The sequence below is a fragment of the Microcebus murinus genome, chromosome 11 (genome assembly GCF_040939455.1).
Source record: "Microcebus murinus isolate Inina chromosome 11, M.murinus_Inina_mat1.0, whole genome shotgun sequence".
Classification (NCBI taxonomy): Eukaryota; Metazoa; Chordata; class Mammalia; order Primates; family Cheirogaleidae; genus Microcebus; species Microcebus murinus.
In genome coordinates this window covers 40,007,246-40,079,334 of record NC_134114.1, presented here as the reverse complement: position 1 = coordinate 40,079,334, position 72,089 = coordinate 40,007,246, and positions in this window count along the sequence as shown.

Below are 72,089 nucleotides of genomic sequence, written 5' to 3'. Positions count from 1 at the left end.
TTTAGTCCTTTTAACAACCTATCAGGTAGTTAGTAATATTTTCTTTCCCATTTAGAAATGAGGAAACTGAGTCTCAGAGGGGCTAAATAACTTGCCCAAATTTCCATGGCAGAATATGGAACCAGATTCAGGTCTGCCTGAAAACCAACCTTACCACTGCTTCCCAGACATGAGAGTCTTAAATATTTAACACGTTGTGCTCCAAGCCAGGAAGAGAGGGTGTGTTGGAGTGGAAAGAGCACAGGCCTACGGTCAGTCAGAGGTCAATTCAGAGCTGGCTTTGCCGCTATTGGCTGATTGACTTGGGGCAAGTTCTCCCAAATCAAACTTGGCCCATGAGCTTATCTATCCAACAGAGGATGACAATACTTACCTTTCAGGGTTGTGATAGGCAATAGTGACTTGGCAGTGGGAAAATTTGAAGCCCTCAATAAATCACACACGTCATTCGGTCATGCCTACTCTTATCCACAAAATGTCTTGAGAGCACAGAAAAGGAGACAGGCTAGGTTTGGATCTCAAACTCCAGAACTTGTCTCTACAGGGATTCTCCTGTGTGGTTGTTAGCAACGCTGGGCAGCTGAGTCACAGAGCACCTGGAGTTAAGTGCTCCGGACCCCATATTTCTCTCTGAGTTGGACTTCCAAAAACGGTCTTCTTTTCCCCTCCAGAAAACATCCACTGCTTCCTAGCTCTTGGCGTCTCGGGCCAGCGTAGGATAGGTATCTGGCAAGATCTCCCTCTTGGCAATTGAGCGGTCAGGTTGTGGCAAGAGAGGGCACCATAGTTCTGCTGAGTCACCCTGCAGGGTATCAAAGTAGACAAGCCCCAGAGGCATTTCACCCCCACGCTCCGCCCTGCGTGTTCTCAGCTGACCACTGAAGGAGTAATAGTGAGAATGAGCAGTTTGAGTGTGTCCTAACTCCATAATGTCCTCCCCATCACTGCCCATTGACACCCTTGCTGAGACGTGGCAGGGCCTGCCCACATAGGAACTTGAGTGGTGACTTAGGGGCGCAGTTGCTGCTTCTTGTTCTGTTCCCAAACTTCCAGCTGCATGTCCAAGTCTCTGGTTTGGAGCCAGGCAGCTGGAAGAATCCGGAGAGGAGGACCTGGGCGAAAAGAAGAAGAAGGCCCCAGCCCGCCCCTGACTCCCACTCTAGGCTGCCTCCCGCCCTCCAGCACTGGCGCTCGGGGGTGGGGGCCCCAGCACCCCCACAGCCCCACTTCCTCTCCGTGCCTCTCCTTCCTCCCCACATTTCAAACCGGTTCTTAGAACCTCTTCCACTTCCAGGGAACTAATTGTGAAAGACCTTCTTGATTACAGTTTATACATTTAATTAGAAGCTGGGAATTAAGCTTCCAAATACCACAAAATGAAAGCTTGAGATTCTCCCACCAAACCCCAGCTTTCCCGTGAATGTGGGCTGACTTGTCCGTCTGTACTCTGCTCTCCCCCTCTCCCAGGCCCTGGCTTGCATGCTGAAGTTATCCACTTTCTTCAACTGGATTTGGAAAACTGCTGAGGTCTCACTCAGCCTCATTCCAAAGTTGTCCTTCCAAAGCAGGGACATGTGAAGTGGCTGCCTATGGCCCAGGCAGCAGGAGAAGGGCACACCAGTTGAGTCCCAGGACCTACCTCACAAAGACTGTTAATTACTCATTTCAACAAATCAGGACAGACCCTAAATGCATAATTAAATATGGAGCAAGAGGAATATCTTGCTTTTGTGGCTTGATTTTAAACACTGCATCTAGAAGACTGGGTGATCTTGAAGGATATTACTTACTTCCTTTTATGAAGTGTGATAAAATGGTTCTAATTCTCTTGCTGTTTTCTGGCTTTAGGGCCCTGTGAAAGAATGTTTATTCTCTTGCTCTTGGTGGGAATTGGATGTCTGTTGATTGAGCATATGTTTAAACTATTTTGGCTTTGCGAAACTGCACTGATGGCCTTTTCCCTCTAGTCAAAATTAATCTCCTCTCTCTCCAGCTCTCGCAGCCTGTGGTTCATGGCTCCAACGCAGCACTTCTCGTATCCTTCTTTATTCTACAGGCTTATTTCTGTTTGTCTCCTACATCAGTTTGAAAGTTCTGTACAGAGAAGAACTCTGTCTTACACATCTTTGGATTTACCTGACTCTGGTATGGTACGTTATATTAATATATGGTAGGTATTCAATACAGGTTCCATTGAATCTGGAAGATCACACACAGAGGGGGACTCTGAGTGGCAGCAACAGCCATCTTTGTAGCAGGTGCTGTTGCTGTCCCATCCATGTCCCCTTGGCTGCCCCAGGGTCCAGCTGTAGTCCTTTGCTGCACAAACTGATGGTCTCCTGGCTCTCTCTGTCTGAGGGTATTCTTTGGCTATGGGAATGAGCTTGGAAGCACATAGGTTAGGCTGCGAGTGCCAGGGAGTTATTGCGCAAGGAACAACCATTGGCCAAGGAGGGACGGGGCTTACCCTCCTCCTGAGGAATGTTCTAGAGTCTCTTTAGAGGGTTTCTTGCAGGAGGAAGCCTAGTTGCCCACAGCTGCTTCACACGCTCTGTATTGTCTGTCTTGCATGCCCTGTGCTTCCCTGGGGTCAACAGCCAAATAAATGACTTCACCCAAATCCTTACAAAGTGCCACAGGGTGACCCAGACAAAGACCCTTAAAAATTAAAAAGCATTAGAGATGACAGCTGGGCTGCCAATGAGAGCATGGATCAATACACAGAACCTCCACCTTGTCACCTGTGCTCTTCAAGCAAATGGAGCCGGAGGGGCTGGAAGCGACCGTGACAAGTAGTCCTGTGTGGGTGCGGCTCCTGCTCAGGGGAGAGTGAATTCTGCTCTGGCCAGGAAACAGGGCTGGCCCCCTGCAGAGAGGCTCAAGGGAAGGTAGTCAAAGGGCAAGGAGTCTTTAGAGCAGTAGGTGAAGGAACTGGCCGAGGATTAGAACCAGCCAACCAACACGTTGGACAAACCAAATGAGACCTTAGGAGGAAGCTGTCCTGGAAGAAAGGGCTTCCAGACTCACTGTCACAGGAGTCTTTAGAGAGGGGTGAGGAGGAAGGCATTGATCGCCCCACACGGGAGAGGCTACCGCCAGGATTGGTTGGGGGGAGTTTGGCCACGTGGGCAGATCCAAGAGAGTGGGGCAGTGGAGCTGGGCTCTGCTGCCATCACAGCCCATTAGGAACACAGGCTCAGGAGCAGGTCTCAAGCCCCAGTGATCTAGAATGTTCCTGGTTTTAGCTACCCTATGTTCATTCTTAGTAAATGTGTGTGTGTGTGCTGTCTCAACTGAAACACAGGGCAGAACACTGGGTGAAACTAGTACTGTACTCTTCTATTTATCCATCAACACAAAGGCTTAGTTCCCCCTTGGTCTCAGCGGCTGGGCGTGGCAGTCTCCCAGAGCTGGGGGCTGTGGTACAGACAGGGGAGGAGACCTGCAGGTGGATAGAAGGCATCTGCTATGCACCAGATGTCACTTTCTGAATGGGCTTTTTTTGGTTACGAGATCCATTCCTGGGATTGATTTTAAGATATTCTGTGTTAGGTGATGTCACAGAAGCACTGTTGGTGCACAGATATGAAAAATAATGGCAAATCCCTCTCCTGTGTTCGACAGCTTGGTAAATGGCAATGAGGTTTTTTTTTTTTTTTTTTTAGAAATAAAGCCAGGTCCTTTACAAGACAAAAATAAAACAAAACCAAACATTACCCATTCATTCTTGCATGCAGGAGTAGGTAGACAGTATTGGGAGAGCTTGGCTCTAAGTGTGCCAGTTCTGGGACCTTGGGTAAGTCATTTTACCATTCACCTGTTTCCTCACCTGTAAAACAAGGACAGCACTGAGCCATCCCTAGTATCTCCTGGAATTCTGTGATCCACAGTGAGATTGCTATATCTGGAGAGGCTGGGCTCATGGCTGGCTAGAAGGGCCTGCTTGTGTGGGCATGTTCTCCAGGGCCAAACTTGAATTTAGCATGTTGGTTGACTGGGCTTCTGTAGAGATGAGGATGTGAGAGTCTTTCTGAAAACCATTTTAATTGAAACTATTTTGGAGTGTGACTTGAGTTCTACTTATATGCCTCATCTCCCTTCTCTTAAGTTGTTTTTCCCTCCTTGTTTCCCTCAAACAACCACCTTTGTTCAAGTCTAAACGAATGTCTTTGGTTTCAAGAGTGTTTTCCTTCTTTCAAGAGATTTCTGAACACCCTGTCCTGCAGAGAGTGGCTGAGGAGGACTTAAAATCTCGGCATGAGGAAGGAGAGTGAGGGGCCCACATGGGCCATGTGTTTGTCCTGACCCGCCCGCATTTTGGGAGTTCTGCTTAGTGCTGTCACAAATTTTGGCACCAAAATGGCAGGGCAGAGACCAAGTGTCTCACGGCTGATCCTCTCACACATATAACTGGGCTTTTCCGTTGGCCACAGCAGGTGTGCAGGGAATTTCATTCCTGGGCCAGCTTCCTACTGCCCCCAACCAGGCTCTTGTACCATTTTCCCACCTCAGCCCCCCAACCTTCTTCCTGGTCAACTTTGGTATTGGCCTAAATGAACAAATATGATCTTTTTTGTTTGTTTGTTTGTTTAAACCCTAATGACCTCTATGGATGGTTGTTGTGGTGGTGGTGGTATGTGTTGAGAAAGGAAGGACATGCATTTTATAGATTTGGAAAATGTAGATGAAAGAATTTAATCTATTTCCCAAAGGTGAAAAAGTGGAACTGTGTTAACTAGAACGCCACTCATCATTATCTTCCTCAAACAACACTGTCCCACAGCTTGATGATGTGCACCTGGGGCCTTTGTGCTGGGCCCCACACAGTCTGGAATCTGATCAAAATCCTTTTCCTACTCAAACTCTGTACCTTTGAAATTGGCTTCCAATTATCCAAAAATCCAAGATTCTGTAGTTTCCTCAAACACTTTCTACAAGCTACCTACTATGATTGTCACAGTCTAGGTGACATTTAGGCAACAATTAAAGCTCCTAACAAGAAATCCAATGGTGGTAGAGGGAGAGGAGGGGTGGAGAAACCCCTTATAATTGTGAACTATGGTAAATCACTGCAAAATTGACCATTACTACTGACATTGACATTGTTAATTCAGAAGACAACAAAATGATTAATTTGCGACCATTAAGATGTGTGGTTCTGAGCCAAGTTCAGAGCAGCCGCTTTGGTGCCTTTTCTCTGATCTGCCTGTGGAGCCCCATAGGAGCTCCGTGCCTTCAGCATTTAGAGCATCTCCTATGCTCTTGGCCCTGGGGCCATGCAAATATTTCAAATACATCCCTATTTTTGGAGGAAAGCAGATATGTCTTTCTCATGTGCTGATTTTTAGAGGATTTAGAAGATGGAAATTTTGGGGTAAGGTTGTTTACGTAGAAGGTGGCATTGTTGTTAGTAATCTAATAGCTCTTTTGCTGTGACCCATAATTATAATAATGATCACATTTGCATAATGCTTTGCAATTTATAAATAGATTGTGCATATTTAATTTCATGTGGTCTTCACAACAATTCTGTGAGGTAGGTTGCCAGAGTATCCTTATCCTCAATTTATAGCAGGAGAAACTGAGGCAGGGAGAGGATAGCGACCTGCCCAAGGTCAATAGCTAGGAAGTGGTGAAGCCAAATTCTCAAACTCTGATCTTATGACTCTTCTGAAGTCTTGTTACCGTTCTGCCTCCTTTAGAAGAGTGATGGGGGTTGTTAGCTCCGTCTTTTCACATCTGGCACTACAGGGAAAAGCCAGGTATTTGTCTCAAAGTTCGGGACTCCAGAAAATGTTCCTCTTGCTCCCATCTTCTGGAATCATCCTCAACCGAGGACAGTTTATTTTCATATAAAATAAGCACTTATTTTAGTCTGAAGCCACAGTTGCTCAATTTCAAGAAATCTCCATAATGACAGGCAGGTGACATTTGATGGTTTTCCCTTTTGTGTCAAATGAATTTTAATTTTTCTCCAAGGTCAACAGGCACGATGCTGAAATACTTCAGTGGATGCTCATTGACCTGAGCTATCCAGCTTGCATTCAGCAAGTACAAAATCTGTTTCAGATGAGTCCCTGTTCCCATTCTGCCCCGTCAGCGGGGAAGAAAGGGGACAATTATTTGGTGATAATTACTCTGACGGCAGTAATCTCTGGCAGCTGCTGGAGAAGAGACATAATTGCCTCCTACACCCCCTAACCTTTAGAATAGAGCTCTGAAAGCTTGATAAGAGGGGCTAAAGATGTGTGAACAGCCTCGAAATAACTTTCTGTCTGCTGCCATCACTCAGGCTTTAATTAAGCACAATTCATACCTCCTCAGAAACTCGAGATGATGCATGTGAAGGAGCTCTATGAAGGCAGGGCCGTTCGAGTGTTGCACATGGCCACACATCGTTCAGTTCTTTGTCCAAGTCAGGGCTCCTTCGAGGTTGTCGTCCTTGAGCCTGGTTTTTATTCCCAGAGAGAATCAGACTTTCCTCTGAAAAATTGGGAGAGGATTTTGAAGTGGAAGATATGTGAGTTAATATGGAAAGGAAAATTCTGGTAAGTACCATTGATTGGCAATCTTATTCTTTAAAGTCCTTTACTCTGTGTAAATGGAATCCTTGAAAGGTAAGAAACCACCTCAGACCTTCTTAAAAGGAAATTTTTCAGTCTTTTCCCAGCTTTCTGTGAAATTTAACTCTCCTCCTCACTGTAGGATTTGGAAGCTAATTCAGTTGACTGTTGGGATTTTTCTGGCTGTTCTCTGAGAAGCAGAGAAAAATGGGGCAAAGAAGCACAGTTGGAGGCATGAGTGACCATGGTGGCACAGACTGAGCCAGGTCACTGCCACATCACACATAAATGCACATATTTCTGTATGTTGCCCACAGACTTTGGGTGCATTAAGAAAACCTGATAAAAATGTCCTGGTATGGAAGTTCTGCTCAGTTTAAGCTGTTTCATCAGACACTCTAATCATAAATTATCAGAAACATTCAGAAATTCAAAGGGCCTCAGGAACACATTTGAATTTATTTAATGAAAGCCAGAGAGCACTTTTTGTTGTTAACTTCTCTCTACTTTGTCCTATTCCTACCTTAAGCCCGAAACTTCACGCATCACACCAGTCATGGTTCCTGGCTAAGTTGTGAAACATCCCTCCTCTTCCTTCCCGCTTCACTGATGTCACACCATCTGTTGTCAGTGCAGTTTCCAGCACATCCTGTTATCAATATGGCTGCTGGCTGAAGGTTAATGCGTGTGGGCATAAAGAACAAGACCAAGCCCAAGACCAGGACGAGTGTGCCACCTCCCAGGCTTATGGGCCTTAAAACACACTTGTAGGCTTCCTGTAGCGGTCATGCAGCTCCATGGGTACACTGGCGTGTGAATTGTTTGTTCCTACTGCAAGAGTTCACCCCTGAATGGGGACGATAAATTTACCTGAGTAAGAGTGTATCATGGGGCCTCTGGACAAAGGTGCTGTTCTCCTGCCCTGGTGAGCAATGTCACAAATGAGAACTGTCCCCTCAGAGTTATTCCATGGATGTGATAGAGGAATCTGCCTTTCCTGTCCACCCAAAATAGCCCTTCTCAAACCATAATGAGCACATAGTCCCCTGCAGGACTTGTGAAAAATGCAGTTCTGATCCTACAGATCTGGGGTGAGGCCTGGGACTCTGAATTTCTCACAAGCTCCCAGGGGTCTCAACCTTTCTGGCTCCCGGGCTACATACTGAGTAGCTCTATGAGATGCAGATATGGGCAGGTCCCCTGTCCAGGGAAGAGTGAGCATCTGGGTCCTGCAGTAAATCTTTTGGTGGCCCATCCTCAGCCCTGATTGGTTGTAGAAATTGGGCCTTCTTCAAATACTTCAGGAAACTGAGGATTGTTGCTGAATCTTTTTTTTTTTTTTTTGAGACAGAGTCTCGCTTTGTTGCCCAGGCTAGAGTGAGTGCCCTGGCATCAGCCTAGCTCACAGCAACCTCAAACTCCTGGGCTCAAGCAATCCTACTGCCTCAGCCTCCCGAGTAGCTGGGACTACAGGCATGCGCCACCATGCCCGGCTAATTTTTTTCTGTATATATTAGTTGGCCAATTAATTTCTTTCTATTTCTAGTAGAGACGGGGTCTCGCTCTTGCTCAGGTTGGTTTCGAACTCCTGAACTCAAACGATCCGCCCGGCTCGGCCTCCCAGAGAGCTAGGATTACAGGCGTGAGCCACCGCGCCCGGCCTGTTGCTGAATCTTAAAAATCACTTTGTTGACTATTAAAATATAATTATTTTGTAGAGCGTATTTTAGAAAAAGGTCTTATTGTACACTTCTGCTGGTCAATGCATTTCACTCCTCAGTTGATGGACACTTAAATTGGTTCCATATCTTTTCAATTGTGAATTTTGCTGCTATAAACATACAATTGCATGTGTCTTTTTGAGATAATGACTTCTTCTCCTTTGGGTGGATACTCAATAGTGGTATTGCTGGATCAAATAGTCCATCTACTTTTTAGTTCTTTGATAAATCTCCACTGTTTTCCATAGTGTAAATGTACTAATTTACATTTCCATCAACAGTGTGTAAATGTTCCCTTTTCACTGTATCCGTGCCAATATCTATTATTTTTTGATTTTTAAATAACGGCCATTCTGACAGGGTAAGGTGATATCTCATTGTGGTTTTCATTTGCATTTCCCTAATGATTAGTGATATTGAGCATTTTATATTTATTTATTGGCCATTTCTTTATTGTATTTCTTTTTTGAAAAATGTCTGTTCGTGTATTTTCCCCACATTTTAGTGGGGTTATTTGTTTTTTTCTTGCTAATTTGTTTGGGTTTCTTGTATATTCTGGATATTACTCCTTTGTCAGATGTTTAGTTTGTGAATATTTTTCCCATTCTGTAGGTTGTCTATGTATTCTGTTGATTGTTTCTTTTGCTATTTATTTTTGTTTTTGCTGCATTTGCTTTTGGGGTCTTAGTCATGAATTCTTTGTCTAGGCCAATGTCCAGAAGAGTTTTTCCCAGGTTTTTGTCCTGGAATTTTTATGGTTTCAGGTCTTACATTTAAGTCTTTAGTCCATCTTAAGTTAATTTTTGTATATGGTGAGAAATAGGGATCCTGTTTCATTCTTCTGTCTGTAGCTACTTAATTTTCCCAGCACCATTTATTGAATAGGGCATCCTTTCCCCAGTGTATGCTTTTTGTCTGCTATGTCAAAGATCAGTTCCTTGTATGTATTTGGCTTTATTTCTGGGTTCTCTATTCTGTTCCATTGATCTAGACCATGTTTCCCCCAAAATAAGACAGGGTCTTACATTTATTTTTCCTCAAGAAGACACCCTAGGGCTTATTTTCAGGGGATGTGTTATTTTCCCCTCAAAGCTTCAGCTTGCAGCACGCACAGGATGGCCAGGACCTGACAACAAGCCAACCTTGTTGGTGGGGCTGCCAACACCTTCCCTGTCACCTCTGGGATAGTAGCTATCACAATGGGACAGATGAGAAGGGCTGTTCGTCTTCTTTACTGCTCTGCGACGAAATGCATGGGCTGTGCAGATATGCTGCGTAGCCACGCCCATCAGTAGGTCTTATTTTCGGGGTAGGGTTTATATTGTGCAAATGCTTAGAAATCCTTCTAGGGCTTATTTTATGGGTAGGTCTTATTTTCAGGGTAACACGGTATGTTTACTTTTATACCAGTGCCATGCTGTTTTGGTTACTATCAACTTGTAGTATACTGTGAAGTCAGATAATGTAATGCCTCCAGTTTTTTGTTTTTGCTTGGGATTACTTTGGCTATTCCAGCCCTTTTTGGTTCCATGTGAATTTTAGGATTGTTTTTTCTAAATCTGTGAAAAATAACATTGACATTTTAATGGGAATTGCATTGAATTTATAAATTACTTTTAGCAGTATGGTGATTTTCACAATATTGATTCTTCCAATCCATGAGCATGAGATGTTTTTCCATTTGTTTCTGTCATCTACGATTTCTTTTAATAATGTTTTATAGTTCTCCTTGTAGAGCCCTTTCACTCCCTTGGTTAAGTATATTCCTAGGGTTTTTTTTATTTTTCTTTTGGTTTTATTTATTTATTTATTTATTTTGGCATGATCAGTGATCTTTGATGTTCCTATTGTAATTGTTTTGAGGTGCCACAATCCATGCCCATATAAGATGGCAAATTTAATAGATAAATATTATATATATTCCGACTGCTTCACTGATCAGCTGTTCCCCCAGATCTCTCCCTCTCCTCAGGCCTCCCTATTCCCTGAGACATAACAATATTAAAATTAGACCAATTAATAACCCTACAATGGTCTCTAAGTGTTCAAGTGAAAGAAAGAGTTGAGAGTCTCTCACTTTAAATCAAAAGCTTGAAATGACTAAATTTAGTGAGGAAGGCATGTCAAAAGCTGAGATATGCTGAAAACTAGGCCTCTTGCACCAGTCAGTCAAGTTAAGAATGCAAATAAAAATTTCTTAAAGGAAATCAAAAGTACTATTTCAGTGAACACTCAAATGATAAGAAAGAGAAACAGCCTTATTATTGATATGGAGAAAGTTTTAGTGGTCTGGATAGAATATCATACCAGCCACAACATTCCCTTAAGCCAAAGCTTAATCCAGAGCAAAGCCCTAAATCTCTTCAACTCTATGAAGGTTAAGAGGGGGGAAAGAAGCTGCAGAAGAAAAGTATGAAGCAGGGCATGATGGGAACTAGTAAGACTTTTTGGAACTTAACATAGGTTAACAGGTGGTGGGTGGGCTGATATCCAGATATCAAAATTAGTTTTAGTTACACTTCACATTGTTTTAAAATCCACCACATTTGGTGAACAAACATGCTGCGAGTTGAGAGACTCTAGCTTTTGCAGAAAACTAATTAAGTGCCCTTTTAGAATTCCTTTTGTAGTGTGTACAGAATTGGATTTGTAAATACTGCCCAGGCTGTGGCTAGTTACAACAGGTGTGTGAGGAGCCAACAACAGTGCTGGTGGCACATCTCTCAATGCCAGAGGCCAGAGGCTCCCACAAGATGTCTTAGAAAAGATCACAGAAGTCAGCCCAGCTTCTCTGTGGCCAAACCACAAAATGCTAAGGTTTTCTTAAAGTCCCGGAATCCCAAAGGGTGTAGGCCCACCCTGTAAATGAATGCTGAGCTCTGTAAAATCCTAAAGGGAGGAACGAAAGCTACTTATGGGAATTTGGGCATGAGATTAAACTCCTTAGGTATTCATTATGAGAAATCGAAGTCTGTAGGTAGAAGAGTTATATCTATGCCAGTATGGGCCAACTTCACTGTGCATAGAAATCACCTTACTAAAATGCAGATTCCAGGCCGGGCGCGGTGGCTCACGCCTGTAATCCTAGCTCTTGGGAGGCCGAGGCGGGCGGATTGCTCAAGGTCAGGAGTTCAAAACTAGCCTGAGCAAGAGCGAGACCCCGTCTCTACTATAAATAGAAAGAAACTAATTGGCCAACTGATATATATATATAAAAAATTAGCCGGGCATGGTGGCTCATGCCTGTAGTCCCAGCTACTCGGGAGGCTGAGGCAGAAGGATTGCTTGAGCCCAGGAGTTTGAGGTTGCTGTGAGCTAGGCTGACGCCACGGCACTCACTCTAGCCTGGACAACAAAGCGAGACTCTGTCTCAAAAAAAATAAAATAAAAAAATAAATAAATAAATAAAATGCAGATTCTGGTTTCCTGGGTCTAGGGTAGGGCCTGAAATTCTATATTTCCCAAGCTCCCAGGTGATGGTGACGCGGCTGGCCCATGCACCACACCTTGGGTGGCAAGGATCTGCCGTGCTACACTGCTCCCCTTCTTCCCTGCTCTCCTTCTCCAAATCCAGCCAAGATTCCCTTACTTTGGAATAATTTTATTTAGGGAGATAGGACAGTCAAGAAGAAGAGAGCATGAGGAATCTGCTGAGTGGAATATCTCGAGGAAGCTCTACTGCAGCATATTTTGGATGAGAAAAGCTGTTAGGATAGCAGCAGAGATGTGGGGACGGTTTATGGTCAAATAAGCTTTGGAATGTTGGGTTGAGAGTTTTATAGGTTTCTTTATTTTATGACTTTTCAGAGTCTTTAATTGGCTCATGTGCCTTGTGACTCTCACAGGGGAAGGAACTCTTTTTGAATTAATTTGACCAAAGAATACTTTTCTTTGAGGACCATCTTAAGAGTGCAATATTCACGGAGGCTGGCTGTTTCTGATATTGACCCAGGTGACATTGACACATGAGAAAAGGGACTCTTCCTAAAGCACTGTGCAAGTGTGAAATTTTTCCCATTCTACACAGGTGAAGAGTAATTCCGAAACCAACTGGACTCTAGACATGGAGAGGAGCTGAGCTGTGGGATGGTTGGCCGCGGGGCTACACATGCTCAGAATGCTGGGCTCCCCAAAGATGACTCTTGAGGGAGAGAACTGATGTAAATGGATGATGGAGGAGTTAAGAAAATGAAAATATTTGAGATTGGTAGAGATATGGGGCAGGGAGTTATCATCTAGAAAATGCTGGTGTGTGAGAGCAATTAGTTGGGGAGCTCACTCCATGAGGCTAGCACAGGTGGGGTGGGGAGAGACTTGGGAATTAGGAGCTGTGCAAATTCCAGGGGATAGTGGCCAGTTGTCATTGCTTTGGATGCCCAGTGCCTGAACCCCTTTCCTTTTGGGGGAATTCCTGACCTGATAAAGCAGACCCAGGTTTCCTCAGCCTACTTTGTAGCTAGTTTAGGGCACATCAACCTGGACTCTACCAATCAGAATTGCCTTTGTTAGACTTTGAAACAGACCTAAAACAGGCGCTGGGTGGACTCCATTCTAGTGAAGGTGGTAAAGGCAGGATAGCGGTGACATTATGTTTGGTTTCCAGAGGCAACAGGGACTGTGGTTCCACAGCCAGAATCTAGTGTTCAGTGTCAACCATGCACAGGGTACATTGAGCTCCGGGGCTGCCCAGTAGCGATGGCAGCAGCGTCTTCCCCAGCCCTGCCCTGTAGCCTAATTTGGGGCGTTGCTCTTGGTGGACAGCCTCTGCACCTGGTTCTGCACCATTCGAGAAACTCTGCGCAACGCATTTACTTTTCATAACTTCCTTTTCTTCTTAAATGAACGAGTTGGTTTCTGTTCCTTGCAGCCTAGAACCCTGACAGACACAGAGGATGAATGCAACCCTCGACTCAGCTGCAGAGAGCCATAGAGAGCATTTGCAATCTTGAATTAACATTCCAGGGCGGACTTTGGGGTTTATGAAGGAAGATCTGTGTGGCCTGAAGGTCGAGGTCAATGGCACCCTGAGAGCCATGGTGAGCCAGTTCAGTGATAAGGGAAGTAAAGAAGTTAACATCACTGTGTAAGCAGTAACAAGCGCCAGCTAGGTGCTCTTATCTGTTTTGCATAATAATCTTGTGAATAAATATGGCTGCCCTTACTTTGCTGTAGGAAGGCTGAGACACAGGGAGTACAATCGATCGTCCGAATAGTAATCATGGGAGCTGGCATTCCAGTCTGGATCTGTCTGCCTCCCAGTGGTCTGGTGCACAGTAGTGTGGGGAGCACCTTCCATGTGTCAGATGTGATGATAACTGTGCCCACTAGCCTGCCTTTGTGGAGGTTAAGATCTGGTGTAGGAGAAACAAACTAACACGGTGCTACAAACTGTGAAGGAGAGGCACAGTGAGATTGATCATGTGGTAGAAATCCTGCCCTAGATGTGAGTGTGTGGAGGGGAACAGAGTCTCTGGTGCCCTTTGAGCTGAGGTTCAAGGGCTGGGAAGGAGGTGACAAGTGTGGATGGGAGAAAGGCAGAAGGGCTTTCCTTGCAGGGACAACTAAGTACAAAAACAGACATATCCCATGCTTGGTTTGTATCCTAAGAGTTCTGCTCAGTATAGCAAGCTGGTTTTGTAATTTAAACGGTCATCTGCTCTATTGAAGACAGATACAGATGAGTAATGAAAGGAAAAGAGTCAGAGTTCCAAAGTTTTAGTAGAAGATGGAAGAGAAACCTTGTTCTTGGGGGAAATGGTTCTGGAATCATCTATCTGCCCAAAGCAGTTCTAACCTTGTCTTGTGAAATGAGCTGCCTGCTGATTTCTGAGTGGTGAATGAAAACCAGGGCTGACCACAGCCCCCCACAATGGTGCTAAGCTTTTGCTGGCTGCGGCAGGCATGGAGGTGACCGGCGAGGGAAGGGACAGTGGCGCAGCACACGTGGACGCCTCTCACCTATTTGTGCATAGGCTTAAGATAGTGTCAGAGGAACCAGACTGCTGGGTTCCATTATATTTCCCTGGACACAGCCCTTTTGCCCCATGGTCTCCTTGGAGTTGCTCCTCATCAAGCGACATGCAGCAGAATGATATTGGAAATATTATTCCTATTTTTATATCCAAAATTTGAGGGGAGGGGTCAAAATCCAAATAAAATGTCCAAATGGATGTTTTTATAAGACCACATCTTTGATCTTTGTCTATTAAAATCCCATGTGAAAGGCACACTTATAACTTTGACTCAAACTGTACAAAAGCAAATTATGCAATCAAAATGTATGTACCCTGTAAAATTCTGAAATTAAAAAAAAAAATTCCATGTGACTGTTAGGCCTAGCTTTAAAATCACCTCCTCCAGGAAGTTTTCCTTGATTATGCCAAGTGATGTCTCATTCCTTGGACTTCCCAGTACCCTACAGGGCACCATTCCTGGGGCACAGAGCACGTCTTCTTTGTGTGGTAGTTATTTGGGTCCATGGCTTATCTTCCTAGCCCTAGTGCAAGTTTGATGACCAGAGAAACTATGTACCACATGGCAGTGTAATGATCAAAGCATTTTATACATAGGAGATGCTTTCTGAAAAAATCTGCTAATAAAATGCCAAGTGAAAAATTACTAAAATTAATTTTTAGTAAAAGCCCTATTTTTTCATCACCCATTTAAATGCATATTATATTTATTTATATTTATAATGTTGTTATTATATTTGAGAGCACATTACAGAGGAACTAAAACCAGAATTGAAAAGACAGGGCTTGATATCTGTCATGGACTGAATTGTGTCCTCTTCCAAATTCATATGTCGAAGTCCTAACCTTTGTACTACAAAATGTGACTGTATTTGACCACAGGGCCTTTAAAGAGGTAATTAAGGTTAAATGAGGTCACTAGGGTGGGCCCTAATCTGATGTGACTGGTGTCCCTCTAAGAGGAGATTGGGACACATACAGAAGGAAGACCATGCGAAGATCCAGGGAGAGGATGACCATCTAAAGGCCCAGGAAAAAAACAGCTCTGCCCACTTCTTGATCTCGGACTTCTAGCCTCCAGAGTCATGAGAAAATAAACTTCTGTTGTTAGTCACCTGGTCCATGATACTGTGTTAGGGCAGCCCCAGCAAACTGCAAGAGCACCTGTGATTTTGTTTACTATGCAGAATAATAAAGGAACTGTTTAAAGGCTATTTAAGCCTTTAAATAAGCCACTGCAGTGTAATGTGGGATAGGAAATCTGGACTCATCCTGGTCCTGCTACTTGCTCACTGTGTGACCAGGCAAGTCACTTAACCTCTTTGAACTTCAATTTTCTCAGTTGTAACATGTAAAAAGTGCTATATCTGACTTGTGGGATTGTAGAGAGAACAAAATAAACAGCACAGAGGTGCCCTCCTCCTTCACCCTCACGGATTATCCCCACGGCAGATCCTAACAGAATGGGGGGAAGGACCCTGGCATTCTGCTCCCCAGCTCAGTGCATGACATCCTCCTGTCGCAACTTGGACAGCAGCAGATAGAGGAAACACGAGCCGGCCAAGCACTCCTGCACACTGCAGGGGGAGACGGGGCCGTGTGTGTGCTGCGTGCTTTGCTTCGGCGCAAGTGCATCTCTGGTCCTACATGTCCATTTGTGAGCTAATGGGAAGGACAAGTTGTCTGTTTCCCAGTCATTTGCACAGCAGTTGGTGTCATAAATCACCATAATCACATGGCTTCTCAAAGCGGGACGCTCCCCACATGGAATGAGGACACGAATCCCCTGGAAACAGCTGGACCTGTAGCCCCAGTGCCTCTTGTGGGGTGGGTTTGTTAACAAGGGCGGTAGCCAGACCCACGGTGTCTGGGTACAGACTCTTGGTTCCGCAGCTGGGGCCCACCTTGGGAAACTGCCCACTGTACTCAGTTGTTTGGAGTAAAGTAGATTCCACAGTGGTTCCGAGGAGGAGTGTCCATCTCTCTCCCCCAGATGACATTCTGCTCCAGGCCTGGTTCTGGGCGTCCCACCCTCTCCCTGGGGTGCCGAGAGGCAGAAACCAGAGCTGCTCAAGCTCTGAGAACCCCTCCAGCTCAGTGAGAGGGGCGGGTAAGTTCTTGGTTTCTGAGGGAGACTTTCAGGGGGTGAGAGAAAAGGGAAGAGACAGAGATGCAGGCTCTGGCTGCCGTTGGTCAGGGTCAGCCTGGGCTGTGGCGTTAAGGGGGTTTCGGCAGCCACTGTTGTTTCCGTTGCTGTGGCAACCGGAGGGGAAATACACCCCGCCCAGTGCAGGTGCACTGGTGTTGAGCACTGGCCCATTTCCTCCAATCAGCCCCGCCAGCCCCAGACCGCGACCTCGGGCTCCTCCCAGGAAGGCTGGCTGAAAGCTGTGCTGTGTGGAGGCTGGAATGTGGAAACTCTGAATTTGGTGCGGGGGAGGGGCTTTGACTCCAGGGGCTGCAGGAGCACCCAGGCGGCACCCTCCCCATTGGCACAGGAAAGCTGGGCCCAGGGCTAGGAAGGGCACCCAGGACCTTCTGCCCCTGGCAGCTGCAGCCCCAGCAGATGCATCCTGGGTGCTGTTGAGGAAGCTCAGCACTGGGCAGGCCTGGGACATGCAGCTCCACCCTGGGGCTCTGATAAGAAGCTGCGGCTGCCAGGGAGGGTGTCAGGGCTTCCTCACTCGGTGCCCACCCTTGTGAGGAAGCCCCCCAGAGCTGGTCTGCTATACACACTCTTGGGGCTCCCCTCTGCAAGGGGTTGCGTCAGCAGCGCTGGGGGCTGGCAGACTCGGGTTCAGATCTCTGTCCTCCACTGCTGGAACTTCTCTGGGATTCAAGTTTCCCTCCCCATGAAGTGGAAGTAGTCGAGCCTGCCACAAAGACTTGTGAGGAAGACGTTTCTGTGAAACTATCTAAGGCAGCACCTGGCACATGGTAGGTGCTCAGTAAACGGAGTATTTGCCCCTGGCCTAAGAGCTGGAACCCTAGAGGTCTCTATTTTGGATGCATTTGTACTCTCTGAATGGACTGCTGGTCCACTCCTTTGCTAGGAGTTTTGGGATTGAGGGCGTCCAGCAAACCCAATCCATCAGCAAATCCTGCAGCTCTCTGCTCAATATATCCAGAAATGCTCGTTTCCTGCCACTTTCAACATTACTACTGTGTCCCAGAACCATTGCCTCTTACCTGGATTCTGCAGCAGCCTTCAAACTGGGCTTCCTGCATCTGTCCCCCACTGCTCAACCTCTTCCCGCCTGGCAGCCAAAGTGATACTTCTATGCCATCAGTCGGATGGTGCCGCTCCTCTGCTCAGAGCTCGCCAGAGTCTGCCTGTCTCTTTCTGAGCCTACCCCGCCAGGGCCCCTTCTCTGCACTCTTGTTTCCTACCTTTCCTCCCTCGCTCCTTCTCCTCCTGGCCTCCTTTCTGCTCCTTGAAAGTCCCAAGCATGCTCCCACCCCAGGACATTTGCACTTGCCTTTTCCTCTGTTTGGGGTGTTCGTCCCTCAGCTGTCTTTCCAGCTTGTGCCTCCCTTCCTGCAGCTTTCCATCCAGCTGTCCCCTTCTCAGCGAGGGCTTCCCTGACCTACCATCTAAAACATCACCTGCAATCCCCATCCCTTTCTATCCTCCTGCTGACTTTCCCTTCATCCACTGTCATAACCTGAAATATACACTGATGAGTGTGTGGGTTTTTGTTTTTGTTTTTGTTTTTTTTTGTCTTACCCTACCAATATTTCAGCTCCAGATGGCAGGAAATTTGGTTTCTTCTTCCTGAATCTTCAGTGCCTAGAACACTAAATGAATAGATGTTGAATGAATGAATGAGTGGGATAGGGAAAGAATATTTACAATCCTAATATAATTGCATTAGGTGGCAGTTTTCATATATTTGGAGATATATATATATATATATGTGTATATATATATATATATATATATATATATATATTTCTCTAGGTATATCTTCTTTGAAGAGGATTTCTTTTGGCTGTGAGGACTTTCCAGCAGTATAGCACAGCTCCTGCTGTCTTTGGGGCGACTGTCTTGCCCTTGGCTGAGAACACTCCCAGGACATGGGCCTGGACGCAGGCTCAGTGTGGGTCTGTGCAGACTCTTCTGGAAGGCCTGTCTCAGATGCAGGACCCCTCCTGTGAGCTCCATTTGTGTTTGTTGACCACGGGTGACTGGGGCAGGCTGGTGGGAGGAGGGGACGGGGGCAGAGAGGCTATTGGAGCAGGCAGGGAGGTTGAAGGAAGTAACTGAAATGATTTTATGTCCATGGGCTTGAAATTAGCATCTGTCCACAGAGGGGTAAATCAGGGGGCCCACAGTGGGGGGAGGGAAATGTCCCCAATCAGGACACGCTCATGTGGTTTGGCAGCTTCCGGTCAGAGGCCAGGTGCCCTGGTGACACTCTGGGTCCTTTGTCCTCTTTCCCATAATATTCTTTAAAACATGGCATAAAGATAAGGGTAAGAGTCACTTCAAGTAATGTGAGAAAATGTGAGGAAAGGGGGAAGTGAGAATGCTGCCAAAGGCAAGAAAGCTGCGTATTCTAATGTTTTCAGACTAAGTGGACCCAGCCTTGCATCAGCCTTGCATCTGGAATTGAGTGTGCCTGACAAGCCTACGCGGAGCCCCTTTGAAAACATCTGACAGGAACCGGCCTCTCCACAAAATGTGAAAAGAAGCTCCCACCCAATTATTAAGAGGCTGCATAAGAGGAAAGAAAATGTTTGTGCAGCTAACACAACACAGGGCTTGCCAAAATCATCCTGCCCCAATTCTCTTGTCAGCAGAGCCACATTTCTGAAGAGCCAGTGACTGTGACTTGGTTGCTTGATTCTGCCTGCCGCCCCTGCTGCTCACCCCTCACCCGACCCAGGACCCCTCCCCAGAGTGCACCCTTTCTCTGTATTTTCACTCGTGGAGTTTTCTTCAGGGCTGGAAGCCTCAGAAATTCCGTTGAGAGCACAATGATCTGCACTCAGGATGTGAATGGCCACAAATGTCATATTGCTTATCTCGCTCCGCGCAACACCCAGCAGCTGCTGGCCTTTAACGAGGAGGCGGCACAGGGCTCAGAGAATCGTCCTGTGTGTGCTTTGTTCGTGCATTTTGCAGCTGATTTAAGAGCAAGAAAGGAACAAACCCAATCTGATGTCTTTACTCCAGAGATCATCTCACATCCTTCCTTGGGCAGGAAGAGCAGGTGACTGGGACGCCGGACGTTTGGCAAACTGGTGACTTTCCTGCATTGGCATGCTTTGCCGGGGTTTTCATGAAAAGACAATGACCTTTGCAGAAAACAATGACCTTTGCAGAGATCTCCAAGCCCTGGCAACTCAGCAGCGAGCTCAGTTCCAAAAGCGTTCCTACTGCCTCTCCCAACAGAGTTGAACAATTAGAAAGTAAAGAAGGACTTTTTTTTTTTTAAAAAATCACCAGTTTTTGGCAAACCTTAGGAGCTCTTTCCCCCACCCTGTAATTAAAGCAGAAGTAAACAGTAAAAGAATATCAAATTGCAGCTCACTTCAGTAATAGATGCCCAGGTGGAACTGCTGCTTGCATGGACCTGTGCTTTGAGACAGAAGGGCGGCCTCTCTGGGGAGCACTGCAGTGGGTCCCCAGATCTGACACATGGAGACTAAGACCTGAGGATTTGGAGCTGAGAGTAAAGAAACGGTGAGCCATCTGCGGCATTATCTGAAAAAAGAAAAAAATGTCTTCCTCTTTCCAAGTTGCCCTCTCTGCACCATCCCTGAATGCTTTCTCATTTTTGGAGGTTGTTTCCCGCATTGTACTGCCTCATCTTGAAGAAGCTCGTGGGTCCAAGGAGCTCAAAGCACCCGGCTCCCTGGTGCACACAGTGCATGTGAGGACTCGCATCAGATTGATTTGGTCTGTGTCGCGCCTCTGCCACTTACCAGCTTGGTGACCCCAGACGAGATGTTTACCTTCTCCCAGCTTTGGTTTCCTCAACTCTAAAAAGAGGAGACCAACAGTACTTACAGGGTGCCCACAATACTTAAATGAAACAAAATAAAGTACTTGGCATATAAGAAGCACTCAACCTCCAATGTTACATGTATCAATAGTAATTTCTTTTTAGTGTTAACTGTTATCCCATTGTATGGATATATGACCATTTGTTTATTCATTTACCCTTTGATGGATATTTGGGTTGCTTCCAGTTTTTGGCTATTATAAGTAAAGCTGTTATGTCTGTAAAAGTCTTGTATGGACATAATTTTCCTTTTCTCTTGGGTAAATATTTAGGAGTAGAATGGCTAGATCATATGCTAGATCATATGCTCTTAAATCAGCTGCAAAAATCACCAAAGTTTTTGGCAAACCTTAGGAGCTCTTTCCCCCACCCTGTAATTAAAGCAGAAGTAAACAGTAAAAGAATATCAAATTGTATGTGTAACTTTTCTTAAAAGTATGTGTAACTTTTAAGAAAATTGTCAAGCTATTTTTCAAAGTACTTATACCATTTTGCATTTCCACCAGTGGTTTATGAGAGTTCCAGCTGCTCCACATCCTTGCCAACACTTGGTATGGTCAGTCTTTCTAATTTTATCCATTTGAATAGGCGAGTAGTGGTAGGTGGTTCACATTTACTTTGGCTTGTAGTGAAGACATTTAAGTGAATGTTCTGTGCAGCTATATGATTCATTCATTGCATAGTGCATAGGCTTCACAGCTCTGAAGAGAAACAGTTGTGAAATTTAATTCTTGATGCACAGCTGGTTGCATCTGACTCAGAAGATTTAGTGAATTTCAAGCAGCAGGAGTCTGATGATTGAGGGCTGGAGACCACTTAACCATCTCTCCTTCTAAAGCCGAATAACTGTCGTGATTTAATTACCTCACTCATGAAGCCAATAATTATCCCTGGTCCATATCACCTTTAGCTCGTGTTACTAATAACAAACATCATAAAATTGGCAGCTCTATTAATTTTTCTCCTGTTTTTATAATAATGAGGTTAGGGGAAGGATTCTTCACTACTTTTTGGATCCAAAAGAAAGAACCCATAGTAGAAATTCTCCATAGCAAGTTTATCAGATTTTATGATATGCATTTTGCAAAATAACTCATGCCTGGCTCCAGCTTTCTTTCCTATTTGATTATCTATTTACTTTCCATACCAGTTAAAAGATTTTAAATCCAAATGATTTTTTTAAAAATATTATGTTTATAATCAGACTCCAAAAGGCATAAATTAAATCTTCTCTCACTCATGCTCCTGAACCACCTGGTCTTCTTCCCCAGGGCCAATTGTTGTCAATTTGTTGTATGTCTTTGCAGGGAATCTGGGTGAGCATAAATATCTATGGGAATATAAATATATACTTTATATGTATGGGGGCATGCAGCACATATTTGTAAGCACTTACTGGACAAGTTGGAGTTTGTAGGGTACAAACAGAAAGTAACTGTATTCTTGCTCACTGCTGACTCTTGAAATTCACTATTATTTTCTTACTTGCCCATGGATGACTTCTCTAGCAGATACCTTAGCTTTTCTAGTCACTTTCAGATATTAACAGGTCATCTCACTTTCCCTTAAAAAGCCTGGACTAACGTAGAATCAAAGCATCGATCTCTCTGCTCTCTGGCCCTTCTCAGAGTGGGGCCCGACTTCGCTCAGATGTTCGAAGCTAGTTCTCTCACTGTCTCCCAGCCTCGGCCTTCTCCACATTCACTGTGTTATCTCTGGTTCTCCTGGGGTTGGAGGGCTGGCGTGGTTTGCACGTGCACATGTCTGTAAAGGAACACTTAGGGTACTGGAGCCTCTTCACCTTTAGGTGTAGCGATCCCGACATGTTTGGGAGTCTGGGAGTTTCTGTCTCCACCCTCCCCACCCCCCCACACACCCCAGCTAATGACCAATTGGAACAGGAGGAAGAAAGCTGGGTGCCCGCCACAAAGTGGGACACACTTTGAGACGTCATTCACGCTCCAGAGCTCCCTGGGGGATCAGGCTGAGGCTGGGACTTTGCCTGAAATCTCACCCTTGCTTGGCTTCCTTTCCTTCTCTGTCCTTTTCCCACTACTCTCATTCCAGATTCTCTGAGCACACTTGTTTAATAAATCACTTGTACGTGAAACTTTGTATCAGGAACCCAACCTAAGACAGCAGATATTCAATTACTGACTCTCTCTTGGGACACTGTTTCAAGTCCCTCAGCTGTCCCTTATTAAGGCCCTCCAGGGAAAGGACTACTGACAACTCCCACTGCAGGTCTGGCTTCCAGAGTCTGCTTCCTTGGACTCATGGGTGGGGTCTTTAGCTTTATAACAAAGCAAACTCAGTGTACTTAAATTATCACACATCTCCCCTCCTTCACCTTAAAAATTGTATTAATTGTATCAAGTATGCATGCTCAGGATTTATAACGGTTACATTCTGTTGTGTAAGTAAAATCTCCATATTTGTTCTAGTTGTTTTCCATCCATCAATGGGATGAAATGCACAAAATAACTACCAGTTCTTTTCATACTTTCTATTCTTTTGGTTTGATGATATTTGTTCCTAGTAGCTTCCTCAAACAAAAAACTGTAGTCACGGAGCTTTTACATTTTTAGAAATGTTTATTTGTTTTTATCCTTCTATTGGTGAATAATAAAATTCTTAGTCACACTTTATTTTAAGGATATTATTGGCATTGCTTTACTGTTTTCTAGGGCTGATTTTTTCACCCTCTATAAGTGACTTTATATTTTTTTGAGGATACTAAAAAGACTTTTTAAAAATCTTTGAAGTGTAACAATTGTTCTGTGATTCTCCCTGCCTACCCCCTGGAACAAGATATGTCTTTCAATTTGTAGAGTTAAATCTTTCCTTTTTTATAAAAACTAAAAAAAAAAATATATATAAAAATTTATATATAAATTATATATATAAATTTATAAATTTATAAATTATAATTATATATAAATATATAAATTTATATATAAATTATATATATAAATTTTATATATAAAATATATATAAATATATATATAAAATATATATAAAAATTTATACTCAAAGAGTCAATTTTGTTATCTACAATGTTACACTTCAGGGAGTGACTGATGAAACTGGATCAGGAAAGCTTAATTTGGTCTAACTCCCTACAGCAGCGGTCCCCAGCCATTTTGGCACCAGGGACTGGTTTCATGGAAGACAAGTTTTCCATGGATGGTGGAGGGGGAGGCGGAGCTCAGGCGGTGATGCGGGCGATGGGGAGTGGTTGTAAATACAGATGAAGCTTTACTCATTTGCACAGCTCACCTGTTGTGTGGCCCTGGTTCCTAAGTTTCATAGAAGACAATTTTTCCATTGTATAGGGAGCAGGCAGAGCTCAGGACACCCAGTTCCTAACAGGCCATGGACCAGTACCAGGGGTTGGGGACCACAGCCCTAGAGAATGGTAGACCTCTCTTGCAAGGACTGCCTTGTCCCGAGAGTTAAACCAAATGAGATAACAAGAAGAAAACTCTTTGAATTGTATCTTGAAATGCTTTATTGTTCAGTAATGTGGTTCTCTTCATCAGCAATGTCAATTTTGCTCACATTTTCTTCTATATTTATCATCTTTTTCTCTAAACCTTTTATTTGCTTGTGGTTTACTATTTGCTTACTTCCATTTTGTTTTTCTCACTTTTCTTGCCATGTTCCCCATGTTCTTTACTGTGTTTGCATCAGAGTCTGGTCTCCTTAGTGCTGCCTGCAGTGTGAACTTCATTTGTGTAATGCTATAATTTTATTCATCTACTTTTCTAAATCCTGCCAGTTCTTGTTTCACCTACTTCTGTCTCTTAATGTTTTCCTCTGGCACTTGTTTCTCTACTCTACGTTCTTGATTTATAGCAGCAACGGCAACCCTGGATGTTTTCTCTTTGCTAAGGAGTGGTTATTATATCATCTCTGCTCTCAACTAGTTCCCAGGAATCTTCATAATAGCTGAACTTCCCAAGGATGTTGGATTCAAGTTCTACTAGGGAGGCAACAAAGACCAGTGGGCTTGGAAGTTGGACAGATTTTTGTTCAAATTCTGACTCTGCTATGTGAAAGTTGGGTTATCTTCAGAGGTTGTTCTCTCTGAGCCTCAGTTGCCTCATTTGTAAAACATATATGATATTACTTCCCAGTGTTATTGTGAGGATTGGACAAAATGAATAATGCAAAGGACCTAGCTCAGAGTCTGGCTTAAAAAGGTGCTTAATAAATATTTGTTCCTGTTCCACTTTTTTTCTAATTAAACTGATGAAGAGGTGTAAGCAATTTTGCCACTATAAGAAGAAACTTTATCTTAAATGATGTTTTATTTAACCATCAGTCTAGCAGGGGTCCTCAAACTACGGCCTCACATCCCGACTGCCAAGTGATTTTGCCGCCGCTGCCTGTCCTGCTTAGCAGCCAACTCATCCTGGGCCCACAGTGCGCATGTGTGGAATGTGTGCCACACTCTCTAATGGCCCTCCAACGGTCTGAGGGACAGTGAACTGGCCCCCTGTTTAAAAAGTTTGAGGACCCCTGGTAAAGTACTCATATTTATAGAAGGCTTACTATATTCTAGGAATTTTGCAGTTTGATACATGTGTTATCTCATTTAATTGTTCAGCAATTCTGTAAGTTATGTCATGTAATCATACCTATTTTGGAGCTGGGGAAACTGAGCTTTGAGTACCTTCTTGCTCCAGGTAGTAAGTGGCAGATACACAACTTGGTTCAAACTCTAACTCCAGTGGCCCTGTCTTAACCACTGTACAACATTGTTTATGCAGTATGATCCTTCCCTGGGTTAGGAGCTATAGAAGAAGCAAAAACGTGTAAGGTATCACACCTGGCCTTGGGAAGCTCACAGGAGATATATATATATATACACACACACACACACACACACACACACATATACACACATACATATATACACATATACACACACATATTGCACAAATAGTTCCATAAAAACACAAAGTTGTGTATCATTTTGTGTTCACATGTCTTCAAGGTAAGGACTCTCATTCTCAGATGAAGTGTAGATTTGAGATACTACTCAGAAGATGTTTTCTTCCCTAAGAATTAGAGCCTTGAACTAGAATTTCTCATTCTTGTCCCTCTGTTTTTAGATGGCCTAGTAAAAGTGACTGAATTCTAAATCACTTAGATTGTTGAGTTTTCTCAGAATGTGGGTATTTGTGCGTGTGTGTGTGTGTGTGTGTGAATTCTGTAAATAAATGATTGGTGTTTAATGCCCTTCTGGGGGCAGGGAGTGGGGCAGAAAGTGAGTGGAGGGAAAAATTGGGAGAGAATGAGAGTTCTATTGAAAAGACTAGGCCCTGCTATGTCATTTATCAAAGTATTATTTACTAGGAAAAGAGGATAATTATTGTCCGACTGAATTGTTAAGGAAATTCCTGTAAATACCCAGAGATTTAATGTGCTCAAAAGGAACTGCAGAAAAGCAGCACAATAAATTTTTTTCTTATTTCAGCATAGTTTTTAGTAGATGTAGACCACTGCCATTTGGGGAAACAGAATTTGCCATTGTCGTGGGGAACCCACTATCAATGCAGTATTAATGCTCCTTAATGCAGTATTACCACTGTTCCTTCCCTTGACACCTCACAGTCCTAGCTCCCACAAGCCGGCACACCGTGTGACATATCATCACGAACACATGATTATCTGCTGCTACTAAATCTTCTGTGGCTTCTCTTCAGTATTGGGCCAATTGAGTTTCCAAGATCTATTTTACTGCCTTCTCTTTAAGCAGCCCAAAGAACAAACGAAGATATCTTCATGTCAGAAGCCTTGACTTTACTGAAGTCACCATTGTTTTCTCGTATGGGTCTAGAAACGCCCAGCCCTCTGAGTGGGAGCAGGACTCCTCATCTCTACCTGTAGACTGGTTTCTTGGAGCTGGCCTTGAGTTCCCCAAGCAGTAGATTATGCTGGACATGCATTGGATATTCTATATTCACACTTCTCATCAATGCCTCTTCTGGTTCAGAGCTTGAGTTGGCCACCCAAGTTCTAGGTTTATAGCAAGCAGGCTGGCTAGGGAATGTTCACACAAATATTGCCTATCTAAGTGGTTTCCTCCTGCCTGTCTTTCTTGTTTCCACTTCATCTTTTCCATTTCTTTCTTCTCTGCTTCTACCCTGTCCTTCTTCTCCTATTCTCTTTCTCCTCTAGATATCAATTAAGCACTGTGGGTACTAAGGAAGACCCAAAGATGAACAAGACAAAGTTCCTGCCACAGAGATGCTCAGTATAAAGGAGACAGAGTTATAACAGATATGATAAAATAGTTGCACACTCAACATGCGGGTACCATCATGCATGCCCCGTGTTACTTGTTCCTAAATCCTGTCAGCCACTGTGTCCTGCCAGACTTCAAGCGTTCCTCACATTCTCCATCTTGGTCTATTCTTCTTCTTACTCTATAGGTTTTGTCTTACAGGCTTGATTCCATTATTACTTCTGCCTTCACTATATCCAGTGTCTCCCGAGTCTCCCCCTCCAACCCAGATTCCACCCTACCCTGTCTCAGGTCTACAGAGTCAGTCCTCAGCTCAGAGACTGAGACCCAGGGAGAGATGGCATCGTGGCCAGAGGAAAATGAGAAGGTGGAAAGAGGAAATGCACTTTCAGTTGGTTTCACATGGATCTCTGGTAATATAGCTGGAGGAATTCAGACGCCGTGTACCTTAGTTGGTTTACAAGCACAATGATTAGTGAGTAAACTTAGGTTTAAACTTTAGGACTCTGGAAGATATTTGTCAAGAATGTTTTCTTCCTTACTTCGGCCCTCATAGGTAAACCATGGGACTTCTGGGAAGAGTGAAGCCCTTTTTTCAGGCACGGGCAGGACTGCCTGGGTTTAGCCATGACCATGGCTATTGGCCGCCATTCTATAGTCCAGAGGGAAGAGCTGAGGACTGGCACCTCCCGCTCTGTTTTACTCATGCCAGCTCTCCTGGCAGACAAATAACCCGTGGCTTGTTCTGTTCTGTGGGGCACAGCTTCCTGAGCTGGGGAAGGCAACACTTCGCAGATAACAGGCTAAGAATCCCCAGTGCTAAAGGCACCCATATGTTTGGAAATAATTACTTGAGGGTCTGACTTGTAGACAAAATATTAAAGGTAATTAAATAGGAAATGTCTGATTTCAAATCAAAAGTTTGGTTTACTATGTTTCAAACAAGCAGCAGTAAAATTAATCAAAATATGCACCTAAGCTATCAGCACAGTTCTGTCATCTTAATAGTAGCTTGTTTATGACAGCAGTGAAGAAGCCTGGAAAGTGAGTGGCAATGAAATCGCAAAAGGCATTTTCCACAGCTTGTTGAGAATTGAACATTTTTTCCTCACAAGAAGTGGTTTAAAGTCTGGAAGAAGTGGTAGTCAGTTGGTGCAAAGGCTGGTGAATATGGTGGATGGCAGAGAGTTTCCAAGTCCAGCTGCTGTAGTTTGAGCAGCACTGTTTGTGCAACATGTGGTCGAGTCTTGTCTTGCAAGAGGATTGGCCTGTCTCTATTGAACAGTCTCGGCTGCTTCACCACAAGTATCCTCATCATTTCATCCCCTTGATTGCAGTAGACATCTGCTGTAATCAATTGACCAGGTTTCATGAAGCTGGAGTGGATAATACCAGTGCTGGACCACCAAACAGACGCCATTAGCTTTTTTGGATGAATATTCGGTTTTGGACTGTGTTTCGGCACTTCGTCTTTATCCAATCATTGTGCCAAATGCTTGGGATTATCAAAAAGAATCCATTTTTCATCACACATAGCAATACAATGTAGAAATGGTTCTCCTTTATGTCGTGGTAGCAAAGAAAGGCAAGCTTTGAGACAATTTCTCATTTGACACTCATTTAATACATGTGGTACCCATCTATCCAGCTTCTTTACATTGCCAATTTGTTTCAAAGGGGTCTAATATTGCTGAAATAGTAATGTCAAACCTTGCTGCTAATTCATGTGTAGGTTGAGATGGATTCGCTTCCACTACAGCTTTCAGCTCATCATTATCCACTTTGGTCTCAGGTCACCCATGTGGCTCATTTTCAAGATGAAAATCACCAGAACGGAACTTCTCAAACCATTGATGTACTGTGTGTTCATTAGCCACGTCCTTCATTAGCCACATCCTTGCGATTTCATTGCAATTTCAAACACTTAGTTGATAATTTCAAGCTCTTTGCACTGCATTGGTTCCATGAGGAAATTCATATCTGAAAATAACACCAAAATAACACTTATCCATGGTTTCACAAAAATTCCTCCAAAAAAAGTTGAAAGATAATCACAAGCCAAAATATGCATTTGAAAGACTGAAGATGTACCTTCACAATAAACATAAAATGAGAAATGTCAAATTGAAATGTCAGAGACAGCAACTGTCAAACTTGATACTTAAGGAAATCGACATTTCATACTTAATAACCTGGTTCCAATTCTTAATAATATTATCCCAAGAGGAATAACTAATCATTTTAAAGGTGAGTTTTATATATTACCTTAAAAATGATGGTTACACTGGTTGAGATATTACATTTAGGAAAATGTGAAAGGCCATTAATGAAGTTTTCACATTTGTTTTGTAGACACTGAATACTGGAGGGAAAAATCCAGTTAAAGTGTAATAGGTGAAGATATCTTCTTCTTTGTGTTCTTCTTTGTTTTCTGAACTCTTCAATTAATTTGTAGAATTTATTAACCAGGAAAATTTTACAAACCATTTTTTAAAAAATAAAAAGGGCTATGCAAAGACCAATGGCATAAGACACAGTATAAACATGCATGTACACTCACCTGTTAGATGAATATATAATATTGGGTGGGTTTCTCTTTGTTTTATTTCACAAAAAGTTCTTGTTATCAAAAATGACTATTGTTTTCTTCAAAGGACGGCTTGAGAGACTTGTCACTTGTTTTTTAAATCACACTTTTGAACTGTGAATATTTTTCAATTGCCTCAATAATGGCAAATTATCCTTGTTAAGGGTGGTTTTGATTTTGATTGTAAGCTGGGCCAGTAGCTTTCTTAATTAAAGGTGTAATTATAAAATAATGACTTTCATTTTATCTGGCATTGTTACATGCAGCTGATGAACTAGCTCTAGGGGCAATTTCAAAAGAGAAGTTTTTGTTGGTATAAGTACCTTCCTAGGAATTATTTTATAGGAAATGATATTCACTTATAATAAAATTGATATGTGTTTAATTTAATCTCTCTCTCTCTCTCTTTTTTTTTTTTTTTTTTTTTTTTGAGACAGAGTCTCGCTTGTTGCCCAGGCTAGAGTGAGTGCCATGGCGTCAGCCTAGCTCACAGCAACCTCAAACTCCTGGGCTCGAGTGATCCTTCTGCCTCAGCCTCCCGGGTAGCTGGGACTACAGGCATGCGCCACCATGCCCGGCTAATTTTTTTATATATATATCAGTTGGCCAATTAATTTCTTTCTATTTATAGTAGAGACAGGGTCTCGCTCTTGCTCAGGCTGGTTTTGAACTCCTGACCTTGAGCAATCCGCCCGCCTCGGCCTCCCAAGAGCTAGGATTACAGGCGTGAGCCACAGCGCCCGGCCTTTTTTTTTTTTTTTTTTTTTACAAACTCCCAAGTAAGGGGCATTAACAGGCATGGAGCTGTCATCTCTTATAACAATGCCTTCCTCTGGAATAACTCCTGAAGGACCTGCTTGAGGCTGTTTTACAGTTAACTCTTTTTTAATAAGTAGAAGGAGTACATTCTAAAATAATGAGAAAAAGTATAGTTTCTTAAATATATAAAACCATAACATAGTTGTTTATTATTATCAAGTAGTAGGTCCTGTACATAGTTGTATGTGCTACACTTTTATGGGACCGGCAGGGCAGTAGGTTTGTTTACACCGGCATCCCCATAAATACATGAATAATGTGTTGGGCTCTGTCACTAGACGACAGGAATTTTTCATGTCCATTATAATCTTATGGGACCACCATCATATACACAGTTTGTTGTTGACCAAAACCTTGTTATGCAGTTCATGACTGTCTGTATATGCAGTTCTATTTCTGGGCTCTGTCGTCTCTTTCACAGATCTTTTAGTCTTAGTGACAACACCACACTATCTTAATTATTATGTATTAGTTGCTGAATTTATGTTTTTAAAAAGCTTTCTGGGATTTTGATCAGCGCTGCATCATTGAATATAATAAACCAATTAGGAGAAAAATTAACTTTTTCTACTCCATGAACACTTTTAATTTAGGCCATTGTAAAATAATATTTAATATTAAATGTAATTTGTGTGATTAGAAAGAACATCATACAATTTTTAAAGCTGGCTGCCCCCCTCCCACCCCCAGCATATAGAAGAATTTCTTTTAGGGAGAGAATTGGTTTTTTGTTTTTTAGTTGGTAATAGAAGGCATGATCTGGAAAGAGAATTGACAGACCCAGGAAGAACTAAATTGTTTTCTGAAATCAAGCAACAGAACATTTCTCTTGCATTGAGAAGTGAAGAAATGACGGATACTGACAACTTGAAGTAGATTGTGAAGGTAAGATTAGGAGCCAAAAGATGGAAGGGACCAGCTCCAGCTTAAAGGGACCTTGAATATGGGGTTGCATTCCTCTGTGCTAAGGGGAAGGTCACTTTCAGAGCTGGGTGACATCAAATTCCTTCAAAAGTTGGCTAAGACATATATATATATTTGAGGGCAGAGAGTTGGGTTACATTTGGAAAACAAATGAAACCCTATTGTTTTTGTAATATATGTACCAGAGAAGACTTTGATAGCACCTGGTCCTTCACTAATGATGGAGTCTCTCTGGGACTACTCATCACCACATTAACATAGATAATAATCCAGATAGAATGACCCATTGGCTCCAATTGGATCCTTTGCAATTTGTATACAAAAGTCTACAAAACCACATAATATATAATAGTTCTCAAAGGTTAGTATTTTCCTGGAAAAGCTTGGATAATGATGTGGTATAGGCTAGTTCAATGGCCCCTATGTCATTGTGTTTCCTACCTCCTTGTATTCACTTCCTGTGTAAGCCCTTCCTGTTGTGTGTAGGCTGGGTCTAGTGACTTATTTCTAAGGAATAGAACATGGCAAAAGTGATGTGCTGTCACACCTAAGGTTAGGTTATTAAAGCTGGGATTCCCACCATGCTTGCACCCTCCCTCCTCCTGACACTCCCAGTTGCTCTCGGATGAAGCAAGCTGCCATGCGTGCATTGCCAAGTAAAGAGGCTGCCATATTGCTGGACTGAGACCCTCAGTCCAACAGCCCACAAGGAACTGGACTTGCCCATAACCACTTGTCTGAACTTGGAAGTTTACCCATGAGACAAGTTTAGTCCCCGCTGACACCTTGATTGCAGCCTTGTGACAGACCCAGAGCCAAAGCACCCAGCTAAACCACCCCCAGATTCCTGACCTACAGAAACTAAGATAATTGCACAACAGATAATTAAAACAAATGATGATATTAATGATGAGCATTCTTGAGTGTTAACCAAGTGTCAAGCACTGTGCTAAGTGCTTTACACATGATTTCTCTTTTGTGCTTCACAGTAATCCTATGACGAAGATATTAATATGCTCAGTTTATAGATGGGGGAAATGGAGGCTTATAGTAATTTTCTAAAGTTACAGAGCCAGTAAGTAAAATCAGAATTTAAATCTGTGTAGTTTTTCTCTAGAACCTAGCTGCTTAAACAGTATGCTTTGTTTGCTCTGCTATGTCAACTAATCTCTGTAGTACTGAATGCATTTTTCACTGAACTGATTTTTAAAAATGGAATTATATTGCTGTTTTTAAATAAAGTAACACCAGGCCTGGGCCCTTGGTCACTTCAGAGGAAGGACAAAAGCCAGAGAAGAGACCAGCAGCCTTGGATGAAAAGTATGTTCCATGCAGTTAGGTGATTTGATTTGGAGTGGAGATTTGTCCCAGCAGTAGAAAAGTATTTGAAAAAGAAGCAAATATTCCCAGGGAAAAACTGGGGGGAGGGGAGGATGATTCATTAAGTTTTTATTTCAGCTTTTATGTCAGCATATCAGACTGTGAGGATGTAAACAAATCAAGCTCTGCCAGGGGGAGTACTGTGTTGGAATAGTAGAATAGGTCTCAATTGGGAGCCACTAAGAGAAAAGGGAGTCGTACTTAAAATGTTGTGATGTAAAACAATTATTGTGAGATGCTATCTTGCTTTTGTTAAAAAAACTATTTTGGAAATACCTTTTATCTCTTGTAATGTAGTTAATTTATTACATGTTTTCGATAATAAGACGTTAATAAAACAATTGAAAAAACCATAAAGAGTGAAAATCACCCCTAATCCCACTCACTAGCAACAACCAGATTGATTTTTTTTTTTTTACTGTTTTGTAATGTGTCTTGTTTCTTAACTCTGGATATCTATTCATGTCAATAACTATGTCTACATCATTGTTTTTAATGTTCCACTGTGTGTATATTCCATCATTTATGCAATTAATCCCCTGGATACTTAAAATGCTTGCAATTTGCTGTCATAAACAACTCATTGAGAAATAACTTTGTAGAGACATCTTGTGCATTTGTCTCATGATTGCTTTAGAATAAATTTCTAGATGGGAAACGGTTGGGTTAAAGGGTTTACATATTTTAGATTTTTACAGGTCTTGCCAAATTGCCCTCCAGAAAGGTTGTACCAAAATTAATTCCCACCAATAGTTTATGAGAGTGCCCACTTCCTACACCCCCGCCAACAATGGATATTAGCATTCTTGTAAACCTTGGCCCATCTGATAAGTGAAAATAGCATCTTATTATTTTAGTTTACTCTGCTTTAATTGCTGGGGAGATTAAGCCTTCTTTCTTATTGGTCATTTGTGTTTCTTCTCTTATGAATTATCTTTATTTATTTGCCACTTTTTCCATTGGATTGTTCATAATTTTTGATGAAAAAATTTATAAATTAAGGAAGTTAACACTTTCTCTTTTTTATATGCTGCATTTTACCTCAGTTTGTAATACATCTTTCAACTGTGCTTTAATTTATTTGCTTGGTTTTTGCTCTGTTGACATTCAGAATTTTTATGTCATCAAATCTATCTATCTTTATGGTTTCTGACCCTGTTATACCTAGAAAGGCCTTTCCTTGGCCAGATGATTTTACCAAGTCTATACTGCCATAAGGAGCCAACATTTTGAGGCAGCAAACTGTGAAAGACAACAAATTATAAAAAGTACTATTTATTCTTATAGGCTTCCCCCAGGGACATCTTCATTTGCCATAATTCTGATGAATGACATTAAGGAAAACCCCTCAACAATTTTTATACATGTAGATTAGAATACACACACCTACATAAAGTTCAATGCTGAACTTGGCTACATTCTTTAGTAATGACAGAAAGTAAATAGGTTGTAAACATATTGCTGATCCCATCATAGTTCTAATAACAGAAATATATTATAAAATGACTTATATTCACATGACGTTCTACACTTTACAAAGTTATTTCACATACGTGATTTAATTTAATTCTCACAGCAATACTGCAAGTTAACTATTATTTCTCTTCCTTTTAGGTGAGGATGCTGAGGTTCAGAGTGGTAAAGTGACTCACCAGTGTCAACAATCAAATCATGGCAGAGCTGGGACTCAAACTTGTGTCTTTTAAATCAAAATCCAGTATTCCTCCCAGTTATCAAAATAGTAATTATGATCTTTTCAGCTGCTGAATGGAGTCACTGGGAAGTTCCAAATTTGGTTGCCTTTTTGGAATTTCAGCAACTTTAATCTTAGTCAAGGAGCTTCTTTGGTTTTAACTTCAATTTGATCACGTGAAGCAATGGATTACCATTTGTTAGGCTGTTGTGGCTTTCTCCTTCCTGAGTGAAGAGAGTCTGCAATGCAGGCAGCTCCTGTATTTTACATATCTCATCAATGGAAACTCACATCCTAGAGGATGACTATCCACTCGCAGGCACCTGTCCACCCCTGCTTTCTCTGTGACTTGCTCATTGATATAGCACTTCTCCCTGCAAGCCGCACCTCAGGGCAGCAGAAATGTTTCCTCTTTCACCAGTTATCTCCAGGCAGGAGAGAACTGCCCCACAGACCCAGATGCATAGTTACTTCCTGGGCCAGCTCCCTGCCTAACCCCAAAGGCCAGGGGCAGTGTGGCCCCATCTAGTAGAACCAGTTCAGACCATGTCCGAGTGTCTAGTTCAGTTTCTCCTGGTATTTAAGAATTCTTTTCCCACTCTAGTTTTCTTCTTCCTCCCCTAGAAGTTACCTACTTCCTGATAATAACACAAGGAACATATATTTCCTCAGGAGTGACCTACCTCTTCCACAATGGGGACATGATGTCTCCCCAACTTCAAGCAGGATCTTTTGAAATCAGTATGTTTTCACTGGAATCTGGATTATTTATTCTTATTCATGGTCACCTGTATATACTTCAGTTAACATGTTATAAACAGAAATACAGTATATCCTTCACACAGGAAATACTATTTAAGCTGACTCTTCAAGGATGGGTGGATATTTCCTCAGGCATACAAGGCAGAAAATGTCACTCTTGGCAAAAGAATGAGCACATTCCAGGCATAGAGAAAGCACAGAGTGGAGGAGGATGTGTAATTCACTGTGACGGGAGCCTTGGGTGCATGTAGGATGAGCAGGCAATGGAAGCGGGGAGGCGACTCAGCAGTGCATACCAAGGAGGGCTCTATAGACAGTTTGGCTACAGGCTTGGTGTACCCATTGTCTGTCCATATCCTAACAGCAGAGAAGAGGCAGGGAATAGAATCTTATATCAACGGATGCTCCTGGTCTTACTGGCACATCTGAGCTTTGATCCATCAGAATTTCTGTGGTCATTGTGATTTGTCCTACTCCTCCCTGGCTGTCTATTCTCCACCTTAAACTTTGGTTCTCAGCCTTACTCTGTGAGTGGGGCCACTGAGGGTCACAGAGTTTTGCAGCAGAGATCACACCTCCGCCATGAAGAGATGTCTTCTCATCCCGCTAGAATAAAACACGAAGTCCACACCAGAGTTCACATGATCAGGACTTGCTTATCTTTTTGATGTCATCTTTTATTATTTTTCCCTTTGCTTCTTATAAGGACGCTGCTCTCCTTGCTGTTCCTCCTAATGCCAAGCATGTTCCCACCTTTTAGCCTTTGCACATACTGTTTCCATTACTTGGACCATTCTTCTCCCAGGTGTCCACATGACTCACTCTCATCATTAGGTCTAGGCTCTGATGCTGTCTCCTTAGAGGGACTTTCGCTGATCACCCCATCTACAATAACTTTCCATCTCCTCAGCTTGCTTAATTTTTCTGCATGCCCCTTGTCAATGCCTGATATTAAATTATGCATTTACTTATTTATTTGTCTCTGTCTTTCTCCCTTATTAGAATGTAAGCTCCATGAGGGAGCAATCTTGTCCATCTTATGCATTGCTATATCCCCAGCACCTAGAACAGTGCCTGACACATAGCAAGTATTCAATAAATATTTGCTGAATGAATGAATGAGTCTAACCCCCAATCCCTTGAATAAAAGAGCAGGTACAAGGCAGGGCGATCTTGATAGTAGGAAAAGAAACACAAAGGGACACATTTTTGGAGCACCAACCCTCAGCTAGAGGCAAAAGTGATCATTTTGCTGGCCTTGAGGCCTTCCCATCAATTCTTGCAAGGGCTCCAGGGATCAGGTATTGCAAAGACCTTTGCTTTCCACAAAGTAGCCTTGGGTGTTCTCCACATATTCTAAAGGTTAAGCATCGGGTTTTGCACTGTGTTTGTCAAGGCACAAGACCTGAGTGGGAAGATCGCCAGGTCCCACTGAATCAAGCTGAGGTCATGGCGAGAAAAGATTGGGAGCGATGGATTTAGATGGATGATCAGACCTTTTCCATTTGGAAGCGGGGCTTTTCTCTTGCTGAGACTTTTCACTGGGTCAGAACTTCCTGAGCTGTGTGAAATTCTTTGCTTAAGCCTGGATGCTCCTCATCAGCACTGCAAAGCTCCCAGGAGTCTGCCTGTCGCTCATTTATTTATAGGAAAGGACCTGGGGCCACTCTTGCAGTTCATTACACACTAGCTGCCCTCTCTGGACTTGGGTTTCCCTGCAAGCTCTTTGCACAGCCCCACTCAACTTTCCGTGGCTCAAAGTCCTTTTTACTGCTCACACCCGTTCACTGTTGACAACAGACTGGGGCACTCAGTGCAGCTCATGCTCCATTAGCTCTTTGGGTTTGACGCAAGGATGGGTGAGACTGGCTGCAGAGCATGGAGTTGGGTAACAGGAGATAATGCTCCCCTTCTCCTCCCCTGAGATGCAATTTCAGTTGTTCCCACAGTATGTTTTTATTGTACAGTAGATGCAAGAGCTCCAGCTAGTGTGAGAACCGAGCTCGGATAAGAAAAACACAGTGATGGCACAGTTCCTGCAGGGCTCCCATGCTATTTTCTCAGCATTAAGAAAACCCAACAATGTCTAAACAGCTGACCTTGTAGTGTGTTGGTAGGTTTGCACAATTCCCAAGGGTCATATTAGCATGTGCATTTCAAGGGGGGAGATCAAGTCCACTTTGGAAAAAGCAAGACGTGGGTGCATGTAAGCCTCAGCTTCCATCAGCACTCCTCCTGAGACATAGGACAGCAGTCACTGAAGTCTCCCCAGGCAGAAAATGTGTCTGGGTCACAGTGGTGGAAGCAGCTTGAGTCTCAGTAGCACACAGAAGTCATTTTTTACTGTCATTTGCCCTTTTGCTTCTGTATATCCCAGAAAATGTTTGGAAATACCCCTGGAAGCACCACTGTCTTGCATCAGCCTCCTTCTTGCTCTGGAAAACATTAGTTTGAGTGGCTCAGTTGTTGTCAGGAGAGAGCAATCCTTCCTCATCAGCCAGGGTGGAGTTCCCTGGTGGCCTTTTTTTTTCCATCCATGCAATATTCCCACATCTCCCATCTCATGTTGTAATCTCTCTGGTTACATTAAGCCTGTAAACTTTTCTTGGGTTATTGCTTATGAAGACAGTATTTAGAAATTGTTTATAAAGTTATTTTTAGTGGGATACCATGCAATGAGCTCTAATTGTCACCTTTCCAAAATTTCAGGAGACTTAATTAGCATCCTGCTGAAATTCCAGGGACCAGTGCCAGGCCAACTCTTCTCTGGAGTGCCAGCCTTGCTGTCAACACCCTCACTAAGGCTGTCAGCCACCACTGAGACCACCTAGTAATCCCTCTTCACTCTCTAAGCCACCCATTGGTTGATGAGCTAGACCAAGGATTAAAAGCTGTATGAGGCACAAACTCTGTCTGTTTTGATCAATGATGAATACACAGTGCTTAGCACAGTGCTTACCATATAGTAGATGCTCAGTAAATATGTATTGAATGAATATGTAGCTCTCCTGCCTATGAATTGCCCATTTGTACTACTGATGGATTTGAGATTGCCAAAGAGCTTTGCTCTTTTTGTATCTGTTTGTTTGTCTTTTCTTTTGGTTATAAGAATGTGATCTTCTAATACTGTGTTCAGGGATATACAACATAGTGGTTAAAGTACAAGCTCTGCAAATCTATAGTGTGAGAAATCAGCATAATGGTTATCCTTAGTTGGGTTGGGGTGAACAGAGACTGAATGGGGTCATGATGGGGGCTTCTGGGATGCTGGAAATGTTCTGGAAATGATATGGGAATGTTTACTTTATAAAAATTAATCAAGATGCACACGTTTGATTTGAACACTGTTCTGTATGTGTGCTATTATTCATTAAGATATTTGTGTTCTTTTTTACAACGTAGGACTCTGGAGCTCATTGTCTGGGTTCATATCCTGGCTTATCCATGTGCTAGCTGGATGGGCCAAGACAAGTCACTGAATATTTCTGTGTCCCACTGTCTGCATTTGTAAATTACGAATAATAACATACCTATATCAGATGGTTGTTATGAATTAAATGAATTAATCCAGAGTTAGTACTAAAAAATGTCAGTTATTGGTTATTGTTTTTCACAAGGTAAGATATTTTGAACCTGACCATTTAAAGACTTATAAAATATCACTGTGGATCATTAGAGTACTCTTCTGCCTCCAGGCAGGACCACTCTTAATTTCTCAAGATTTGTGTTCTTAAAGGTCTCTTTTTACATATTTGCTTTTACTTGCCTTCTAAAATACATAGACCAGAGCTGGGAATGGTGGCTTGTGCCTATAATCCCAACTACTCAGGAGGCTGAGTCAAAAGGATTGCTTGAGACCAGGAATTCAAGATCAGCCTGGGCAACATAATGAGACCCTGTCTCTAAAACAATAAAAATAAAATTTTAGCCAGGTGCAGTGGTGTGCACCTATTGTCCCAGCTACTTGGGAGCCTGAGGCAGGAAGATTTCTTGAGCCCGGGAGTTTGAGGCTACAGTGAGCTCTGATTGTGCCACTGTACTTCAGCCTGGGAGACAGAGAAAGACTCTATCTCTAAAAAAAATAAATAAATAAAAATCAAAACAAACACACACACACACACACACACAACAAAACAAAACAACCGAAAAACAAAGTACACAGACCCTAGGGACCAGATGAGCTCTTCACTGTAACAATACTTGTTTTCTGCATTTTTACCTAGAGAAGTTCTGTCAAGCACAGATTGCTAGAATCATAAAAGATCTTAGAAAATACTCTATCTGTGCTTCCAATATGGTAGCCACTGGTTATATGTGGCTATGAAATTTAAATCTAAATTGGTTAAAAATAAATAAAATTTAAATTAAAAACACAGCTCCTCACTTGTACTTAACACACTTTAAAATGCTCAATAGCCACATGTAGCTAGTGGCTGCTACTATAACCAGTAGTGCAGACACAGAACATATCCATCATAGCAGAAAATCTTACTGGATAGCACTGCTTGTCAGGATTCTCACTGTATATATGAAAACTTTGAAGTCTAGAGAGGTAAAATGATCATACTAAAAATTACATAGCTAGTCAAGGAAAGAACTAGACTATAATTTAGGTTTTTTGCTTTCTATGTCAAGATATTTTCTACTCAGTCACAAAGACACTTGCAAATTCATGGAGTCTCTCCACTGATCATTAGCACTCCACATGGGAATGAGCCACACTCTAATACCATTTTACTAATTAAAAACTGCATTTCCATTCTAGTCTTCTAGAAACCAGTGGGTCATGGGGTCAGTCACACACAAAGTGTAGCCAAGTTAACCAGGCTGTAGTTTGTTAACAATAATTGGCAGAATAATTACCAGCGTTTATTAGCATTTATTATGTACTAGCCATTTCCTCTAAGTGGAAATAAGGAACATGAGGCACAGAGAAGCTCATGTGGTATGCTCCACATAGTGGTAGGTTTGGGATTTGAACTCAGGCAGTCAGCTCCAGAGCCCTATGCTCTTATCCACTATGCTACACCACACTTACTAAGCAGATACCCTGGGTGGAGTGTTATATAAAGGTTGGCGAAACCTGAAGCTTAAGGGCAAAGGAGGATAAGGCAATGCACTCAAGAAATAAATAATCCAGTTATGGGCTAGGAGTGAAGGAAGAGTAAGTATAACTTATGTATACTTTTTAGTATTTATAATTGTACAAATACGTATGAATTTGGCTTTCTACATCTTTAAATCTACACCCTTTCTTCTATTCCTTTCTTTTTGCTAAAATACAAAACCCCCAAAGCAAAACCCTTCAATGACAAATGTCCTTCAAACAGTTGGTGCTTGTTCCCAGGCAGTCCACCTTTTCTTAGGTCTCTTTCAGGGCCTTGGATTCATCTGGATGTGCTCCTGAGAATCCATTTGTTGACTGGCCAGGGCTGTCAGTGAATGAAGGAAGGGGAGGGGAGAGATCACTTAATGCTTTGATTATAGGTCTGAGTTCCCCAACAGGGGTTTCTCAGTAAAGCCCTGGAGTTAAATGTGTTTGTGACAAAGAAGGATTTTTGTACAGATTCACTAAGTATGAATAGAGGATTTTTTTTTTTTTAAGACTAGATAGATTTAGCAGTGGATTTCATGGTTTGGCAGCAATTCTTTTCAATTTTTAAAAAATATCCTTGCCCACACTTGCTGGTAAAACCACATTGGCACCCAGCTAGCAACAGTGGTGTTTAAACATGCTGTGGCTGGCACCGTTCAAACAACAGAAAAGGCTTCAGGCTCTCAAAGCCTCCTCACTGTGCCGGGCAGAGTCCCTTCCAAGATTTCAAATAGATGAACGAAAAACGTACCAAGTTGCAATTATCACTATGAATTGGTCCAATCACATGATTCTATTATTGAGCTACTGGTAGACTGTGATTTTTATTATTCATGTTCCATCTGCTTTGGGATTTGAATTTGAACTGTTTGTCCGTAACACCTTCTGCATTTGAGGAAAAGCTTCAGAGAAGGTCACTGATAATTTTCTTCAGCGACGAAAACTCACCCCTGGATCAGGGGTGAGTGGAATACAGCTTCCGAAGAAGCCACTTCCCCGAACTTGCTACTCCAGGGAATGTCGTCAAGTTAAATTGATTGCTTAACATAAATCTTACTTTTTTTTTTTCTTTTTCTCTTCTTTTTTAGGCTAGAGGTAAATCGTGCTGGGTGTTATAAAGAAACTGAGGATTACAGTCTTTATTGACTGATCTCCATGTAATCAATTCACGAGCTTAAGATACTATCTACACCCTGAGCAGGATGCTGCCACCTATATTCTAGCAGCCGAGGGCTCATGCAAGAAGGCTGCTCTCTGGTGTGCTCTGTACTTCAGCTCCCACTGAGTTTTAATTAACTGACTTTAATTTCTTGAAGAGAATCTTCAAGAAAACCTGTTCCTGATTGCACTAAATAAGACAGCCCCAACTGTTCTTTTATAAATTCATACTCTTTTTTTTTTCTTTCTCCGAGTTTCATTTGCTAGGTCAGGTCTCTTATTAAGTCATAAGGTCGCAGGCTACCAGGAGAAGCAAGATAGGCATTCCCCAAGCAGCCTGGCTGCGGAAGAACCAGCCTAATTGAAGGCTGAGCCAATGTGGCACTGGGAAGATGAAGCTGTATGTCAGTTCTACAAAGTAGATGGGAGCAGAGCATGGGTAGAAAAGAAGGAATTTGCAAGAATCCAGAGATTATGCAATAGAGCAGAGGTCCTCAAACTTTTTAAACAGGGGGCCAATTCACTGTCCCTCAGAACATTGGATGGCCGGAGTATAGTTTTAAAAAATCTATGAACAAATTCCTATGCACACTGCGCATATCTTATTTTGAAGTAAAAAAACAAATGGGCAAAAACAGCCACATGTGGCCTGTAGTTTGAGGATGCCTGCAATAGAGTATCAAAAGGCCAGCGAGGCCAATGATTTGGAACTAAGCTTAGCTCTGGAGTATCTGAGTTGGAATGCCCGTTGCAGGTGATGTTTCACATAGAAAAGGCTGAGTAGGGTGAGCTAGCACATAGGTCTAAAAGGCCCACGTCAGGCTGCCATTCGGGGTGTGCTGGTTGGGATGCTGACACTACGTGTGGAAGTTGGCCTGAAATTGCAGGCTGTTGGTTAGGGGTCGTATCCACTATTTTCAGATTTGGGCTACAGAAAGTACCATGGTGGGGGTACAGTGTTACAGTCCCAAAGATGTTCAGGGGAAAGAGAATCTTCAAGAAAATTGAGAACAGGAGCCATTTTTTTTCCCAAGGAAGGAAATAGAGGGCACGGAAAATGATGATACAGAGATAAGGGGAACCAAAGTTTATTTTTTCATCTCTGTTAAGGTTTGAATTTCATAATAAATCAGGAAGCCCAACACATAGTTGAGAAATTGACCCAGAAAGAAAATCTGCCTGAGGGTCTTGAAAGGTGTGAGTTAAAAATCCCATAGACAAGTCCTCAGAGAGATAAGAGAGCCAGAATGACCTCCGGAAAGCATAAAGGAGAGGCCAGAAGGAATCCAGACTAGGAATGTTTCCTACCTCTTTAGCCTCTGCAGGTGAGATAAAGGGCACTTAAAAGATGGTAACCACATAGTGATTATAGCTTCCTTATCAGCAAAATTCCTCATGATAGGGATTACTAACTGCAAGTTGGGAAGGCCATATTTGTTCCATATTTTATGATTCTCCATAGTTCTAAAATAGGGGACTATGCTAGAAAAATCACTATTGCTTAGAACTAAATATCCAGAAAACATATGGAAAAAAGGAGGGGCACCAATATAAGTCCATATTCCCCTTTGATCAAATTCTGCACTAGCCACTAGCAAACTGACTCACCAGTCTCATATTTTTCTAGTTAAAGTCAAGCATTAGATAATCAACCTTTATTACAATCACTAGTTTCTCAGGCAAATATAATATTAGGGTGTGAATTTCTACCTACATCTGAATTCTACATTTCAGCTTCTAGCACAGTTCCCTGAATATGAGAAGAGTTGGGTGAAATTTTATTGATGTTAATTTCACACTAGGGACCCAGGCTCAAATAATGCTTTTTCCCTACTGACACCTGTAATAAAATATCATTTAAGTCAATGATTAATTTTTCAATAGTAGTAGGAATAGAATTATTTCTTTTTTATTATATCAACTGTTTTTCTTTGTTTGGGGTGTTAATGAGTCCTAATGGTTTTACTGGTGGCATAGAAAATGTGAAAAACTCACTTTAGACTTATCCATTAAACATATAATTTAAAAATGCCAAAAACCCATGTCTGCAGTTGGTTCTTGTTCTCTGCTAAGTTACTCTGATGGCAGCCATATTGTCTTTGCAAACTGTGTGCTTCTACTTGCTTATCACCTCATTTCATATCTTACCAAAGGGCAACCCGTGGGGATTATTAGGGACTCCTGTTTTGCTTTCTAGTCCTTAATTGGGATAATGGAATTTTTCTGGGGGAGAGAACCACAAAGGAAAGCACGCATCTCTCTCAAGAGAATAGAAAGCAGGCCTCAGGCTTGCAAGGGTGACTCACTATGGAAAACAGCAGTCTTCACTGGAGTGAGAATGGAAGAAACTGTAGAGAAAAATCCAACATCCCTGGAGGAGAAACAGACACACTTTCCTTGCTCAGATGGAGAGTGTGCTGAGGAAAGGCCACAGGGTCATAGGGGAAGAAAGAAGGAACGGGAGTGGGACCCTGGGCCAGAAGCGAGCTGTTGCAGAGGGTGATGCTGATGCTGGTGCCTTGGCAGGATGGGAAAATCCCTGACCCTCTCTGATCTGGAGTGATGCCCCAGGGTGACTGTTTCATATGCACAGTGCAGGCTTAGGTTTTGATCACTGGGATTTTCTGTTCATGAAAACTCCTCCCACAGTGGTGTTAGCTCCTGGGCTGACCAGGCAGCCCTGCTTTGATGGATGAAGCCCCGCCTAAAGATTTGGTCTGGAGGGAGGAGACAGTAGCTTCAGCTCCTGTGGCTTGCTGGCTTTCTGAGAACTGTGGTTTCTTCAAAACACTAAGTTCTTCAGAGTCTTTCACATGACCTTTCAGAGGGCATGATTTTAACTAAACACGAGACTAAACTAATTAGACTGTTCTAAAATAATTGCTCTTCAGTATCACTAGGGTTTATCTGGCAATTATGTCGTCCACACAGCATGGCTGGGGAGCAAGTGCTCAGAGTCCTGAGAAATGGGAGAGAGGCTGTGCTTTCCAGAGGCCACTCCACGAGCTCAGACCACCCAGACACTCAAACGCTCGTAGCATGAAAATATTTAGGGCAGATTTTGACACAGTGAACCGTATTCAAGCATCACAATCTTACTTGTGTTTATACTGACCAAAGACCTCCTTTTTACTCTGTTTCCCCTCAATTCCCCTATTTCCTGAAATGCATCATTAAAATGACAAAATTTGGCTTAGCTTGAAACCATGGCTAGACTGTTAGAATCTTTGATTTTGAATCAAACTTGAATAAAGCATTTTTAACTTCCACTTAATATAAACATGATGTCTTGCCTCTGCTCATACTCAGATCTTCCCTACTTTTGGAAAGTCTTTATGGACTAATGCTCACTAGCTCTAGCCATAAATATTTAACACTTGAGCATCTGAGAACACCATGTCCTACTGTACTTGTGGGTGCAAGTTTATAAGCCTTCATCATACAAATAAGATTGGTCTTATTACAAAGTGAGTTCCTTAAGGGACTGGAGTCTTTCCTCTCCATTGTGTCTACCCTAAAAATTACCTTAATAGGGAAGAGAGGGGGCAGGTGAGAAAAGAAGCGGCCAAATCAGTATGATGCTCCAGGTTCCTGACAGCTGTCATTATTCTTCCCCTTCTCTCTAGAAATAAAAATCAGCTCTCTTGAAATACCTGCATGCTTTCCAAGGCTAGAGACTGTTCTGGAACAGAGGGAGTCAGGGTTTCAAGAAGGGGCCATGGGTTGGTTAGAACAGCCTTCTGGTTCTTCCCCATGGACCCAACCCACCTTTCTCTCAATGAACTGAGTGGGTTAAGAGTGAGGCCATTTTAGGGGATCTGTGGCCACTGCATAAGCTGACTTTTCACTGGATGATTCTGATTGGATCCCAGAAGGATTTGATTCAGGTGAGTGTGCTGTAATTGGATGCCAAGGCTATAAAGTTCACATGTGATGAACTGATTCAGGGTCAATGACAAGTTCACTGAGTATGTTGTGGCTCTTGCAACATGAATGGATTCATGATACAAGCTTGACAACGGTGGCGCCAGAAGACAAACAAAGTTATAAGATCCTTCATGAAAGCTGATCTTGCTGGAAAAACAGTAGAATGTGTGGCTGGCCAAGATCTTTCAAGATCAGGCAGGTACTGACAATAGTTTCATCTTGGATGTTTCAAGGTACCTCCCAAATAGGGGCAACCAGCCACAATCACAGTGGCAGCTTGTGCTGGCCAACTCTGTGGCCATATGTTGGTTTTCAGCCATATGAGCTTCACACCCAGCTCATCAGCAAGGCACCACACTCCTGGAAAAAGACACCAGTAAGGAAGGTGAGGACCTACTATCCACCCACTCCTCAAAGAGGGGAATATTGGCCATGAACTAGAATAGCTTGAAAAATATGTTAACTTATAGAAGGAAATTTGTTAAAGTAAGTAAGACTCATTCAAGATTGGCGTGGGTTACTAAGGAAGGCTATTCTGGAACAATCTGAAATAGATTTAAATTGGACAGAATTTCATAATAAAAAGATTTAACCCTTTGCACTCGCTTGCTTTTTTCTCGATTCCTTTATTCTACTCAGGATTTAATTTTTTAAACACCCCAGATTTTACAAAGCATGGAAGTAGAATAAAAAACTGGAGTTTCTTTTCATACAAATTTATTTGGATTTTTTATATTTCAAATTATTGATATATTCAAAGAGTAATTTTAATCTCTATAATTTTTGCTAATCTTGTTGAGTCACACTCGACATCCAAGTGCAAAGGGTTAAGGGTTTGAAGCTTCAGGAATGATATCTTTCTTTTCTTCTGATTAATCTATGCAGCTCTAGCTTTTTCAGGTCCATGAAGTGATTAATTTCACATTTTCACATGAGTAACTTGGTCCTCTTTTTGCTTTTCTTGCTATCAAGCTGTAAAGAAGACTAATTATATGTGTGTGTTGGAATCATAAACTTTTTTTCTGATTAATTTGAGAAGCTGGAATTTGAAAATCATTATTTACACTCTAGATTTGATTATATGGAAATAGGAGGGCTTCAGTTTCTGAATATTTGGATTCTTAGGTTGTCTTCGTTGGTCAGCCTATTGCACCCTTAGAGTAGCTAATAAGGTGAACGTCACATAGAACCACCTCTTCTTGAAATCCCAGTGACCAGCTGAATGGCCCTTGATCTAACTTTCTGTGTGCAGGGGGAAACCATGGCCCCAGGAGGGCCAGCCCGGCCCACTTGTGGAGCTTCCCTGGCAAACCTGCCTTTGTCTTCCTTGTCCATGCTGTCCTCACCACCCCCTTCTGGGTGGCACCTTGACTCTTCCCAGCATTGCATGCCAGTTTGTAGGCTCTTCTCTTGCTCACTTTGTAAAGAGGCAGCCTAGAGAAGTCCAAAGAATAGAGGATTGGCGGTCAGGAACCAGGCCTCAAATTCCAGCCCTAGTTGATTGCGTAACCATGAGCACATCAATTTTTGACTTGCAGTCATAGTTCATTTGTCTATAAAATTTAGGAGGCTTGACTACATAATTTCCGAAGATCTTTCAAGTGTAAATTTTCTTCAACCCGACAATTTCAAGTTTGTCTATAATGCTGGATGATAACCTGTTTCCTTTTCCTACCCCTTTCACTATTATAGAACTGACTTAACCTCAAAGAAGAATTGCGGAGGAAGCAAAACAGAAGGTGGAGGGTCTACTAGTGGATTTGCAGTTGTGCTAAGGATGACTGGACATTTAGACACGGAATCAATACAGTCCCCACCATCACACCAGCGCAGAGCCGGGGAGGGCTGCTCTCCTGTTCAGGGCCAGGCCACATGTTGTCATTTTGTGACTTCTTTCCCCCTTCTAGTCTACCCTGAATGCTCACTCTTGTTTGATTCCATGTGGATAAAAGTGTCGGGAAATGGCCAAGTTCACAGCCAGATTTTATCCAGCCCTCAAACCCTTCCCAAGGATGACCCATATTCCTGCATAGGCTTGTGGGACAATGCAAGGAGTATTATGTGTAATTCCATTCTCAGGGGCTGACAGTTGAGATGGGGAGATAAGACAGGAACCCATGTGTTAGTTTTACCTTCATTTTTTACATAAAATTGTGAAACACTATTTTTTTTCAGGTTGAATTTTAAAAATCCAGAACAACCTTGGAGAGACACCTGCTGTTCCCCAGGTGGATTTCTTCTAGACTGTAGTTCAGAAGTCAGTAATGGCAGGGCTGGGGTAGACTATAAGGATGATATAGAATTCAACTTTTAATTCTTTTGCTTTTCTTCTAGAAAAACTAACTTTCTTCATTCATCAAACATTAGGACATACTACACACCAGATACTTTAAAAGGTCTTAAGTATAAAACCTTGAGAGCCAGACACAAATCTGGGTTCAAATCTGGCCATTCCCATGATTTATGTGAACTTGGGCAAGTTATTCATCTTCCTAAGCCTTAGGTATCAACTCTTCAGTGAAGGATAGCAATGCCTTCCTTAAGTGTTCTGAATATTAAATGAGATAAATTATATATTTGCTTGGTACTTAGAAAGCATTCAATAAATAGTGACTATTGTAAAGAAGACTCTGTCCTTGGATCCCAGGGAGAATACAGTGCACTGATGGAGACAGGCAGTCAAAGTTATAATCTCATGGAAAGAGTGGCCTGTTGGCAGTTGGTGCCAGGTGAACAATGGTCCTTCTTGTTTTTCTGTATCGTTCATGTCAGGGGTCAGCACCATTGTTGTTTACTGCCTGCGGACGTTTGTGACAGGTTGGCCACAGCAGGGTGGGGTAGCCCTTTCATCATCTTCCTGTATGACTGCCAACAGAGAGAAGAGATGGAGAAGGACTTTTTTTTGCCTCAATGTGGAATCCACTCTAATGGACTCATTTTAAGTGGCTATTTTAGGACACTTGTTTTCTTCCAGGAATTTATAAACTCAGTTGACAGGCAAGATAAGAGAATGTGGCACCTTTCTCCCTCTTCCCACTGAACTTCCCAGCACTCTGCTATACCTGCTGGTTCTTTCTGCCACTGCAAACCTCACTCTGCAGGGGAATGGTTTAAACAGTTCCATGTAGAACTGACATGACCCACTGAGTTTTAGGATAATTCCTTTACATGCATCTTATCATTTAATCTGTCATACTATTATGATCTCCAGTCTACAGACAAAGAAAGTGATGCGTGGAGAGGAAATAATATGTCCATGGTTACACAGTTTAGAAGCTAGAGAGCCAGGATTTAACTCTGGGCCTACTTCAGTAAATTCTTACTCCCGGACTCAATTGCAAAGCTTAGGAAACTCATATATATGTGTACAAATACCTACCTATTTACATATGCCTAGATCCCAGTCCCAGAGATTCTGACTTAATTGGTAGCCTGGGGTGGCCTGCTGTTGCCATTTTAAACAAAGCTGCTCACATGATTCCAAAGTGTAGCTGGGGTGAGAACCATTGGCTCTACTCCAAAGTCACACTATACCACATTGCTATACAAATAGCATATTTTCCTCCATTAAAGTACCAGGAAGTGCTTCACAAACCACATGTTAGAAACAGGAAGTTTCTGAACAGGTTTGAACTCTCGGGAAATTTTTAATCACTTCCCTTACTCCTTTCAGTGTATAAGCATTTCTATGCTCCTGTAGCCCATAGAGCTCAGAGGGAATAGTGATTACAAATTCCAGGGGAAGAAAGAGCTCTGTAAAGATCTTCCTGAATCTTCACTTTTTTGAATGTCACTCACTAGTCAGAAATGCTCCCTGACTGCCTGTCATTTCTGGAGGAAATTGTAGCTGGCGGTTGGCCACCTCTCCTACCATTCCTGCTGGGTGATTTTCTCTTGAGTCACCTGAACTTCGGTTGATTTTTATAGCCCATTTGGTTACCACAGGGAATAATACATGGTCTTGAGAGATCATAACTGCAGCCTAAGTCCTGATGTCACTTGAATTAGGGTGACATGCCCTTGGAAACAGATCAAGTCATTGCCACAGTCTCATACAGTGAATGCCACTGTGCCTCTGCAGATACTGTAAAATTTAGTTCCAACGAAAATCCTTCATTACGGTGGTCAGGCTCTGGCTCTCTTAGGAACTGACCCTTACTGTGCCCGAGGGCAGTCTGTGCTGGTTATTTATGTCCTTTGATGTTTCTAAGCACACTTTTTACCCCTACAGTTAGAAGAACGATTTTGAAAACCCAAATGTTTCCAGTTGGAAGGCAATATTTTCAAATCTTTGAGAGATTATGAAGTGAAACACACTCTTGGGAATTAGAGGTAATTTCCAGCTGGCTTGGCAACTTACTCTGGGCATCAACATATCTATTAGGAAATATCTTGGAGTGGAAAAACAATATGTATAGTATTTTACTTCTATTTTTAAAATTGCTATAAGGATACATAAAACATCATTAACAAGTTTTTGTTACTAGAGAATAGGATGGAGAAATATGGGAAATATTTATTTTCACTATATATTTTCCTATAATAGTAACAACTGCAACAATATTGACAGCTAATATTTATTGAAAACTCTTTGTGCTTAATTGCATATTATTTCTCCTACTGCATTTATCATTTACTATTCACAATAACTGTATACAATAAGTACTAGTGTGCCAGTTTGGATGCATTCAGCTATAAGTAATGTAAGGTTGGCTTAAACAGCAAAGAAGTATATTGCCTTACATTATAAGTAATTCCATGGTAGAGTGGCTCCAGGGGTGATCAATCCAGAGACATCAGATCTGATATTTCTGTCCTTGCTCTGCCATCATCAACATGGTAGGGGGTCTTCAAGCAAGCTCCCCTCATGGCCCCAAGATGGCTGCTGCAACACATCCACATGTGGCAACATCCAGTCTCCTCCCCAATGTGTCTCTTGTTATAAACCTTTTCCAGAAGTCCCTTACTCCCCCGAAAAAGTACATGCAATTGCTTCACATGCCCATACCTAAAGCAACCATCACAAGAAGAAAGGGACAACCATGGCTGGCTTCCAGGACCATCAAGGTTCACGGCCTCCCTGAAGCATATGGAGGGAGAAAGTTGAGAACTGAAAAAAATCAATTAGGGATATAAAAGCAGGTTTGAGCCCTCAGGAAAGCATTTTCAAGCTCCCACCCAGTCAGGGCTATCAGTTAAAGGTATTTATAAGAAATTTGCATTATACACATCAAAATTTCCCCAACCTGCCTTAAGTACCATAAGCAGGTAATTCATCTTTTCACCCTTGTCAGCAGGATCAGAGTTCTAGTACAAATATGGAAGTTAAGAGGGGTAGAGTGCTGTCTGCTATACTATTATCATCCAGATGTTTACAGAGGAAGAAACTGAGGGTCAGAGAGTCCAGTAAATTACCCAAGCATGCATGGTTAATAGGTGGTAGAGCTGAGCCTTAAAATCAGGTCTGCTTACCCCAAAGCTTTTAACCACCATGATAAACTGCCCCTATTGTACGCCTTTATACTGCCTTTCTCTGTCCTTGTCTCCCTCAACAGTATTGCTTTACTAATATTAATAATTAAAATAGTGTGAATTTTTTTGTTTGAATTTTCTTGCAGGGTTCAGTGAGTTCTAACCATGGCTCCTCTACTCTGAGAGCTTGGGAAAACCACTTAACCTTTTGGACTTCATTTTCCTTATCGTTTGAATGGAAGGGCTCAAATAGATGAGATCTGAGATCTTTTCCAGCCCTAAAATTCCAAAAAACCAAGTGGATGGTTCTCATGTGAAAAATCACTCAAAGTGGAGATTTTAAAAAAGCTTCAGGCATGCAAATCATAATTTCCTCCATGAAAACAAATGTTACTCTTTCTATAAAATGCATCTGCTTATTTGCCACCAGTACAGATGATGGTGTGCAGCCCTTCACCATTGGGGGTTTGGCTCTGATATCCTAGGGTGGTTTGTCTTATCTCATCTCCCCATCATGGTCCTATCTGTTCCAAGGACTGAGCTCACCCAGGCACAAATATGCCAAGAAGCCCATCTGCTAATGGCTGTGGGCTGACAGCTGCTCCCTGAGACTCACCAGACACCTTCCTTTCCACACTGTGGAAGGAAAGACAACCCAGGGAGTAGATGAGGGAACTTCTACCCAGGCAATCTGCTCTCTAGACAAATGCATATGCTTGCCTCCCTGCAACCTCTAGCTGAGATCAACCTTTTCAAACCCAAGCATTTAAGGACTCAGAGGAAGATGAGAGTAAGGGCAGCTTAGCTACCCAGCATTAATGGGTGGGGTGAAGGCACAGGCAGTAGAAGAGACAAAAGGAAGAGGGGTGAGATATGTGTAGGTGGGTAGTTTTTTGTCATTTCTAGAGAAATAAAGGAGGAATATTTAGGTAAGAGAAGAGAGTGTTCATTCATACAGTTTTATTCATACTAATATGAGAATTTGAAATAAAAATGCTAGGTACCAGCAAGGCAGTACTGACATTTGCTGAAGAACTTTTCATGTTGAAATATCTGCAAACTTTGCCATTGCACAAATATAATATTGTCCTCAAGTTCTGAAAAAGCTAAAACACATTAATTGATAGCAAAGATATCTTCAGAATCACCATTTATCCCAGAGTTAGATGCACGTTGCCTCTATGCCAAAAACAATCATAATATTAAATAGTTAATGGCAGAGAACAAGCAAGACTTGGTGTAAACTTCATCGATTTTACTTGCCTCCCTCATGTTAGAACTAATAGCAGGCAGGCTCATACCCACCCCAAGAGCTAAACAAGAAAATTAACCATGTTTGTTCATTCTGCCAGCTATTATTGTGACCCAAGAGGAAGAGACCTTGTCCATGGAGAGAACATTTTTAGAAACATATAAACATTAGCAGACTATAATCAAATCAAGATTGAAAATGCAATTTAAAGAGATGGTCCTCTCTCTCTCTCTCTGACAAAGAAGGGGCTGGGAGATCCTTTGTTCTGGGTGACTGGAAAGGTTCTGGTCACTTTGGATGAGAGTTGCAAGTAGGCTTCCAAATCCATACCCTGAGCCAGGCACAGCTCTCATCACAGTAATAGATAACACTTGCATCTGAATCAATTCATGAATAGTCATTCCAGGAAATGAAAACAAGTATGTGCTTTTGGATTAAATTATCCAGGTCATTTCTTTGACTTCCATTTTTCTTCCCAATACAGATTAAAGACAAATTTTTTAGGTAACGGAAGGAATAAGGCATGCCCCACATTGTCACCAAATCCTGCCTAAGATTCGCCCACATTCTCACGGACAGATCACTCTTGGGGAGTCATGCCCCTTGACACATGCAAAGTCCTCCTTCAGTCAAACCAGGGTGGTCCTTCAAAGACGCTGCGAAGGCAGCTGCCCCCCAGAAGGCCCTTTGGGAGTGCAGAATTCCAGACGCTCACACCTCTTAATACAGCACCAAAGACAGCTCGGCTGCCCCCAGCCTCCAGCGTGCTGGTACAGCTGCGGAGGAGCTAACTTTGGCACCATAGATCACGGAGGCTTTGTCTCAGCTTCTCTCAGAATAGCCTTTCATCAGGAGGCTCAGAACATCTCTCAAGACAGATGCAGGAAGAAGGGAAGTAAACACCAATGGCTGCTTTCAAGAAAGATACTATTTTGAACCACTGGGGTTTGATGTATGGTTGCAGTGTGTGGAATCGATCATTTCTGGTGTCCGAACAGCTTGATGTGGTAGAAAGAGCAGTGAATTTGGAGTTGGAGCGATTTGGATTCTGGTTCCAGCTTTGTCTACAGTTCGTGAATAACTTAGTTTAGCTTCTTTGACCTTGGTTTCCTCATCTGTAAAATGAGAGGGTTTGGTCAGATGATCTTTGACCTAATGATTCTATGAAAAGTGAATGTTGGAAGCACATGCTCACCTTCTCCAATTACCAGCTGTGAGTGTGTGACTGGACCAAATGGCACTAACTGTCGAAACGTTTTGGGCTGAAGGCGAAGCATTCTGAAATGGGACAAGGGCACCTCGTGTTGAAACCTAGAGCTGGTCAACTCGCCAAGCTGGTGCCAGCCTTTGCTTCTGCCCCCCATCCCCCACTTGTTCTAGCTAGACTCACCTAAGGATAAACATTCTTAAATTCATAACATTTCAATAGGCAACTCTAGGAATGCTTATAAATCAGATGTTTCCCCTGCAAAGTTTAATTTTATTCTCTCTTAAATGATCTAAAATTGTTGTCTGGCTCACAGTCTCACAGATAACCCAATCTCTCCCAGTCTACAACTGTCTCTTTTGGGTAAATATTGGGCTAAATATTTCAATCTCAGCGCCATATCTCTGTTCTCAAGGAAACTCCCTTCGACCTTCTCTTCCCCAAAATGGCTTCTTGCAGGGGAAAGTTTACTCTTCTTGAACAAGGCAGTTGGGAGAGGGATCTTTTGTTTGGGCTGTCTTCTGGATCTTCTCTGACCTCTACACCTCTCTGAGATGTGTCTTGTCCTACCTGGTCACTATGAAACCTGTTTTGGTTTCCACCAAAGGTGGCTAATCCCACCTGGACTTTAGGACCTCATGTTAACATGTGGCACTTTGCCATTAATTCTGGGTTTGAGGTACTGGCACTTCGTGAATTTATTTGTTTGGACTCTAGGCCTTATGTGGTCCACCAATCTTCTAGTACATTGTTGCCCAGCTTGGGCAAAAGGAAATTCTGAATCCCCTACATGCCACCCAAGACCTTGGGGAATCAGTGACAATGTGTAAGGCTTTGTTTGCTTTCTGCAAAATTCTTGTATGTTACAATTGCTAATCTACTCCCTTCTGCACTCAGCCCCACATTGGTGCAGGACATCTGGTGAGGTTGTCCCCTGCCAGACTGGCCCAAGGCCCCTGCTACCCTGGCTCAGTGTTAAAGAGTACAGTGATGGATTCATGGGGACTGGCATGCAGAGGGAAGGTGGAAGTGGTTGTGATTCTGCCCTGCATTTGCCATCATAACTTCTGCCCTCACAAGACAGTAGCTCTTGTCTTTGAATTGACATCATTTCCCAAGTGAGGCTGGTGTGTGTGTGTCTCTCGTGACAAAGAGCAATGGTTCTTAAACGTTAGCATGCAGATAATCACCTGAAGGACTTTTTAAAACAGATAACTGGGCCCCACCCCCAGTTTCTGATTCTGTAAGTCTAGGGTGGAGCCTGAGAATTTGTATTTCCAACAAGTCATCAGGTGATGCTGATGCTGCTGGTCCTGGGACTCCACTGACCCAGGATCTGCAGGCTGTGCTGCTGTGCACAGATTGGTGAAAGCTATGCAATGTCCAAGCACAGTTCTGTGCTGGGAAACCTGAAGATCTGTAGTTTTTCAACCTGGGAGATATTATTGTAGTCTAAAGTAGAAGTATTTGAAAATTAATGGATGAGCCACTTGTTTATATTAGTATATAATATATTTTCTGATGATCGATTCTTTTCTCCTGATGGATTTCCAGGTTACTAGCCTGACCAATCCTGTAGTGAAGATAGTTATACCCAGGGTGTAATTGGGGTCACTAAAAGGAGTTTCTCTAGCTATATATGTGCCTAACATACCTAAGTTAGCTCTGAGCTCAGATCCCAGCCTCTCCAGGCCTGCTGTTTTCAGGAGGAGGAAGAAGAGAGAGCAAGGGCCAGCCTATCTATGGCACAGGCATTTTTCTTGCATTGTTTCCTTTCTGTTATGTGTTTCAAACACAAACTTTTGTTGAATCTTTTTTAAAAAATTAGCTTCACGTATTTTAAGTGTACAATTCAACTATTTTTAGTACATTCATAAAATTGTACAACAATTCCCACAATCTAATCTCAGAACATTTGTATCATCCCCTAAAAAATCTCATGCCCACGAACAATCACTTCTCTTTTCACTCTGCATCCTAAACAATCACTCATCTACTCTGTCTCTATACATTTGCCTTTTATGGACATTTCATAGAAATAGAATCATACAATCTGTGTTCTTCCATGCCTGGCTTCTTTCACTGAGCATATTTTGGAGGTTCACTCACTCTGTGGTATGCGTCAGTCCTTCATCAATCCCTAACTTCTATTCAATCTTCTTTTGATGCACATACTTCTTTCTCTCCATTTCTATTGTAACTCCTAGTCTAGGTTCTTGGTGCTCAAGCATAGTCTCCGACCAATAGAATCAGCATCATCTGGGAGATACTCCACGCAGAGACTCAGTTTCTGCATTTGGGCGGGATCCCGGGGGATTTGTGTGCACCTCACAGTGTGACAAATGGTGCGTTAGAGAAACTCTTCACATCTGGGAAGCATCTTAGAGCAGCCACCACACTGGTCTCCCTGCCTCCTCCAATTTCCCCACGGGACCACCCAGCCAGCACTGCTGCCTGTGTTTAGCTCTGATGGCCCAATGTCCACACAACCCCAGTGGCTTCCTGTTAACTATGTGAATATCAAGTCCCCATCACTCAAGTGTGATGCTCAAAAGCTTTCGAATGCAGGCTCTCCTCTATAGACAGAAGCTTCTTACCTTCAATGCTCCAACACAAACTTTCAGTTCCTGCCATGCCAGACCCCTCACTCCATGCAGACCACACTGTGGTCAGCCTCAACATCAAGTCTCCTATTGAGCTGTCCTTCCCCGAATTTACCAGATTCCACCCACCCCTCCAGGGCCCAGTTCAGGCCCTGTCCCTGCTTGTCCCACCCTACACAGGACCTTTCCCAACCTGTAGGTTCACATAGAACTTTACTCACTCTAAACTCTAAGAATGCTTAGTAAGTACTGAATCCTGTGGTTACTCTTAAGCTTCTCATAGTAATAATAATGATGGTGATAGTAATAATGATACCAAAGATTGCCACAGCAATTTGTGGTTCATTAATACTTTAACTGAACTTATTTTGCTTATGTAATCCACATATCTTTTTAATGTGAAAATATAAGCTCCTAGAGAATAAGGTTATTTCTTATAGGTCATTGACTTTGATTATTAGGAGAGTTCTGGCCATATAGCAGTCACTCCATAAATTCTGCAGGAATGAGCACCAGGCCTGAGGCAGAATGATAAGTTTCCACCAGAAGGGAAGAAGTGACTCTAATAGAGCTTACATATGGAAACTGCTAAAGGGCAAATAATAATAAAGACATAACCACTATGACTATCGTTGACATTTATTGAATACTGTGTGAGATCTTTTATGTATGGTATCTTATGCAATTTTCATTAGACCTCTATGAAGTAAATACTATTATTCCAGTTTAGGGAGGCACCAATTCATCCCCTGTGGTGGAAGAAGCAAGCTCAAAGAAGTTGTGCAACTTACCCAAGGCATGCAGCTAGTAAGTGACAGAGCTGAGATTCAAACCCAAGTTTCTCACTATTATGCCGTCTCTCTGAATTGTGAAGTAGTTCCACGAAAGGAGTTTTGGGACATGCCTGGGATAACTAGGGTCTTGGAGGTTGTAACTATTTTTCCGAGTCAGGAAGTGTTTCCACAGGCAATATTCCTGTTTTCATTGGAACACTGGTGAGATTCAAAGTCACCCATGAATTTCCTCCTTTGCGTCAGAGGACACTCAAAGGGAACAACCCAACGGATACAGATGGACTCCACCAGCTTCCTTGGCCAAGTTCTTCTGGTTCTTTACTTGTTGTAAGTGGCCTGGGTGGGCTGACTACTCTCTCTTAACATAATGCCTTTGCTGTAATTTTACCTTGGGGTGACCACTAAAACAAAGGAGACTGACATTCTTAGATTAGAGCTACTACAGTAGAAGATAAAGTACCTCACCTGCTCGGCTGCATACCCAGGGATGATAAGTAACTTGCTTCTACTGACTACCAGTAAGTTTTCAACATCATCAGAACACCTGAACCCTGAAATATGTTGATTTCCCTGTTCCATGTTTATGCAGTTATTGCTTAGCTATTCCTACTTCATTCTAATGGTCCCCAGGTCACTAGACAAAAATCAAACAAATAAAAAAAAATGGAGAATTCCTAGAGCTTGTAGCTTCACATATGATTTCCATAAAGCTGCCATCAGAATGAAGTGGAATGAGGGAATGGGGAAGCTTGAGGCCAGAAGAGATGGCAGGGACAATCCAGCTCAGGGTCCACAAGAGGATCCTCAGAGGATGGTACTTTGTGGAGGTCCTTACCTGCAGCTATAGGAATGGGGAGTGTACTAATATTCTATTGCTGCAAAACAAATTACCATACATTTAGTAACTTAAAACAATATCCATTTAGTCTCCCAGTTCTTTAGGTAAGAAGTCAGGCATAGTGTGGCTCAGTTCTCTGCAGAGTCTCTCAAGGCTGAGTTCTTGCCTAGAGGATGTGGGGAAAATCCGACTTCCAAGTTCATTCTTCTTGCACCCGTAGGACTGAGGTCCTTATTCCTTGCTGGCTGTTAGTGGGTCTGCTCTCAGCTCCTAGAGACCACTCCATTCTTTGCCACGTGGTCTCCTACATCTTCAAGCCATTGATGCTGTGTCAAATCCTTCTTGTGCTTCAAATCTCTGGCTTCCTGTTTGGCCATCAACAGAGTAAATTCTACTTCTAAAGGGTTCATATGATTAGGTCAGTCTCGCCCACATAATCTTTGTCTTAAGTTCAATGTATTTGGAGTTTTAAATACACTTCCCAAATTCCCTCATAGCAAGCAGTACTGAGATTAGTGTCTGACTGAATAAGTGGGAGGAAGTATGCCTCTGTGGGGGTGGGGACTCTTGGAGCCTTCATAGAATTCTGTCTGCCACAGGGGAATGGAGGTAGGGCTCAAGACACCCCCAGTCGGCTTCAGCCACAGTTGCCCCATTTTGATGGGTTCTCAATTCTCTACCTTCTTATAAATTTTTCAATGAACAATTCTTTGGTTTAAACAAGGGATTGGGCTACACCCTCTTCCTTCTCTGCCCCATGACCTACATTAACTCCTGCAATTCACAGATGAGGAAGCTGAAAGCCAGAGAGGTCAGAGCATGTCCAGGAGGCCCAGAGGGTTAGTGGTGTATTTGGTACCATGCACCAGGCCTCCCTGCTCCATTGCTCTTTCCACATTGCCTCACTGAGAAGGCTGCCTTCATGCTTTCTCATCATTAAACAACTCTGAATTTCACATTTTCTTAATTAGTCCCTTTTATGATCCCTGAAAGGTAGGAATTATTATTATATCTGTAGGTTCTGTCCAGTTCAAACCAGTATGAATATTTATGTCAAGGAGTACTGTGAGGAATAACTATTGACATTACTAGGAGCGGTAATTAATTTCCTGCTAAGAGTCGCGAGTCACAGGATGCCCTGTGGTTCTTTGCTTCGCCTCAGGGTTCCTTTTCCTGCTCCGAGTCTTTCCTTCCACCGTGAAGGAAATGCCCGGAGCTGAGTTGGAGATGGGGTTTGCAGGGCAAGGAATGTTAAGAGGACATTGTGTTCTGTAACCTGTGTGATACCCATGGTCAGTGGAAACTCCAGCAAACAGCCAGGTCCCCGCAGACCTAAACTCCTAGGCATCAATAACTCGATGGTCTCATTAGTTAAAATGTGCCATTGACTCTGCTACCTGAAGAAACAATGGGTGTGGCCTAGGCAGGCAGCTTGAGAACACCAAATGCTGAGTCCTCATATTCATTCCCAGTGTTGCTCTCTCCTCCTGTTAAAATACACAGTCCAAAAAAAAAAAAAAAGTCATGACAATGGGCAATCAACAGTAATTATTGCTCCATGAAGATTGGGCAAAGGCTATGCCCATACCAAAAACAGCATCTCTGAAAGCTTTGGGATTACAGCACAAAGTAGGAACTACATGGTACATTAAATTCAGTATGGTATACTTGGGCATACACATAAACACACATAAATAAATAAATAGGAAACAAAAGTTTACTAAAATAATATGCTTACTATTGTTAGTTTCTTTTCTAGACTATTTTTTTTTTTTTTTTTTTTATTTTATCTTTTTTTAAGACTATTGTGGTGCTCAATAGACTATTTTTTAAAATGCTGTTTGAGACCTATTAATAGTTATGGCCTGGTCAAGAAAAGGGCTCCTAGACCCTTCCAGATGCTTCATGATTTGTTACTGCTAATCCATGTTCCCCTGCAATGGAACATGAGCCCTGGAGATCAAAGTTACCCCTGAGAAGGGAGAATAGAATGACCGGACTCTACGTGGAGTCAAGAGCTCTTATTCATGTGTGCAACATAGATGCAATGATAGATTCTTTACTTCATATAACATTCATTCAATTGTTGATTAAATACTTAGCAAACATTACTATATTCAAGACGGTGGGCATTAATGATAACACTAGCTTATTGACAAACTAGTCTGAATCACACACTATTTTAATTAATCCTCTTTACAGTCCCTAAAAGGTGGGTATTCTTTTTACTTTTATTTGTATTTGTATAGATAAAGAAGCTAAGGCTCATAAAGTTTGTGGCCTGGCCAAGATGGCGTGGGGGTCAGAGTGCAGTAGTCAGAGAACACAGCCTGTGCTGTCCTTTATGATCTGGTCACTGGAAACACAATCAGACACACAAACAAAAAGCATATAAATGTACCATTGGCTACTGGCCTGAGTTTAAAACTTTCCATTTTGGATCCCCTGCAAATGTTTTAGGAAGACCTGCCCATTGAAAACTCTGGAAGAAGTGCCTCTGTTTCTGCCTTTCAGCTCCTGCCAGTCCAAGGACTACCTGCGCAAAGTTAATCAACTACCCATCGAGGGGTTATGAGGGTGGTTGGGGCACAGAGAGGAGGTAGTTTCTGGCAACCTCCTCCTCCTTCCCATCTCCCACTGGTCTTAGCTAATGTCTCCTTACCTTTGGGCCAGAGTGTGGAGTCGGAGGGAGATACAGGTAAATTGCAGGGAAGGGGACAAAGGGTGCAGAGGACATATGGGCTGAAAGCAGTAGATTAAGTAGGCTAGGATCCTCGAGAAGTAGTTCTCACCTGGTTCAGCCAAGCTGAACTGTACAGTGAAATATGTGTGTGTGTGTACATGGTTGTGCCCAATTAGCTTGCAGTTATCAAGAGCCAATCTGTGCTGCTTATCATTTTACAGACCTCTCTGTTTGCTTTATCCTTTTACAAGGTATCTTATCATTTATCTTCAAGTTTCCCAAGACACAGCACACAGAAGGAAGAAGAGTCTAGAAAGACTAGATTCTAATCTTGGGACTGTCACTTAAAATTTGTTTCACTCTCTTTTTTGAGATTATCTGCCCATCTGTAAATGAAGAAAATATTAACCATCCTCTCCGTCACACCATATTGTGGGATGATGATACAAAAGGAATTTTGCAAAATATATTCGTCTTTGAAGGAAGAAGCCACTCTAATAGTCTCCAGCTGCAACTTGAGTGACTTAAAGGTATTGGTTTAGTTTCATGATTTGTGTGTTTGTTTTTAGCTTTTTTTTTAAAAAAAAAATCCATAGGGGGCTAGGTTGCTTAGATATCATTTGTGTTTTCAAAGAAAGCCTATGCATTGTAGAAACCAAGATTCTAAATAAGTGGACTAATTAAGCCACTGAACACCTGTCTTATCAGCAAACAATACCAGAGAAAAAACAATGGCTGGTTCTGCTGAAATTATTTTCATTTGTCAACCATGCCCCTGCAGCTGGAACACAGGGACAGGAGGGCAGGGGCATAGATTAAGGTGGGAAATGTGGGTAGGGGGTCTTCTTACAGAGCCTTGTGAAGACCATGGAGGAAACTGGACACTTTTCAACTGCAATGGGACACAAAATACATAGTTAAAGCAAATCAATATTCTTTTTTTTTTTTTCTTCTGGTAATAGTGTGAGGGGAAGAAGTTTAGCGGGAATGGGGCTTCCTCCATAAGAGGGGCCTTGCCAATGTGTCAGCCTTTAAGTCACCAGCTGCTTGATGGCCCTGACATCTCACTCTCCTGCTGCCACCCCTACAAGAGAGAGGAGTACAGAGGGGCAAGGAGGGGCCTGGGTGCATGTGCCCAGAGCCTCTATGTTGGAGTCCTCTCCTCTTACTATCTCATGACCCCAGGAAGCTCTGCAGACCTGCTCCCCACCCAAGAGGAAGAGAAAGGGGTTGGGCAAAGGTGAAGGAGGAAACTCAAATGGACTTTCAACAACTATTCCTAGTTCTCAAAGTTAATGAGAAATTCCCCGTGGTAGGTTGAATAAATGCCTTCCAAAAATGTCCATGCCTTAATACCCGGAACCTAAGTATATGTGACCTTATATGGCAAAAGGGACTCTGGAGCTGTGACTAAGGAATGCAGATGGACTTTAGAAGTAGAAAAGGCAAGAGAATAGATTTTTCCCTAGAACCTCCAGATGGAACTGGCCCTGCTGATGCACTGAATTTTGCCCAGTGAAACTGATTTCAGACTTCTGGCTTCCAAAACTCTTAAGAGAATGAATTTATGTTACTTTAAGCCACTAAGTTTGTGGTATTTTTTTTTACAGTGGCACTAAGAAATAAATACTTCCCCTTCTCAAACTTTTCAGCGGCTGAACCTTATACTCATCCTTAGGAGGGCTCCTGTCTTTTGGGAACCAGAGCATAAGTCCCCAAAGCCTCCCAGAGCTGGTTCTAGTCCCAGCCCAGCCACTTGACTGTTTGAGTGGCCTTGGGTAAGTCATTGCCCTTACTCTCCTCATCTGTAAAATAGGGAAGCTATGATGCCCACGTTGTGGGGCAACCGTGAGGCTCAGAGACAATGTGGTAAGGCACTAAACGTGGCCCCCAACACATCGCTGGCCCTTATGCACAGCACTGGGAAGTTCCAGGATCAGGCAGGCAGCGTGCATAATCTCTGTTGCCTCGGGGCTGGGGTGTCTTAGACTTGACTTGAGATAGGCGTTATCCTCCAGGTGACTGGGGGAGGACCCAGCAGAAGACCCTGTGTTCAGTCTGTGAGCAGAGCCCCCCTCACTCTGCAGGGCCACATGGACCCCAGTCTGCCTACTGGGCTTATGACCATCCCTCTGCCATCCTCACTGGCTGGCATGGACACACCACGCCTTTCTGCACGGCAACAATCCATGTGCCATGAGCAAATGGAAGGAGGGTGGGAAGATCACATGCAGGGCTCCCACTGTGTGTGCTCCTGCCCTTGGGGAGTCTTCTTCTCAGAGAACAAAGAACCTGGGACTATTGGTGGGAGAGGGCAGGGGTACTGTGACCCTAGCCCTGGGCCCTGAATCAGAGTGACCTATGTGGCAGCTGCCCATTCCAAGAGGAAACTTCCTGGTGAGAAGGCTGTTAGACTTGAGACAACATTTTGTGAAACAAAGCTAAGTAAACGTTCTCTGAATGTCACCTGAAACTGACTTAAAATAAGCTTCATTTCCAAGAACATATCACCTGTCAGAAAAACAAATGCCATATAAGGAATTCCATTAATCAGACAGGCAGGCAGGCGCCTGGACACACCTTTCTGTGGGTGACTCATCTGCAGGAAGGAGTCTGAGCAGAAATAAGGACAGCATGCTCTGTTCTTCCTAGCCTAAGGCGTTGGAAGGGGAATACTCCCCTGCTGCATGACCCTCCCCATCCCTCCAGGAATAATGTAAACTTCTCCTTCTACCTCCAAAATACAACTCTCCCGGAGGCCTGATGTTGGTTTGGAAAACTTAATGCTATAATATATAATTCTTGGAGTTGGGGGATGTCTTTGGAGTCCATAGAGTTACATAATGTCACACATGGAGAAATTATGCCACAGCAGGTGACCTGTCCAAAGTTACTTCTGGGCAGTGACAGGACAAGGGCTAGCTCTGGACACTGCCAAATACTGGCTTGTGCTCTTGCCCTACATGAAGCTATGGCTTTGGACCCTCTAGGTATCAATGCTAAAATGTCATGGTACTTAGTTGATAAGGTTAGCCAACTGTCCCCTAGCAGAGAGCAGGCCCAAAGAGCTGAGGATATCTTTTGAGGCCAGGGAAGTGTCTGGGAGGGGCATAAAAGTGTTGGGCAGAGGGTAAGGTGTGGCTTTAGCAGAGCCAGAGCCTGCAAAACACTAGGCCCAAGCGAACTTCTCTCCTTTCTCCAATTCTTACCCCGAGCTTACAGGAAAGAACCTTAGGTACCATCTAGTCCAAAAGACTCACATTTCACAAATGAGTAAATTGAGGCTTCAAAGAGGTTAAGTGATTTGTCTAAGCCAGTGCTTGTCCAAGAGAACTCTCGGCAATGTTGGAAATGTTTGATGTCTGTACTGTCCATTATGGAAGCCATTAGCCTTATGTGGCTATTGGGCACTGAAAATGTGACTAGTGCCATGGAAGACCTAACTGTATCTAATTAATTATATCTAATTTTAATTGATTTAGATTTAAATAGCCACATGTGGCTAGGGGCTACCATATTGGACAGCATAGATCTAAGATCACAGAGCAGGGATGCAACACAAAGTCTATGATTTTAAATCATTTTCTTTTTCCACTACCCTCATGCAGAACTCTAGGTCAAGGTGAGCTTTTTCTGTGGAGCAGGAGACTTATGATGTCAGGTGCCTGGACAAAGCTTCCAAGTGGGCAGTAGTGGATGGATATGTCCTGTGAGATGTCACTAGAAGGATGAGGAAGAAGGTACTTCTTCCTAGTATTTGAAAGTATACACTTCCCCAGGGAAGGAGGGGAAGACTTCATTCATTCTTTCTTTCTTTAAGGGAATTCTGAGTGTCCACTATGGACAGTGTGTGCTAGTCAGGTGTGTGCTAGTCACTAGTTACTTAATATGTTTACTGATTCAGTTTCCTAAAGATGAATGGTAAAAAATGCCCCAAGAGTTCAGGGGTGGGAGACTCCTCTGTCTCTGGTTAAAGTCCCCAGCTTCCTTTGGCAAATATTCTATGTTGTACCACAGAAACATGTGCCTATGACAACCTTATTGGGATCAGTACTGATGGAGCCTGTGCTCACTTAGCCTCTGCCTCCAGTCTCTCAGACAACAGCTTGATTTCCTCCAGATCTGGACTGGTTTCTTTCCATGAACTCATTCTGGGGGATGCATTAAAATTGTAGCTGGGAATATGATCACATGGGCTGTTTTAGTTTAGTTTAGAGGTCCAAATTCTATAGAGAATAAGCCACAATATTATTCTGGCTTCTGTGTCCTTTCATGGGTATCAAGGAGTTCTCCATGGACTTCCTTGACGACAGTTATTATTTACAATCCTTGTTAAGGACTCTTAATTGCATGTATGTGTGTGTGTGTGTGTGTGTGTGTGTGTGTGTGTGTGCGCGCGCACACACACAAATTCACATGCCCACTCATGTTTTGTGGGAGTAACGATGGTTAAGGCGTAGTTTTTTAAAAATCCTCATAAAACTTGAATAGAGTCTAAAAGAGACACAGGTATACAAATTACTAAAATTTAAAGGAAAATGAGATAAAAGATAGGCATGGCATTCAGGATGAGGAAGCAGCCACTCTTGCTGAACAGAATCAGGAAAAAAACATGTATGTAAAAAGTAACCTTGGAGGTGGCACTTGAAATACTCCATCAGATAAAGATGGAGAAGGGCATTTCAGATGAAGAAAATGGCAGAAGAAAAGAATCAGAGGTAGAAGAGCTCAGAGGGAACTGAGGAATAAAGCTATAGTAATGGATTAGAATATGAAGACAACAAATGGGGCACTGATAGGGAGACGACTGGAAGGTGACCTGGGGCCTGTTTGTCAGGGTAAGGAATTTGGACTTGACTTTGCTGTCAGTAGGGAGCTGATGAAGGTGTCTGAGCCCTATAGTAACACAATTAAGCTGAGTTTATGACAGTTAATCAGAGACCGAGGATGGATCATGGTGGGGAGAAGCTGAAGCCAGGAAATCAGTTGAGTGGCTATTTGTACAGTCCAGGGGAGAGGGGCTATGGGTCTGAACAAGAGCAGTGGCAGATGATAGTGATTAGCTACTGTGTAGCTCTTTACCTGATTGAAAGAAAGGGGAGGATCAGAGTAAAAAATGGTGCTGAGATTTCAAGCCTAAATAACCAAAGGAATGGAGATACCATCGAGAGGGACAGGGAAGTCTAGAGGAAAAGCTGCTTTAGGGAAAATCTGACCATCCTGATAGAAATGTCCAGCAGGCACAACAAGATGGAAGACAGGTGTTGAGGGCTGACTGTTGGGTGCTGGGGGTGGGGGTAGGGTGGAGCTGGCACTCTCAGGGTGGAAGAGGAGGCTGTTGAGTTCACAGGAGCTCATGAACAACTTCAGGAGAAGAACCCTAAGGTCAAGGAAAACTCTTAAGAAATGGTGGAGGAGACAGAAGTGAAGGAAAGGAGGTTCAGGGGGAGAACAGAAGAGCAAAAGAGCCAAGGAAGGGGAAGTTACATGGCAGGGTTAGTCACTTAGGTCTACGTATTCAGCTCCTGTCGCTGGAGATTCATTGATGAACAAGACAAATATGGTCCTTCTCTTCAGAGAACTTACCATCCAGAGGGAAAGGCAGATGAAGCAAGTAAGCAAAGAAACTAGTAATTAATTAAAATAACAGTAAAAGCTATGAAGGAAGTAAGCTGGATGCTGTGATTGAGGATATTAAGAGTGGGTGATACATCCTTTTAGAGGGGTGGCCAGGGAAGACTTCTTTCAGCAGGCATCATTTCAGCTCAGATGTGCAGGTGAGAATGACCTGGCTGAGGAAGAGGAGAGGGTGAGCTTTCCAGCAGAGGGAAGAGCAGGACAAAGAGGCTGAGACAGGAGAGAGTTTTGCATGTTGGAGGGTGGCTGGTGACCAGGGTGATGGGAGTACAGAGACTGGCGAGGAGGGGATCTGAGATAGAACTGGGGAGATAGGCAGGGGCCAGAGGACATAGGCTGTAGAAATGCAATTTTGACTTTATAGTAGAGCAAAGGTCAATAGTATGAAACTAAAAACAGCTTAAGGAGAGTGGGGATTGAGAGAAGACCCATGGATTCAGCTACAAGAACAGGACTGGTGATCTTCAAGGCAGCAGAGGACAGAGATGGTGGCTGAAGTTAGTTTGTGGTACTGAGAGGCTTAAAGCATCTGTAGAGCCCTTCTTGGAGAAGTTTGGTGGTCAAAGAAAGCAAGAGCAAAGAGATAGATATTCTTGGGGATCCCACCCAAGACCATACTCATCTCAGACACTGAGGTGGTCATGCTGATAGCCACATCCAAGGCTTGTTTGTATCACTGTAGCTGAAGTCATAAATAAAGATGGAACACCCAGCCCCTGCTCAAAGCCTCTGCTGAAGTCCCCAGGAAGGCCTAGTGGAAAGCCAGCATTCCTGCAGTGCACAGACTAGGGCAGAAGCCCCTGGTAGGGGTGGCTAGTTTCTGCTTAAGTGGCTGGCCCTTGCAGCTCATAGCTGATGGCAAGGCCCTGGCTTTGGAGATGGGTTGGGAAAGGCCAGGCTGGGCTAGCCAGCGAGGGAAGCGACGTGAGATCCCGACTGTCACTTCACAGAGTGTGCTTGACTCATGGGTGTTGACAATTGCAGTGTAATTGTAATTATACGAGGCAGGGTTTCATAATACCTCCTGTCAACTGATATTTTGTAAAAGGCCATGAAGTTTTAATAGTTGGCTGCTTCAAGAGAGCTCTTAGCTTTTAAACCTGAGCTAAAGGAGGCTGAGTGAGATCTGGGTTATAATTATAAGGGTTGAGAAGTGGCTGGGAATACTATAAATGCCAAATAAAAAAGAAACTCACTAACATCCCGGGCCTGCTCAGGGAGCAGTGCTGATTCAACCCTCTGCCTGCTGCTCTGGCTCTGTGAACTCCCGGGACAAAGGCCAAGAACTGGGTTCCTCCTTGAGATGGCCTCCTGAGGAGGAAGAATGACCAAAACTTGCCTTCCTTCCCTCTCTGGCGAGGCCCAGGTTTGCATGCAGGGTTTTTGAATGGAGAAATCTGTGGAAAGGGTGGAGGGAGGCCCAGTGCCAGTGTGCCCTGGCCCAGGGAACTGTTGTTTCTCAAGCCCCGTGTGCCTGGCCATCCTCACCCCATAGACCAGGCACATGAGGGTCTTTACTATGAGACCTGAACTTTAGAATTAAAGAAAAAAATTTCTGTGGTAGGTTGTATAATGCCTCACCCTCCCACCCAAAAAGATGACCACATCCTAATCCCTGGAGCCTGTGCTATTATTTTATGTGGCAAAAAGGATTTTGCAGATGTGATTAAAGGGTGTTGGGATGAGGAGATTATCCCAGGTTATTTAGGTATCCCGATGTAATCACAGGTTCCTTATCAGAGCAGGAGTCAGAGGGGAGACAGCAACGGAAGTAGAGATTGGAGGGATGCCCTTTGGAAATGGAAGAAGAGACCACCAACCAAGGAACATAAATGACCCCTAGAAGCTGGAAAGGGCAAGGAAACAGATTTCTCCCTGCATCCTTCAGAAGGAATACAGCCTTGACTTTGGCCCAGTGAAACTGATTTTGGACTTTTGACCTCCAGAACTGTAAAAGAATAAATATGTGCTGTTTAAAGCCAGCAAGTTGGTGGTACTTTGTTACAACAGCCCTAAGAAACAAACACAATATCCACAGGTGACCAGCCAAAATAAGGAATCAATGATCGGGGCCGGGCGCGGTGGCTCACGCCTGTAATCCTAGCACTCTAGGAGGCCAAGGCGGGAGGATCACTCAAGGTTAGGAGTTTGAAACCAGCCTGAGCAAGAGCGAGACCCTGTTTCTACTAAAAATAGAAAGAAATTAGCTGGAAAACTAAAAATATATAGAAAAAATTAGCCAGGCGTGGTAGCGCAAGCCTATGGTCCCAGCTACTCGGGAGGCTGAGGCAGGAAGATCACTTGAGCCCAGGAGTTTGAGGTTGCTGTGAGCTAGGCTGACGCCACAGCACTCTAGCCAGGATAACAGAGCAAAAAAAAAAAAAAAAAAAAAAAAAAAATCAATGATCGGGAACCCTGCCACTCAGAACGTGGTCAAGGACCAGAAGCCACTGCATCACCAGGGAGTTTATTAGAAATGCAGAGTCTCAGGCTCCATCCCAGATCAACTGAATTAAAATTTGCATTTTAGCAAGACTCCCAGATGATTTGAATGCACACTTAAGTCCTAGAAACACTGAATTCTAGAACAATGGTTTTCCACACTAGCTTCTCTTTAGAATCTTCCTGGGAGTGGGGGCAGAAGACTTAACACATACAGATTTCCAGGCCAACACATGCTGTTTTTAGAAGCTTCTTGGATGATTTTAATGTGAAGCCAGTAGTGAGAACTAGTGATCTAGGACAAAAGGTTTTCAGACCAAATCGCCAAGAAAGGCTGTTAAAAATTGAGGCTTTCTGGGCTCCATCCCAGAGTTTCTGATTCAGTAAGTCTGGGATGGGGCTGGGAAGGAAGCATTTTTAACAAGTGTCCAGGGAACTCTAATAACAGAAGTGGCCATTCAGATGGGCATGGTGGCTCCCTGTACCCTTACTCTGCTGTAAGGACACCGCCTGCTCCCTCTGCAGCCTGCCCATCCAATGCTGGCTCATCTTTGAGGCCTTCTCTTTACCTGCTCTAAGCAGAAAAGCTACCTGATAGGCCCTTGGGGATGTAGTCCTGAGGAGGTGGCTGGGTAGTGGCCAGAAAGTGCTTCTCTGGAGGGTAGCATCATTCATGGTAAGATTTTTCATCCCAATTCCCGAGAAATAGGTTTCGTGGTAGCAGAGGAGCTGAACCAGCCTTGCCGCCGGGAGCCCAGGAGCAGCCTGGGGTGGAGATGTGTGAGCCAACTCGCCTTGCCCAGGCCTGCCCTGGCTTCTGAGGTTCCAGGCCCTATAAGTCTGGAACAGCAGTTGCCCTTGCAGCAGAACCCACAGTATCTGTCTCCTAGGGCATTGCTCTCTCCATGCTTCTCTGCTCATTTTATATTAAGTATTATTTTATTTTTATTAACAACATGAGTTCTGAAAACAATGCCCTCACCTAAAGGACCAATTTTCATGCTTGTGAAAAAAATCTTTCAAATCATATTTGTTCCAAACCCAACTAAAGCCTGACATTTGTTCACTAAATATTTACTGATTTTGGAATAATATGATTGTGTTTGAATCCTGGCTCTGCCACTCATTGCATGTCTTTGGGCAACTCACCTAAACTCCCTGAGACTATTTCAAGTAGGAATTATACTTACTTCAAGGGGTGGTGGGAAGATTGAGACAGATGATGTACCTAAAACACATTGATGATGCACCTCAATAAATGACAGATGTTATTATTATTAATGTAGATCATGTTTCTGGGAATGAGATCCAATCAGGTAAACTGGGGAAAATTCAGATCCCAAAGTAACTTTAGAGGAGTCTTTTCTCACCTCATAATAATTTTCAAGAGGCTGTGTATAAAAGCAGAAAAATTATCTGAAATTTGAAAATAAGCAGGGATTCTTTCAGTACTAGGTTGACTTTCTATTGTTTGGGCTATATTATAACTCTAGAGACGCAGGTACTAACTTGTAGGTTTTATCTGCTAGAGATGCAAGTAATTTCTGTCCAGTAGAAAAGATAACCCAAAAGATATTAATATCTTACAGTTTATGGCCCTGTTGAACATTAACAGTTTTTTATCTGACCTAGTGAACTTAACCTAATGTTGTCTATAAATACCTACCTTTTCAAGTGCTCTTGATCAGTGTTAATTGGATAAAATATTTGACACACATTCATTTTATATTTACTCGAGAATCATTATTTTACCTTTTTGCAAGCATCTGCTTATAGATAGTTTGCCCAAAGCTTGACCCCTTGGGAGTATCAGTTTAAGGGAGGTCTGATCTGGGTTCCATGCTATAGGTATGTTTTTCATGTTGGAGCATGCTCAGGAAAAATATGGGGCAGAGATAGGGGTATATTTATACATTGATTATAAGTTATAATTTTATTTCTCATTTACTTCTTTGATCCCAAAGGACTTTATTCATATTGAAACAATAGTAATTATCATGTATATCATAGCTAGATATGTATGTGTCTGCCTCTCCATTAAATGGTGAGCCGTTTGAGGAAAGTGATTATGTCTCATGCATCTTTGTATTCCCAGCACCTAGCACAGAATTCAGCACTTATAGGCAAATAAATATCCCATCGAAATGAACAAAGCCGTCTAGGTCCTTGCTACTTCAAATGCGGCTGTGGGTCAGAAGCACCCACATCGGCTGGGAGCAGTCAGAATGCAGGACTTAGGCCCACTCCAGACTCACTGAATCGGGATCACCATGTCAGTGAGATTCTGGGTGATTCTGGGCATTGTTTTTGCCTACTGTCAGTTTGGGGGCAGTGGCTCTGCTCCTATTGATGAGATCTGAGCAAAGAAAGTTGAGTTATTGTCCCCAGTTTTACAACAATTCAGCTAAGAATGCAAAATTGAGATCATTGCTTAAGAGCATTGTTTCTGAGATCAAAGTGGGACAGACTGTGCGTCTCAGGGTAGAATTCCAGTTGGATGGATAAAATCTATGATTTTTGGAGGGCAGAGCCATTAAGTTTGGTTTGACAGGAGGGGTGGTGTGTTCTTTGAGTACAATTCTCCAAGTAAAGCCTCTATGAAGTACAAGTCTACCGCTGAAGCTTGACTCTAGCTTGGGCCCATAAGACTTTACTCACTAGAAAGATCTGATTTGATTTCTGTTGGCCTCAAGCCCAAACCAAACGAAGGCTCAGGTTATCCCTTTGTGGAATCATGATGGTTTAATCATACAATTTAAATCTCTATGTGTCACATCAGGGCTTAAACTGTCAGTGATATTTGCCCAATATACATAATGAGAGTCAAAGACAAAGGAGGAAAAACCAGCAGAAACTTTGGGGAGAGCCTCCAATACATCTTTAAAAGGGAGGTGATTGTTGCCTGGCTGAAATACATGATACCTTGCAGATAAGAATCTAGAGTTACAGAACAGGAATCTTCAAAAATATTTGCAAAGAGATTTAACTTCAATTTCTTATTAGAAAGTAACAATTTTTCTTTTTGTCTGAGCATGCTTCAATTCTCCCTAATAAACCCACAAGCCTATCTGTAAAAGAATGAGAGCTTTATTTACTCTCCTGACAAAGAGATTAAACAACTCAGCAACTCAATAAGAATGAGTGTAGCAGTCTGGTAGCTAGAGGAAGCCCTCTGGATCATCTCGTGTGGGGTCTGCAAATCCAAATGCTTTCAGGGACCAAGCAAGTGAAGCAAACATGAGAGGCCAGTCAGCTGGATGATACTAGGGGCAGTTAGCACCATGGGAATTAGAAACAAACGCATAGAAAAGTCATTCACATTCACATTTTTAAAATGCTACTAGAAGGATAAAATAATCTGTGGGCACAATTAGGTTTACTTATTTATATTTCAAAAAATCTGAGACCTAGAGAAGCAAAATTTTCTGCCTAAATTCATACAACTCTAACTTATCCATAGAAATGAATAGTCCAACTGTGACAGCTCCTATGTTTATTCGTGGAGGAGAAATTCAGATTGTATTTGTTTACATAACTCTGTGTGTGTGTGTGTGTGTGTGTGTGTGTGTGTGCGCATAATAAACCAAACAGGTTCAATTCCTCTAACTGGTTATTTGGAAATCATCTAGTTGCTAACAACTGAAAGCAATGACTCTAAACACACAGTACTACAGTGAGAGAGGAAAAAAAAAACTAAACTAAACCAGTGATCTTTTCTATTCATCTGGCACATATTTTTATAAGGCTATAAATAATTGTATTTATGGGTTTTGGATATTTTTGAAGTAGTAATAAACATCTGTATGTTTTAAGAGGGAGATTCCTGAGTTTAAAATTTAATTGTTTGATTATTTAGAAAAAGACCATGTGTTCTTTGGAGGAGGTGACAATTAGTGGCTGGACCATAATCTTGGTCAGCTTGTTCTGCCCTAGCCCAAGCCAGGACTTCCCTGAAGCTTGAGTTTAGCAGAATGCGCAGGGATGGCTGTTTCTAGCGTCTCGCCTAGTTGTGTCTGTTGGCCACCCTGTGTCTGTGTTTCCCAAGCCACGTCAGGCATTAGCGACTGTTATTCTGCAAGAAGATAGAGAAAAAGGCCAGCACCAAAGCCAGTTAGAGTCCTTTGAATCTGCCTCACAAAATAGCACAATCATTCAGTAGACACAAGAGTCCCCTGTTTAGGATTGTTCCGTGTCTATACAATATAATTTTACTACTTTCGCTGGGCTAGGTACATTCCATGCATTTTCTCATTTAATCCTTTCAACAAATATTAGTACAATTGACATCCTCAC